This window comes from Trichosurus vulpecula, chromosome 1, assembly GCF_011100635.1.
Source record: "Trichosurus vulpecula isolate mTriVul1 chromosome 1, mTriVul1.pri, whole genome shotgun sequence".
Lineage (NCBI taxonomy): Eukaryota > Metazoa > Chordata > Mammalia > Diprotodontia > Phalangeridae > Trichosurus > Trichosurus vulpecula.
The window spans coordinates 6,595,362-6,667,450 of record NC_050573.1 but is presented as its reverse complement, the minus strand read 5'-3'; the positions used below and the strand labels follow the sequence as shown (position 1 = coordinate 6,667,450).

Sequence of the window (72,089 nt, the reverse complement as noted above, 5' to 3'; positions counted from 1 at the left end):
GCCTTGTCTTTGATCCTCACAAACAGAATAATGTTCCTGGTCAGCCTCATCTGGCTTGCAGTTGCTGACACAGGAAGGGGCACTTTGGGTTCAATCAGAGAGCAAATCATGTATGTTGTGCCTGAACATGCTCAACATTATGGTGGGTTAAAGTCTAAGTGGGCCAAAATATCTCTCCTGATTGGCAAATCCATGTTTTAGGCATTTCTCAGGTCTTGAGGGTTCAAAATGGTTTAGGAAGGGGCCTGTAATTCCAAGATCTGTGATGACCTCCCTGTGGAGTTCCTTCTCCAACAACATACATCTCAATCCTTTCCCCATTCAGGATAAAGAGCAAAGGGAGGCCCAGCACAGGGTGGATGATCTCAGGAGAGCTAAGCCCCAGAACGAGCCCAGGCCCTCTGAGGCTCAGGATGGGTCCTTGGTCTGGGGTCTGGGTCCTGCCTCCTATTGTGGGGCTCTGGGGGGCCCAGAGAGAGTTCCCCTTCCCTGTCTGGCCTGAAGAATCATTTACAGAAAGCAGAAGATAAGACAGTCCAAGAGAATACCCTGAATGAAGACAAACTGCTCACGTTCCACTCTCCAATTTCTTAAATATTAAATATTAAAAAGTAAATAAAAATTAATTTTTCTTAATCTTGCCCTTAACGGTGACTTCTTAACAGCCTCGTGTTTGGAGAATCTGCTTGGAATCACATACGAAAACAGGCCTTTTGAGCTGGATCAGCGAAGGCCAGAGCTGGAAAGCCTTAGAGAGGCCCTAGTCCAAACCCCTCATTTTAACAATGGGGAAGTGAGGCCACAGTGAGGATGTGTCTGGCTTCCTTCCTCTACAACCTCCAGGGAGGCCTGAGCAGCAGGAGCCACAGGGATGTGGGGGAAGAAGCTGGGCTCACTCTCTGTTATAATTGTTCCTTTGGGTGATCCTGAGGGCAGCTCTGGACTGGAGAACAAGCAAGGCAACAAGCATTTCTTAATCTTTCCTGTGCTAAGTGCTGGGGATGTCAGTGCAAATAAATGGAGAGTCCATGCCCTCATGGAGCCTATGTTCTAAAAGCTATCTGTGGTCATGTGAAAAAAAATGCTCTAAGTAACCATTGATTGGAGAAAACCAAATTGAAACAACTCTGAGGTATGATCTCAAACCTATAAGATTGGCTAATATGACAGAAAAGGAAAATGATAAATGTTCGAGAAGATGTGGGAAATTTGGAACACTAATGCATTATTGGTGGAGTTGTGAACTGATGCAACCATTATGGAGAACAATTTAGAATTATGTCCAAAGGGCTATTGATTGGTGCATGCCCTTTGATCCAGTAAAAGGACTACTAAGTCAATGTCCCAAAGAGATATTGAAAAAGGAAAAGAACCACACATACAAAAATATTTATAGCAGCTCTTTTTGTGGTGGCCAAGAATTGGAAATTGAGGGGAAGCCCATCCATTGGGAAATGGCTGAAGAATTTGTGGTATATGAATGTAATGGAATTCTGTTGCTCTTTAAGAAATGGTGAATAGGCAGATTTCAGGAAAACCTGGAAAGACTTACATGAACTGATGGTGAGTAAAATGAGTAGAACCAGGAAAATACTGTACAGAGGAACAGCAACTTTATGCCATGATTAACCATGACAGACTTAGCTCTTCTCAGCACTGCAATCATCTAAGACAATTCCAAAAGACTCACAGAAGAAAATGACAACTACACCCAGAAGAAGAGCTACGGAGCCTGAATGCAGATTGAAGCATAGTCTTCTCATTTTCTTGTTGTTTTTTGTTGGTTTCTTTTGTTACCTTTTTTCCCCTTTTATTCTGATTGTTCTTTCACAACATGATTAATGTGGAAATACATTTAATATGATTGGACATGTATAGCCTATTTCAAATTGCATGCCATCTTGGGGAGGAAGGAAACTTTAGAACTCAAAATCTTATAAAACCAAATGTTGAAAAACTAAAATAAATAAATATATTTTTACAGAGGAACTTAAAAAAGAGGAAAAACAAAACAAAACAAAACAAAATCTTTAAAAGGTTTCTTGAAATATGTTGACCAGGCTTTTATTTTTTTGATCATGGCTTTCAGGTAGTCCAATAATTTATATGTTCTCTCTCTTGGATCTATTTTCTAGGTCAGTATTTTTTCCGATGAGAAATTTCATATTTTCTCTTTTTTTCTGTTTTACTTTAGTTTTTTTAAGAATTTATCATATCTTCTTTTTTTGTACCAATTTTCCCACATCCTGTCCAGCATTTATCATTTTCCTGTTTTGTTATTTTAGCCAATCTGACAGGAGAGATGTGGTATCTAAGAGTTGTTTTGATTTGCATTTCTCTAATCAGTAGTGATTTAGAGCATTTTTTCATATGCCTATAGATAGCTTTAATTTCTTCCTCTGAAAACTGCCTGTTCATATCCTTTGACCATTTCTCAATTTGGGAATGGCTTGTATTCCAATATATTTGGCTCAGTTCTCTGTATACTTTAGAAATGAGGCCTTTATCAGAGACACTAGTTGTAAAGATTTTCTCCCAATTTTCTGCTTCCCTCCTAATTTTTGTTGCATTGGCTTTTTTTGTACAAAAACATTTCAATTTAACATAATCAAAATTATCCATTTGGCATTTTGCAATGCTCTCTATCTCATGTTGGGTCATGAATTCTTTTCTTTTCCATAAATCTGATAAGTAAACTATTCCTTGCTCTCCCAAATTACTTATAGTATCAGCCTTTACTCCTAAATCATGAACCCATTTTGACTTTATTTTGGTATATGGTGTAAGATATTGGTCTATGGGTGCCTGGTAAGCAGGGAATAGTGTGAGCTCCGTACCGAGACCCTCCAAAAACTTATAACAAATGTCTCTGAACCAATTCTAGAATGGCAGAACCCACAAAACAGCAGAGGGAAGCAGGGCTTCAGCCCAGGACAGCCTGGATGGTCTCTGGGTGAGGTCTATCCTGCACAGAGCTGGGAGCAGAGCAGAGCCCAGAGTGAGCAGCGCGGACCAACAAGACCAACAACTGGGCAGAGCATGCCCTAGCGCCCTGAATCAGTGAGCTACGGCAGTTACGAGACTTCTCAACCCAAAAACACCAAAGACTGCTGAGCAGGTTAGTGGGAAAAGCTGCGGGAGTGGAAGGAGTTCGCAGTTGGGCTACCAGCCCCGGGGGCAGCAGAGGTGGGGCAGCTACAGCTGTTTCTGCTTCCGGCTCCAGGCCCACCTGGTGGGAGGAATTAAGTGGCGGATCAGAGCAGGGGTGCACAATCTGCCGAAGATCTAAGCCCAGTTCAGGTTGGGGGTTCTTGGGGAAGGAGCAGTGCTGGTGTGGCAGAGCTGGCACGTCCCCCCCAAACGTGGAACATAGAACTCTGTAGTCTACAAGCAGTCATACCCCACTGAAAAACTCAAGGTTCAAGTTAGTTGGCTGGGAATATGGCCAGGCAGCGAAAATGCACCGAGATTCAGTCTCAGACTTTGCATTCTTTTTTTGCTGACAAAGAAGACCAAAACATACAGAGAGGAGAAATTAATAAAGTCAAAGAGCCTACAACAAAAGCCTCCAAGAAAAACATGAACTGGTCCCAGGCCATGGAAGAGCTCAAAAAGGAGTTGGAAAAGCAAGCTAGAGAAGTAGAGGAAAAATTGGGAAGAGAAATGAGAAGGATGCGAGAAAACCATGAAAAACAAGTCAATGACTTGCTAAAGGAGACCCAAAAAAATACTGAAAAATACACTGAAGAAAACAACACCTTAAAAAATAGACTAACTCAAATGTCAAAAGAGCTCCAAAAAGCCAATGAGGAGAAGAATGCCTTGAAAGGCAGAATTAGCCAAATGGAAAAGGAGCTCCAAAAGACCACTGAAGAAAATACTACCTTAAAAATTAGATTGGAGCAAGTGGAAGCTAGTGACTTTATGAGAAATCAAGATATTATAAAACAAAACCAAAGGAATGAAAAAATGGAAGACAATGTCAAATATCTCATTGGAAAAACCACTGACCTGGGAAATAGATCCAGGAGAGATAATTTAAAAATTATTGGACTACCTGAAAGCCATGATCAAAAAAAGAGCCTAGATATCATCTTTCAAGAAATTATCAAGGAGAACTGCCCTGATATTCTAGAGCCACAGGGCAAAATAGAAATTGAAAGAATCTATCGATTGACTCCTCAAATAGATCCCAAAAAGAAATCTCCCAGGAATATTGTTGCCAAATTCCAGAGCTCTCAGATCAAGGAGAAAATACTGCAAGCAGCCAGAAAGAAACAATTTGAGTATTGTGGAAACCCAATCAGAATAACCCAAGATCTGGCAGCTGCTACATTAAGAGATCGAAGGGCTTGGAATACGATATTCCGGAGGTCAATGGAGCTAGGATTAAAACCTAGAATCACCTACCCAGCAAAACTGAGTATCATGCTCCAAAGCAAAATATGGATGTTTCAATAAAATAGAGGACTTTCAAGCTTTCTCAGTGAAAAGACCAGAACTGAATAGAAAATTTGACTTTCAAACACAAGAATCAAGAGAAGCATGAAAAGGTAATCAAGAAAAAGAACAAGAAAAAGAAATTGCAAGGAACTTACTAAAGGTGAAGTGTTTTGTTGACATTCCTACATGGAAAGATGATGAGTATGATTCGTGAGACCTCAGTATTAGGGTAGCTGAAGGGAATATGCGTACATATATGTTTATATATATATATATATATAGGTGAATGTGTATGTATGTATATATCTATGTGTGTGTATATATATGTATATATATACATACATACATATATATATATATATATATATATATATAGAGAGAGAGAGAGAGAGAGAGAGAGAGAGAGAGAGAGAGCGGACACAGGGTGAGTTGAAGATGAAGGGAAGATATCTAAAAGAAATAAAATCAAATTAAGGGATGAGAGAGGAATATACTGAGAGAGGGAGATAAGGAGAGATAGAATGGGGTGGATTATCTCGCATAAAGGAGGCAAGAGCAAGCAGTTCTGTGGGAGGAGAGGAGAGGGCGGATGAGGGGGGAATGAGTGAACATTGCTCTCATCAGATTTGGTCTAAGGAGGGAATACCATACATACCCAATGGGGAATCTTACCCCACAGGAAAGAAGAGGGAAGAAGATAAAAATAAATGGGGGGGATGATGGAGGGGAGGGCTGATGGGGGTGGAAGTAGTCAAAAACAAACACTTTCGAAAGGGGACAGGGTCAAGGGAGAAAATTCAATAAAGGGTGATGGGTTGGGAAGGAGCAAAACATAGTTAGTCTTTCACAACATGAGTATTGTGGAAGGGTTATACATAATAATACACATGTGGCCTATGTTGAATTGCTTGACTTCTTAGGGAGGGTGGGTGGGAAGGGAAGAGGGGAGAGAATTTGGAACTCAAAGTTTTAAAAACAGATGCTCAAAAACAAACAAAAATATTTTTGCATGCAACTAGAAAATAAGATACACAGAAAATGGGGTGTAGAAATTTATCTTGCCCTACAAGAAAGGAAGGGAAAAGGGGATGGGAGGGGAGTGGGGTGACAGAGGGGAGTGCTGACTGGGGAACAGGGCAACCAGAGTATACGCCATCTTGGAGTGGGTTGGAGGGTAGACATGGGGAGAAAATTTGTAATTCAAACTCGTGTGAAAATCAATGCTGAAAACTAAATATGTTAAATAAAAAAAAGATATTGGTCTATGCCCAGTTTCTGTCCTATCATTTTCCAATTTTCCCAACAGTTTTTTGTGAAATAGTGAATTATTAGCCCAGAAGCTGGCCTCTTTGGGTTTATCAAAGAGTAGATTGCTATAGTTGTTGACCTCTCCATCTTGTGTTCCTATCCTATTCCACTGATCCACACCTCTGCTTCTTAGCCAGTACCAGGTAGTTTTGATGACTGCTGCTCTGTAGTACAGTTTAATATCTGGTATGTCTAGGCAACCTTCTCGAGCATTTCTTTTCATTAATACCCTAGATATTCTAGACCTCTTGTTTTTCCAGATGAAATTTGTTATAATTTTGTCCAGCTCAGTAAAATAATTTTTTGGTAGTTCAATTGGTATGGCACGGAATAGATAGATTAATTTAGGTAAAATTGACATTGTTGCATTGCTGGTGGAGTTGTGAGCTGATCCAGCCATTTTGGAGAGTAATTTGGAACTACGCCCAAAGGGCCACAGGAGTGTTCATACCCTTTGACCCAGCAATACCACTTCTAGGGTTGTATCCCAAAGAAATCACACAAGCGGGAAAAGGACCCATATGTACAAGGATTTTTTGTGGTAGCCAAGAATTGGAAATCAAAGAGATGCCCATCAATTTGGGAATGGCTGAACAAGCTGTGGTATATGAAGGTAATGGAATACTATTGTGCCATAAGAAATGGGGATGATACGGACTTCGTAACAACCTGGAAAAACCTGTACAACATAATGCTGAGTGAGCGGAACAGAGCCAGGAGAACACTGTACACAACCACAGATATATGGATTCCATGAGGACCAACCCTGACCGACTTCGCTCTTCTCAGCAACACAAGGTGCAGGCACAATTCCAAAGGACTCACGATGGAGAATGCTATCTATATCCAGAGAAAGAACTATGAAGTTTGAATGCAGATTGAGGCACACTTCAAGCTCGCCTTTTTGTCTTCTCTTTTGTTTTTGTTTTTGGGTTGTTTTTTTTTTTGGTTCTGTTTCTTCTTTCTCATGATTCATTCCATTGGTCATAATTCTTCTCCGCAACTTGACTAGTGTATAAATTAATTCAATACGAAGTCATTCGTGGTAGTTATGTGAGATTCCATGCCATCTTGGGGAGGGAGGGGGAAGGGAGGGGAGAAAATCTGGAACTCAAAATTATGTAGAACCATCTGTTGTAAACTAAAAATAAAAATAAATATAAAAAAGTTCTGAATCAAGCACAAAAAAACAAATTATCATATCTTGATGTCTCATAGTCATTAGTTTCTAATTGTTCAATTCAAACTTCTAGGGAATTCTTTTCTTCAGTGAGCTTCTGTACTTCCTTTTCCATTTGGTCAATTCTATTTTGTAGGAGTTATTTTCCTTGGTAGATTTTTGTATATCTTTTCCCATGCTATTGACTTATTTCATGATTCTCTTGCATTACTCTCATCCTTTTTTCAAGTTTTTCAATTTTTCTTTGACTTTGTAATTAGTATTTCATAATAGTTTTTAAGTTCTCCCTGAAATTCTTTTTGGACTTGAGACCAAATTGCATGTTTCTTTGAGGCTTCACTTACAGACATTTTTACATTATTGTTCTCTTCTAAGTTTATGCCTTGATCCTCCCTATCACCATATTAACTTTAAATAGTGAAGCTCCTTTTTCTGTTTTTTTTCCTCTCATTTTTTCTAGCTTTTTTATGTGATGTGCTGTTTTTATATGAGAGTTGGGCTCTTGTCCTGTACTGTACCAAACTTTTAGTGCTGGAGGTCTCAGTCTTACTGGTGGTTCTCTCTGGGATTCAAGGCTAAGCTGCGTGCTTTCATTGGAGAGGAGTGCTTCCCTTCTGGCTTGTGTGGGGCCTCCCTGTTGGCTTCCCCTGAATGTGGGGTTTAGCTGTTGGCCTGCTCCAGGGTTGGCGCCCAGGTGTTGGGTTGCTATGGAAACAAGGCCTCTCTGCTGATAGGCCACAGGATTGAATTCTCTCTGTTGGCCAGCCCTGGGGTGGGGCATCATTTCTGGTCAGCAATAGTGTTAAGGCCTTCCTGGTGCCTTGTGCTGCGGGTAGGATCACTGGGTCAGGATCTTGCTGAGAAGCACAGACTGCTCCTTTGCCTAGGGCCTGCTGGCTTGTAGGAGGTCAGAGCCTAGGTGGTGGGTTGTTCCAGGCTGTGATCCTGGCGGCTGCTGCTGCTCTTGGGCCTCACTCCCCACGCATCCCAGTGAGATAGACCTTTCCTGTGTGGGTGGTTACATGGTTCTGTGCACCTACGTCAATTCTTAGGCTGTTTTCTAGTGGTTTGGAGGGGAATTTGGGAGGAGAATTCCTTCTTCATTCCAGTATCTTGGCACCAGAACAGCCTTCCAAGCCTTGGAGAGGGCAGAACAGGCTTGATGGGGGCAGCAGAACTCAAGGAATGAGAGAAGAGCATGTGGAAGGAGGGAGGGAGCATATGAGGGACTGAGGAGGGGGAAGGAAGCTTGGAGGGGGGAGTCAGGGAGGGGGAAGGGCAGGGAGGGAGGAGGGGAGGAAGGGTCTGAGGGAGAAACTGTTTCTGTCCTGTGCTCACCAGACACTGCTGGAGCCCAGAGTGGTGAGCACAGGGAGAGCAGGCCTGGGAGAGGTCTTTGCCTCACTTCCCCATCAGTCTGGGTCACTGTGAGCATTACCATCACCATCCCACAGCTGACAGTAATAATCAGCCTCATCCTCAGTCTGGAGCCCAGAAATGTTGGCCATGTTCCCTGAGCTGGAGCCAGAGAATCTGTCTGTGATCCCAGAGGGCCTGCTGCTATCACCATAAATCAGCAGCTAAGGGGCCTGACCAGATTTCTGCTGGTACCAGTGTACATTGTACTCACTAACTCCATCCCCAGCACAGGAGGTGGAGGCCAGGTCTCCCAGGCTTTTAGACACTGAAGGTGGCTGAGTGAGAACATAGCAGGCCCCAGAACCTGCAAGGGAAGGACAAAAGAGATTGGTCAAAGGTAGGGGCCTCTCTGCCCCAAATGGATGCTGACTCTTCAAGGAACTTCAGAATGAGCTCAGGGCAGGAGCAGGTGACACATTATGGTGCCTGAGCCACAGTGAGGAGTCAATAGGAAGCCACACTTGTGTAGACAGTGAGGTGTGAGAACAGTAGAGAGATCCAGGCCATGGTCAAGGTTCCCCCCAGATCTCTGTGTCACAAGGTTCCCCAGCTGATGCTGGGCTCCCCCAGGGCTCTCTTAACACCATTCCAGGCCCTGCAGGGAGGAGGCCTCTACATGCAAATCTGCTCCTGCTCTGGATCCCTGAAGGAGGGATCTCAGGTAATGACTGACTGACCCTGGGGGCTCCTGGGGCAAAGCAGACAGGTCCTTTTTCTGGCAAGGGAGGGTCATCATGGCCCCTGAGGTCATTTCCTCCTCTGAGATTCTGGGATTCTGGGAGTCAGGCTCATTCCTCCCCAGGCTCTGTGTTTGATGCTCTAGGACCTTGTCAATGTAACTCAACTGCTTTCTCCTCCTGGACCTTCCCTGGGCACTAGGGCCTTCTCACCATAGACCATCCCTCCACCATCCTGCCCGCTCCTCCCACTGGTGAGTTCCCTCAGGTCCTGCTTGGGGACAGCCAGGCTTCATCCCCTCCAGCTGTGCCTGTGACTCTGGAGGCTTCAGGAACAGCATGGAATGGTGACTTGTCTCCCCCATCACTGTTAGCCCCTTTCCTGGACTGTCTTCCCCTATTAGAATGTAAGCTCCATGAAGGCATGGACTCTCCATTCATAATGTATGAATAGCCAGCATTCAGAGTAGGAAACCCAACTGATCAATAGTCGTTTCAATGTAAGCCTGGGTTTTATAAAAAAAAAAAAAAGAAATTAGTAAAACCCTATCCCTCTCACCAGGGCCTCCTTGAGCAGCTACTTCTGTGGCTCTTTCTATCTAATATTCTGCCCCCTTTGCCTAAAAGAACTCTTTTGGGAACTTTACAGATATTATTTTATTTTATCTCAACAACAACAATGAGAATAAATGCTATTATTATCCTCATTTGACAAATGAGGAAGCTGAAGCCTATAGAGGTTGAGTGACTTGCCCAGGGTCACACAAACAAGGTGTGAAACCATATTCAAACTCTTGGTCTTCCTGACTTCCAATCAAGGATCTCTCTACTTTCCCAATCAGGCAGTCACTTCTCCTTTCTCCCTACTTCTTAATGGTCACACAGCTGGGTAGTGTCTGAGACCAGATTTGAACTCAAGAAGGTGAGTCTTCCTGACTCGAGTCCCAGTGTTCTATCCACTGTGCCACCTGGCTACCCTGTTCATTCAGCTGCCATTATATATATACATATATATATATATATATATATATATATATATGTATATGTATATATATAAATCACACATTTCATATTTAACATTACTCATATATATGCTTTAATGTTTGCAAATGTATTTCCTATATGTATGTGTACAGGTATGTACACTTTTGCACATATATGTTTGTGTACTCATGTATGTGTGCATACATATCACTGTTTGGCCTATATGTGTATATATGTGTGCATATAGACCTATTAACCAATGGCCCCAGACCTCCACACTTCTCATGACCTCATTCCCTGAACTTTCTACTGCATTTCTGCCAAGTTCAAGAAATGTTTATAGTGTGTTATACATGGTGTGCTCAGAAAAGTTTATCAACCAGCATCTGTGAGGGGAAAAGAGCCATGCACAGACTTACAAGTTTAATATGCATTAACAGTTTTTAAAGAGTAGACAATCAATAAAACAATGAACCAAGCCCTGATGAGTCATGATGGCCAGTTTCTGGTGTCAATGCTCCTTAGAATTGGCTCTGGCAGAACTCTCAGGACATCATCCTTATCCCAGTGATTCTGAACTTCCAGAAATCAAGACCTCCTGATGACTCTAGAGCACATGAAACCATGTGGTGACTAAGGTAGGAACAGGTTCATGTCTTAGTTCTCCATTGGAATCTGACACTGTGCTAAACAGTGCTGGACCCCAGAACACAATAATAGTCACCTTCATCCTCAGGTTGGGCACCGGTGATGGTGAGGGCAGCTTTGTTCCCCAGGAGGGAGCCTGAGAACCAGGGAGGGATCCCAGGGTACTTGGTAGTAATGCCACCTCTCAGTCCCTGAGGAAAATGCCCTGATCTATAATAGACCCAGACAGCAACATTGATGGTGGTGACAGGTCTGATGCTAAAGCCACAGGTCATTGTAACTGACCTCCCTCGGAACACAGAGGGTGATGATTCCTGAATCACCACAGGCTGAGAACTGGCCCCTGAAATCAAAAAGGCAACACACATCAGGAGGATTGCTCCAGAGGATTCCTCTTTATGGCCCCACCAAAAGCCCAGAGATTTTGCCCTGACCTATGCAAAGGGTAAGGAGGAGGATGAGAGAGGACACCCAGGTCATGGTGGAGATGTGTCTCTGAGCTGTTCTTCCAAAGACCACACAGCTGGAGTTGGCACCCACAGGCTCTCTAATCCTTCAGGGTCCATAGGCATGCAAATCTTCCCCTTCCTCAATCTTTGTTTGGTGCCTGTGGGCTGGTCTTTAGTTTCCACCAGAGCACAGGCTGAAGGAACTCTGGGACATTAGCTCTTTGCTCAGCTGGGAAAGACCCCAGCTTGTCCGACAGTGACTTCTACTGGCAAAGGCCAGTAAATGCTGCTTCTTCAGAGAAGTACATTCCTGTAACCCTCCTCTTCATATGGGAGTGTAATACCAGGCAATATTAAGTAGTAAAAAAAAAGCAGCCTAGAAGAATCCACCATTCTGGGGTTTTTAAGACTGAGAGAGTTAGAGGTTCCTGGAGGAAGTCAACTGAGCTGGGATCTCACCTCCTAGAAGACTGGAGAATCACCTTTTTTGACACGGACTTTGAGAACCAATGAGCTTGGTGAATGGCTCAGAAAGACTTTCACAGCTGAAAAAAGCATTGGGGAATAGTGGCAAGGATGAAGTTAAATGAATTTTCAAGAGACCTCCTTGGCATGTTTTATTGTTTCCCTTTAGATGATTCAAGATTGGGATTAAGAAGGAAGAAAGGAGAACAGAGGAGGGAGGACAAGGGTATGTGTATTACTAGAATAAGAGCAGGGGAAAGTTTAAATGTCAATAGAATGCAAGAGCCCCAGGCCCTTGTTGAAGGATCAAATTTCAGTAGAACCTGTGTCCTAAGAGAGACCTGTTTTTTCCAGGAACCAGGACAGAACTGAGAACATACAGTGTATAGGAAGAGTCTCACAGTGGCTGGAAAGTATTATGCATCTCTGCAAGAGAGAGAGGTAGGTCTGTGTGCTGCCAATTATATTGGGAAAGAGACAGTCTCCCCTCATCCAGTCAGAAAGTGAGCAAGAGGGAACATAAGGGGGAAAAAGACAGATCTTAGGAAGAACACCTAAACACTATAAGTAGAAAAATCAATATGGAAAGCATTAATAATAGAAGGAAATATGGTCTCCAAATTTAGTAAACAAGTTCAGACATATATGAATAAATCCTGCAAAACTAAGAAAAAATCAATTAACACTTGATAAGATTGAGAACCCTGTAGATTTTGAGGAGAACATGGATCTACACCATGCTGTTCTTGAGTGGCTCAAGAAATAAATGAGACTGATGGGGTGCTTGTGCTTGGACCCTAATTCTAATAGCCTCTGCTTGGGTGCCTGTGACTGAACCCCAATTCCAAAACCACATCCAGTTCTAAAATCACATCTCTCCCTCACTTCAAAGCATTGGCCCTAGCAGTTTCTCACTGGCAAAGCAGGGCAGCAGGCCCTAGCAAAATACTTATCTCTCCTCCTGGTACTGTAGGCAGTTGTGACTACCTACTCCCTGTGTAATGATAATTGGTTGTGCATTGGGTCATGACAATATTCACTACTTACTGACCTTACTGATATATATCCTAGGTATAGTCAAATGTATAGCCTCTTACATTTATTTTGTCTAACAAGACATTTGATGAAAACCACTTAGATATTCCCAGTCAGCCATGACCACTAGTTAACTTAGTGATGGTTTCACAGTCAAAACCACACCTCCTCCTAGCACCTGCTTGGGCTATTTCCTAGTGAACTCTGGGCAATACACCTGCGAAGTAGATCCTCAAAGTGAATGTTCCTTTAAAACTTCCCTTAGCCACTATGTAAACCCACCCCAAAACATCTAAATCTCTTATAAATACTCTTCCTGCACCCGTGTAAGGTTGCAGGTCCCTAAGAACTCTTGCCCACTGTAAAGCATAATAAATATTTACCACCTTGACTTAAAGAATGCTTGAGATTGTGAATTCATTTCAGATAGCCCAGACCCTCTCCAGTACTTGGGTCCTTGAGGGATATCCCCCTCAACTGGGAACTCTAGTCACAGGAACTTTAGTTTTGGGATTCCCAAATGCCTGTTTTTTCCCCTCAACATTTTAGGCACCCAACATGGTGGGACAGTCTGAGGTGCCAATCTTTTTCTGAGTCAAGGTAAGCCTCCCCTTCGCTCACCCTATAGACAGGTTTCTCTCCTCAAGCATCCTAGGCACTGCTGGCAGGGATGGTTGGTTTGAGCCTTTAACAGGCCTTGGCATAATTCCCCCTTCTGACAAGGGATGCCTTGTATTGGGGAACACATTGCCTCAGTTTCACTCATCCTCTAGGACACTAGTCCATCGAGCTAGCTATAGGTGCTAAAGGTACCCCTATTTTATTTTTAAGGCTTACAGGCACCTAAGCAGAGGCTGTTAGAATTAGGGTCCAAGCACAAGCACCCCATAATGATCACCCTTTAGGGAAGTAGGAGGGAAAGGCAAAGAAAAGTGGGAGTGGTGGAAGGGAGGGCAGATTGGGGCATAGCCAAGATGGTGGAGTGAAAACAGGGACTTACTAGAGCTATCCCCCAAATCCCTCTAAACAGCTATAAAAATGACTCTAAACAAATTCTAGAGCTACAGAACCCATGAAATAACAGAGTGAAACAAGTATCCATTCCAAGGTAGCCTGGATGGTCGCTGGGATTGGTCTATAGCACTGTGCTGGGAGCCTCAAGGGCCATTATTACCATCCTCTGCCAGAAAAAGGACCTGCCCCTCTGACCTAGGAGCACAGGGTCAGTCAGTCATCACCTGATACCCCTCCTTCAGGGATCCAGAGCAGGAGCAGATTTGCATGTGGGGGCCTCCTCCCTGCAGGGCCTGGAAAGGTCTTAAGAGAGCCCTGGGGGAGCCCAGCCCCAGCTGGGTAGCATCAGGACACAGAACTCTGAGAGTAACCTTTACCATGGCCTGGATCTCTCTGCTGTTCTCACTCCTCACTGTCTACACAGGTGAGGCTTCCTACTGACTCCTCCCTGTGGCTCAGCCCCACAATGTCTCAGGCCAGGCCTGGTCCTGCCCTGAGCTCATTCTGAAGCTGCTTGAGGTGTCAGCATTCCCTTGGGGGAGAGAGGCCCCTGCCTCTGACCAATCTCTTTTGTCCTTCCCTTGCAGGTTCTGGGGCCTCCTCTGTGCTGACTCAGCCACCTTCAGTGACCAAAAACCTGGGAGAGACGGCCTCTATCTCCTGTGTCGGGGATGTAGTTAGTCAGTACCCTGTATACTGGTACCAGCAGAAATATATCCACGTCCCTAAGGTGGTGATTTATGCTGATAACATCAGGCCCTCAGGGATCCCTGACAGATTCTCTGGCTCCAAGTCAGGGAACACAGCCACCCTGACCATCTCTGGGCTCCAGGCTGAGGATGAGGCTGATTATTACTGTGAGGTTTGGAACAGTAATGCTGCTCACAGTGACACAGACTGATGGGGAAGTCAGACAAAAACCCCTCCCAGGCCTGCTTCCCCTGTGCCCTCCCTTCTGGCCTCCAGAGAGGTGCCTGGTGATCACAAGACAGAAACAGTTTCTTCTTCAGGACCTTCCTCCTCTCTTCCCTCCCTGATCTTCTGCCTGGGTGGCCCCTTCCCCCTCTCTGACCCTCCCCCTCTAAGGCTCCTTCCCACTCTCCAGCCCCCCATCTGCTTTCTCCCTCCCTCTCTCCACGTGCTCCTCTTTCATTTCTTGAGTTCTGCTGCCTCCCTGAAAGCCTATTCTGGCCTCTCCCCAGTTTTGAAGGTTGTTCCAGTGCCAAGACAGTGGATTGAAGAAGGAATCCTCCTCCCAAATTCCCCTCCAAACCACTAGAAAACTGCTTCAGAATTGATCTAGAAGCAGGGAAGTGGGTAACCAGTGGGGCAGGAAAGGTCTGTCTCACTGGGTTGGAAGTGGAGTGAGGCCCAAGAGCAGCAGCAGCAGCAACCAGGCTCACAGTAGGGGGACCTGCAGCAAGGCTCCAAGCCTGGAGCAATCCACCAGGCAGGATCCACCCTCCTGCAAACCAGCAGCCTCCTAGGCAAGTGAGCAGTATGTGCAGCTCAGAAACAGCCTCCCCAAGGACCCCACCTCCATCACAAGCCACCAGTGAGTCCCTGACCCCATTCTGGCCAGTACTGATGTCCCGCCCCAGGGCTGGCCAATAGAGAGACCTAGATCCTGAGGCTTATCAGCAGAGAGGCCCTGTTTCCACAGCCACCCAGCAAGTGAGCCTCATCCCTGGTACAGCCAAGCAGCTAAACATCACACCCTGGGGAGGCCAACAGGGAGATCCCACCCTCCAGTACAAGTCAGAAGGGAAGCCTCCTCTCCAGTGAAAGCAAGTAGCTAAGCCTTGAAGCCCAGTGAGAGCCAACAGTAACACCCAGAGCCTCAGCACTAAAAGCTTGGAACAGTGCACAACAAGAGCCTAACTCTCGTATAAAAAGACCACATTACAAAAAGAAAAACAGAAAAAATGAGGGGAAAAAAGGGGTGGCATGATTATGGAAAGTTACAATGGTGATAGGGAGGATCAAGGTATAAACTTAGAAAAGGACAATTGTGTCAAAATGGCTACATGTGAAGCCTCAAAGAAACATGTAATTTAGTCTCAGGTGCAAAAAGAATTCCTGGACAAGGTTAGAAAGGATTTTTAAATACTAATTGGGGAAGCAAAAGAAAAAAATAAGGAAAGGAATGAAAGTAATACGAGAATCATGAAAAAAGAGTCAATTACATGGGAAAAGATACACAAAAATCTACTAAGGAAAATAACTCTCTTCAAAATAGAAATGACCAAATGCAAAAGGAAGTACAAAAGGTCACTGAAGAAAAGAATTCCTTAGAAGTTTGAATTGAACAAGCATAAACTAATGACCTTTTGAAACATCAAGATATGATTTAAAAAACTAAATTAAAAAAGAATATAAAAGAAAAAATGTGAATTTTCTCATTGGAAAAAAAAAACTGACCTAGAAAATAGATTCAAGAGAGATAACAGAAGGATTACTGGACTACCTGAAACCCATGACCAAAAAAAAGTCTGGACAACATCTTTCAAGAAATTCATTTTAATTTTCTTTTTTTGTTTTCTTTTTTAAAGTTTCTTTTTTACAAAAAAATTATATTTTTATTTTTCAACATTCACTTTCGTAAGATCTTGATTTCTAAAGTTTCCTTCCTCCTCAAGGTGGCATACAATCTGAAATAGGCTATATATGTCCAATCATATTAAAAATATTTCCACATTAATCATTTTGTAAAAGAAGAATCAGAATAAAATGAAAAAAAAACAACAACCAGAAAGGTGAAAAGATTATGCTTCAGTCTGCATTCAGGGTCCATAGTGCTTTTTGGATGTACTTGGCATTTTCCACTGTGAGTCTTTTGGAATTGTCTTAGATGATTACAATGCTGAGAAGAGCTAAGTTTGTCATTGTTAATCATGGCATAATGTTTCTGTTCCTCTGTATGGTATTTTCCTGGTTCTACTCACTTTATTCAGCATGAGTTCATGTAAGTCTTTCCAGATTTTTCTGAAATCTTTCTGCTCATCATTTCTTAGAGTATTCCTTTACATTCATATACCACAACTTGTTCAGCTGTTCCCCAACTGATGGGTTTTCCCTCAATTTCCAATTCTTTGCCACCACAAAAAGAACTGCTATAAATATTTCTGTACATCTGGGGCCCTTTCTCTTCTTCATGATCTCTTTGGGATATGGACATACTATGGTATGGCTGGATCAATGGATATGAAGAGTTTGATAGCCCTTTGGACATAGTTTCAAATTGTTCTCCATAATGGTTGGATCAGTTCACAACTCCACCAACAATGCATTAGTGTTCCAAATTTCCCATATCTTCTCCAACATTTATCATTTTCTTTTTCTATAATATTAACCAATATCACAGGTATAAGACCAAACCTCAGAGTTTGTTTAATGTGCATTTCTCCAATCAATTGTGATTTAGAGCATTTTTCATATGACTATAGAAACCTTTAATTTCTTTATCTGAAAACTGACTGTTCATCTCCTTTGACCAATTATCAAATGGGAAGTGACTTGAATTCTTGTAAATTTTATGTTATTCTCTTTATATTTTAGAAATGAAGCCTTTACCGGAAACACTCACCATAAATATTGTTTCCCAGCTTTCTGTTTCCCTTCTAATCTTGGTTGCAATGGTTTTGTTTATGCAAAAACATTTTTAATTTAATGTAATCAAAATTATCTATTTTGCATCCCATAATGTCCTCTGTCTTCTGGTCATGGATTCTTCCCTTCTCTGTGGATCTGACATGTAAACTATTCCTTGCTCTCCTAATTTGCTTTTGCTTTCATCCCTTATGTCTACATCATGTACTCATTTTAACCATATCTTCATACAGGGTGTGAGATGTTGCTCTATGCCTAGTTTCTGCCATACTATTTTCCAATTTTCCTAGAAGTTTCTGTCAAGTGGTGAGTTCTTATCCCAGAAAGTGGAATCTTTGATTTATCAAACAGTAGATAACTATACTCATTAACTACTGTGTCTTGTGTACCTCACCCCAACTAATAAAATTTTGTTGTCTATACCTGTAACTAACTTAACTTTTCTAAAAATTTGGAATGCTATGCTGCTTGATACCTATATGTTTAGTGTTGATATTATCACTTCATTGCATATGGTACTAGTTAGGAAGATAGAGTTTCCTCTCTAATTTCTTTTAATTAAATCTATTTTACATTTGTTTGTCTGGGATCAAGAATACTACCATTACTTGTTTTTTTATTTTTTTACTTAAGCTGAAGCTTATTCTGTTCCAGCCTTTTACCTTTCCTCTGTATCTCTCTGTTTCAGATTTGTTTATTGTAAACAAAATATTGTAGGATTCTGGTTTTTAAACAACTCTGCTGAGTGCTTCTGTTCTTAGAGTTCATCCTATTCACATTCACAGTAGTGATTATTGTATATTTCCCTCCATCCTCTTTCCCCCCTGTTTATACTTTCCTCTCCCCTTTTGCCCTATTCCCCCTCACCAGAGTTTTGCTTCTGACCATCACCTCCCTCAATCTGGCCTCCCTTCTATCACTCCACCTTTCCTTTAAACCTTTGCCCTCCTACATCCTTAAAGTGTAATCTCATTTATTTCTTGAACAACTATGTTAGGAAGGCAGAATTTATGATTTCAAAGAGAATCTCATATGTGCCTAAAAGGTCTGGAACCGCAGGATATAAGGAATTCTCTAAGCAGAAGGCAGGAGAACTAAAGCATGTATTTACACTCCACAGTAACAAGCCCACAAACCAGCATCACCATTTTGATATTTTCATCAAAAGCTTCCAGGCCCAATAAGTCCGCCTCACAAGGGTAACCTGGAGGCCACAGAGAAGTGAGATAGTATAAGGCAAAATCGTATACATGCTTCCCCTCTACGGTAAGAAGATTACCCACTGGCCTCCAGTCAGCTCTGCTACTGGCAGCTCAGCTTCGGCTGTAGGCGTCTCTGGCTCCAACCGGAAAAGGAAAAGGAGATCTTCAAGCTGTCCTCTCCACTCTTATAGAGTTTTTGACATCATCAAGTGCCGCCTGAATGAACAGAGCCAATTGGTTCTTGACTTGGCCCCTCCCCCTAGCGTAGACCAGGTTAACACACCTCACCTTAGCCAGCACCATGACTCATCACACAGGAAGTTCTCTGATTCCTGGCATGGTCACCGGGCTTCCTGCCCCGGAAGAGCAAGCCCCAGTGTCCAGGGAAGATCAATGAGGTAAGCTGAGTCATTCAAAGAAAACAAAGTCCATTCTGGTTACACTCCACCCCTCACAATGTTCTAGGATGTACAATCCAATCATAATTTAAATTAAATTATATAACCTAGAACACTGTGATCCAATTATGCAGGAAACTAAAACATATCATTCACAATAAAGCAAAACATATCATTCAGTGACATTCCCAAATATTGGTTTACAATTCAAATGTGATACACCCCTAGATCCCAGCCAGATAATCTCTTCAATCAATCATCCCAAAATAATTATTTTTTTAATTTAAATTTATTTATTTAACATATTTGGTTTTCAGCATTGATTTTCACAACAGTTTGAATTACAAATTTTCTCCCCATTTCTACCCTCCCCCCCCACTCCAAGATGGCGCATATTCTGGTTGCCCTGTTCCCCAGTCAGCCCTCCCCTCTATCACCCCCCTCCCCTCTCATCCCCTTTTCCCTTCCTTTCTTGTAGGGCAAGATAAATTTCTACGCCCCATTGCCTGTGTATCTTATTTTTTAGTTGCATGCAAAAACTTTTTTTTTGAACATCTGATTTTAAAACTTTGAGTTGCAAATTCTCTCCCCTCTTCCCTTCCCACCCACCCTCTCTAAGAAGTCGAGCAATTCAACCTAGGCCACACATGTATCATTATGTATAACCCTTCCACAATACTCATGTTGTGAAAGGTTAACTACATTTTGCTCCATCCCAACCCATCCCGCTTTATTGAATTTTCTCCCTTGACCCTGTCCCCTTTCCAAAGTGTTTGTTTTGATTACCTCCACCCCCATCTGCCCTCCCCTCCATCATCCCCCCTTTTATTTTTTTTTATCTTCCACCCCCTTCTTTCCTGTGGGGTAAGATACCCAACTGAGTATGTATGGTATTCCCCCTCAGGCCAAATCTGATGAGAGCAAGGTTCACTCATTCCCCCCTCACCTGCCCTCTCCCCTCCTCCCACAGAACTGCTTCCTCTTGCCACCTTTATGCAAGATAATCCACCCCATTCTATCTCTCCCTATCTCCCTCTCTCAGTACGTTGCTCTCTCATCCCTTAATTTCATTTAATTTCTTTTAGATATCTTCCCTTCATCTTCAACTCACCCTGTGTCTGCTCTCTCTCTTTTACATATATATATATACACACACATATATATACATACATACACAAACACATAGATATATACATACATACACATTCACTTCTATACATACATAAACATATGTATATACATGCATATTCCCTTCAGCTACCCTAATACTGAGGTCTCATGAATCATACACATCATCTTTCCATGTAGGAATGTAAACAAAACAGTTCAACTTCAGTAAGTCCCTTGCAATTTCCGTTTCTTGGTTACCTTTTCATGCTTCTCTTGATTCTTGTGTTTGAAAGTCAAATTTTCTATTCAGTTCTGGTCTTTTCACTGAGAAAGCTTGAAAGTCCTCTATTTTATTGAAAGTAAATCTTTTGCCTTGGAACATGATATTCAGTTTTGGTGGGTAGGTGATTCTAGGTTTTAATCCTAGCTCCATTGACCTCCGGAATATCGCATTCCAAGCCCTTCGATCTCTTAATGTAGAAGCTGCCAGATCTGGGGTTATTCTGATTGGGTTTCCACAATACCCAAATTGTTTCTTTCTGGCTGCTTGCAGTATTTTCTCCTTGATCTGGGAGCTCTGGAATTTGGCGACAATATTCCTAGGAGATTTCTTTTTGGGATCTATTTGAGGAGGCGATTGATGGATTCTTTCAATTTATATTTTGCCCTGTGGCTCTAGAATATCAGGGAAGTTCTCCTTGATAATTTCTTGAAAGATGATATCTAGGCTCTTTTTTTGATCATGGCTTTCAGGTAGTCCAATAATTTTTAAATTATCTCTCCTGGATCTATTTTCTAGGTCGGTGGTATTTCCAAGGAGATATTTCACATTGTCTTCCATTTTTTCACTCCTTTGGTTCTGTTTTATAATATCCTGATTTCTCATAAAGGCACTAGCTTCCACTTGCTCCAAACTAATTTTTAAGGTGGTGTTTTCTTCAGTGTTCTTTTGGACCTCTTTTTCCATTTGGCTAATTCTGCTTTTCAAGGCATTCTTCTCCTCATTGGCTTTTTGGAGCTCGTTTGCCACTTGAGTTACTCTGTTTTTTAAGGTGTTGTTTTCTTCAGTGTATTTTTAAGTAGTTTTTGGGTCTCCTTTAGCAAGTCATTGACTTGTTTTTCATGGTTTTCTCTCATCCTTCTCATTTCTCTTCCCAATTTTTCCTCTACTTCTCTAACTTGCTTTTCCAAATCCTTTTTTAGTTCTTCTATGGCCTGGGGCCAGTTCATGTTTTTCTTGGAGGCTTTTGGTGTAGGCTCTATGACTTTATTGTCTTCTTTAGGCTGTATGTTTTGGTCTTCTTTGTCACCTAAGAAAGAATCCAAAGTCTGAGACTGAATCTGGGCGCGTTTTCGCTGCCTGGCCATATTCCCAACCAACTAACTTGACCCTTGAGTTTTTCAGTGGGGTATAACTGCTTGTAGACTAAAGAGTTCTATGTTCCACGTTTGGGGGGGAGGTGCCAGCTCTGTCAGACCCGCACTACTCCTTCCCCAAGAACCCCCAGTCCGGACTGGGCTTAGATCTTCAGCAGGCTGTTGCACTCCTGCTCTGATCCTCCACTTAATTCCTCCCACCAGGTGGGCCTGGAGCCAGAAGTAACAAGAGCTGTAGCTGCCCCACCTCCGCTGCCCCCGGGACTGGAAGCCGAACCATGAACTCCTTCCACTCCCGCAGCCTTTCCCACTAACCTTCTCCGCAGTCTTTGGTGTTTGTGGGTCGAGGGGTCTGGTAACTGCCGCAGCTCATATATTCAGGGCGCTAGGGGCCCCATCCGCCCGACTCCAAGTTTGTTTCTTCCACGCCACTCAGGCTAGGCTCTGCTCCACTCCGTTGCCAGCTCCCAGCTCCCAGCTCCCAGCTCCATGTGGACTAGACCTCACCCAGAGACCATCCAGGCTGTCCTGGGCTGGAGCCCTGCTTCCTTCTGCTGTTCTGTGGGTTCTGCCATTCTAGAATTGGTTCAGAGCCATTTTTTATAGGTTTTTGGAGGGGCTCGGTACGGAGGTTACTCTAGTCCCTGCTTACCAGCCGCCATCTTGGCTCTGCCCCTCCCAAAATAATTATTAATAATTCAAATGTCCACCCTTAGATCTTTGTATCCATTTCATAGGATCAATAATATCATAACAATAAAACAATATAGCAAGGATAACACAAAATAAGTACGCAGAACACTATCATCATTCCCCCCCTCAAACAATTGGGGCTCAAAATCTTGGGGTAAGGGGTGAAGGTCTCATTTTCCATAGCTTCTTCTTACTGAAATTGGATGTAGAGGTGTCCCTGCCCCAAAGAGTCCCATTCCAGAGTTCAGTTCTTTAGCGAGCTGGCAGGAATTCCAAGAATGCTACGTGCTTAGGCAGTCACCGGAAACTTCAGGGTGCTTAAGCCTGCAGGAGAGAGAACTAGCAACAAGGTTAACTAAAACAGAGAACAAAAAGAGTAGGCAAGTATGGGCTATTATCCTTTAAATAAAATCATCTCCAGTTTAGTTGAAATTTCAGTTATGCAGAGATCCAATATCAGAGCGAAACTCAGATGGGAAATGTTTCTTTTCAAACGGAACACAATGAGGAAACTAAGCCAAGAGGATCTCACCTTAGATGGAGACTAGGATTGTCCTCCCAGCCTTTCCTCAGATGTACAAAGGAAACCAGGAGGATCCCATCCTAGACAGACTAGGATTGTCCTCCCAGCCTTTCCCCAGATTTAAAAGCTTTCATCCGTTAATCACACAAAGTCACCTTCCCTCTGAGTGGCTTGTGTCAATTACCAGCATCAGCCATACCTGTGGGGTCCGTGAATCTAATATTATAGCCCTATTCATGGTAAAATATATGGTTCAGGGGTACAATTTGGTAATTATCTTCCCCTGAATAGACAACTGTTACAGTGTTGTTCTTCCCATGGGCTATGACTTCTGCAGCCTTTGGAATATCATCTGGCTTCCGTTTTACCCATACCTTAGCTCCCAACTTTATTCTATCAATGGAGCAAGCCCCTTTTGCCCCTCTAGTAGTTATTTTGGGAGGAGGGTCAGTTTTCACAAAGGGTATTTCTTCACAGGGGATAATAATCACTTGAACTATCCTATCATTCCTACCAAATTGTACAGGTTTTTCACCCAAATTTTGGAGTGTTACAACAATTGCTTTTTGATAATTCAAATCTATTACTCCAGCCAATACATGTACTCCTTGAGCTGCTAATCCTGGTTTAGGTAATATCCGTCCCAAATGATTCTTGGGGATTCTCCTACATACTCCAATAGGGATTTTTCTTATCTCTTTCCTATTCAACCTAAAATTCTCTATACAATGTAAATCATATCCTGCCGAACCAGGTGTTCCTGGACATGGTAGGGGGACATCTTCCCTCACAGTCCAAAATTCAATATTTTGGATCTCACGTGTTTGCTGTTCTCTAATCTGCAAATTTGGGGTCATCATTCTGGCTAGAGGTGTACTCCCCCCTAAGGGCCTATTATTCAAATTACGTAAGGCAATAGACAAATTATCCTTCCAATGTTGATATGAATTATTAGAGCTTAATTTTCCTAGCTGTTCTTTCAACAATCCATTCATTCTTTCAACCAGCCCAGATGCTTGTGGGTAATATGGAATATGATATATCCATTCTATATTATTCAACACACAATATCTTTTCACTTCTTTGCCCTTGAAATGTGACCCATTGTCACTTTGAATCTGCATTGGGGTTCCATAGTATAAACTTACAATATCTAGGGTTTTACAGGTGTTTTTCTGAGTTGCGTCCTTATAAGGACAAGCCACTAGTACACCTGAATAGGTGTCAACACACGTACATACATATTTACATCCTTTATCCTGGGGTAGTGGGCCAATATAATCTATCTGCCAAATTTGGGCTGGAACTTTTACCCTCGCTATTTCTCCAGTTACTGTCCTAGGAAGAGTACGTTCTTTTTCTAATTGACATATACAACACCCCTCTAATATTTGTTTTAACAACACATGAGAGATACTGATACCTCGATCCTGTGCCCATCGGTGGGTGGCCTGGATCCCTAAATGGCCGGCGGTCTGGTGGACCCATCTTGCTAAGGCTGAGTCATCAGTTGGAGTTGGAGTAGGGACAATACATTCAGTGGCAATCTTTGCTAGTCGATCCACGTGTGCGTTGTACTCATGCTCTGGTGTGGTCAGGGTCGCGTGAGCATCAACATGAAAAACTGACAAATCCGTAACCAAAGACATGTCCCATATATTTTCCCATAACTCTTTACCCCAAACTTGTTTGCCATAAATCTCCCAATTCTGATTCCTCCATATACGCATCCAAGTAGCTAATCCATTAGCTACCGCCCATGAATCAGTAAATATATGATACTGTCCTCCCTTCTCCATTCTGTTGGCCTGATGCACTGACACCAGTTCAGCATATTGGCTACTTCCCCCTATCTCAGAACTTTCCATAGTTTGCCTAGTACAGGGGTTATAGGCTACTGCTTTCCAATGTCTCTTCTGTCCTAAATATTTTGCTGTCCCGTCAGTAAACCAAGCGTGTTTCTTCTGTTCTACATTTAGTCCATCATACCCATTATTCCATTTCACTAAGGATGGCACCATCTGTTGCTTAGATTCAAGGGGTTTTTGATTTCTCTCAGTGCCAATGTTCACCACCGATTCATGTAAAGCAGAAACTCCACTTTTGCCTGCTCTGGACCTATTCTGAATATACCACTTCCATTTGATTATGCTTGCCTCTTGTGCATGTCCAATTCTGTGAGAAGCTGGGGTACTCATTACCCAAGTCATAATTGGAATTCCAGGCCTTAATATCACTTCATGACCCAGGGTTAGTTGCTTAGTTTCTACTAAAGCCCAATATGCAACTAACAGCTGCTTCTCAAAAGGTGTATACTGCACCCCAGATGAGGGCAGTTTCCTTGACCAAAAGCCTAAAAGTACACTTCGGCTCTGTTGTTTTTGCCACAGACTCCAATTTGCATAGTCATCTTGTACAGTCACTTGTAACTCCACTGGCCCATTTTGCATAGGCCACAAGTGCAGTGCTATTTGTATAGCAGCCTTTGCTTCCTCAAAAGCTCTACTTTGTTCAAGGCCCCAATCGAATTCATATTTCTTTCCAGTGACTTTATACAAGGGTTTTAAAATTTGTCCCAAATGTGGGATGTGGTGTCTCCAATAACCAAATAGCCCTGTGAACTTTTGGGCCTCTTTCTTATTAGTAGGGGTGGGAAAATCCTGAATTTTTGTCGAGCTTGTGGGAGAATTTCTCGCAGTCCTCTATTCCACTGTATCCCCAAGAATTTTAAACTTTGAGCTGGCCCTTGAACCTTTGCGGGGTTGATTTCCCACCCTTTGCTTTTCATATGGTCAATTAATAATGCTAAACTCTCCTCCACTTCTTTTATATTCTTTCCCTGTATCATGATGTCATCTATGTAATGTGTAAGCTGTACACCAGGTAGCTTTAATTCATCCAAATGCTCAGCTACAATCCTGTGGCAAATAGTTGGGCTATGAATATATCCTTGTGGCAGGCGTGTAAATGTATACTGTCGGCCTTGCCAAGTAAAAGCAAACTGGTTCCATTGCTTGGGGTCTATTGGGATCGTAAAGAAGGCATTGACCAAATCAATAACTGCATACCAAGTCCCTTCATGTTTTTGTATTCTCTCTATTAAAGTAACCGTGTCTGGAACAGCAGTATACAAAGGAGGAGTCACTTTGTTCAGCTGTCTATAATCTACTGTCATCCTCCATGTCCCATCTGACTTTCGGACTGGCCATACAGGGTTGTTCCATTGAGTAGTTGTAGGGACTAACACTTCTGCTTCAACACATTCTCTTATATTGCCCACCTGGCGTACGATATTGCCTCAAAGTAATTACTTCAGAAGGTTCGGGCAAAGTGATTGGATCCATCTTGATTTTCTCCACTAAGACTGCATTAATGCCTATTTTCCTCACAGCAAATTGGTATTTCCCTTCAGGTAAATTTAAGGTCATACCCTTCAAAATGTCTATTCCAATGATGTATTCAGGAATAGGCACAATAACCACACTATATACTTTCTTGGGCAACTGTCCAATTGTCATCATCAATTTAACTTGTCTGGCTGATATATCAGTCCCTCCTAGTCCTGTGATGGTAATAGGAGTTCCATGGCTGAATTTGTCTGGATTCCCATAGATAAGGGTGGCCTCGGCCCCAGTGTCTATTAATGCCCTAGCTACTGTACTTGACCCATTTTTCCAATATATGGTCAAGTTAATGTGAGGACTGCAATCCAGCTTACGTATTTCCTTAATTTGGACTGGGGTTCGGCCTGTTTGTAGTATTCCCTAGCATGTGATTCACTTGGGTATGAAGGTTCAATGTCTGTAGCATTTGCAGGAGCAGTTCTTATTTCCCTATCTCTCCTGTTATCAAGTCCTTTATCTCGGTACATCCTGTACAATTCATTGGTTGGAATGCCATCTATTATTTCAAAACCTACCCCTGCTCTCAATAGAGCAGTGAACATTTCTTTTCTTGTCACTCCACTTTGGTGCCAAGTTTGCTGGCTATTCACCCTTCTCTCTCGAGGAGATCTATCCCTTCCCCAGTCTCCTAAGTCATGTAACTGTAAAATCTTATTTATCACCTCTGTCAGATGGCTCCCTACTTCCCCAAGTAACAGATTCAAAATTAGTTGTTTATAAGCAGGGGGAGCTGTCCTAATTATTAAATTCCTATGAGGGATTCCTATGGGATCATTGTAATATTTGTCTGCAGTTCCTGTCATAATAGCAGTCTTCATTACCTCCTCCTTTAGTCTTGTGATACAATCTTTAAGTGAATACCAAGGGCTGTGCTCAATGGGCCACATAGAATCATTAGTATATCTCTTATTGCATCCTGCAGCAGCTAATGCCAACAGAGTAGTCCTGCTAGCATCATCTCCTCACTGTTGATGTTCCCTAAAAGCTTGCTGAACTAGAGGATCGTGGCTGATACCTATGAATCTCATACAGTCCCTCTTATCTACTAATATTCCACCAGCCCCTTGATCACTGAGCCTTACCATCCAAGATATTAATGGTTCTCCTACTCTTTGGCTGAATCTACTCAAAATATCTGTGACCTCTCATGGTGAGAAATCTTCCTGAAATTCCCTTGTAACTAAATTGCCACCTTGGGTTTCTCTCTGCCTGCTTTCTATGGGACAAACACTTGTCTGAGTATTTAACCATCTCCCATCCTCTGTGTAAGGGATGTTCTGAACCCTAGTAGCGTTTTCTGTCTCAGCCCCTAACATTGTCTCATTTTCCCCCCACTCGCTTCCCCTGACACCATGGCAAGGACAAAGCAGGCAGTCAGGCTTGGTCTGGGCTGAGTTGGGATGCACTCTTGGCTTATTTGGCCTCCTGTCGCTCCTAGCCACATTAATAGAAAAGTTCTCCTCTGAGTCAGTGGGTTCTTGAGCAGCAATTTGTTCTCCTGCTATCTGAGATTCCCCTTATTGCTGTGGGGTAGGAGTACCCCTATCTCTTTCACTTAATCTCAATCTTTCATATACTAGCCGGTAGGCTGATAACACTATCTAGCTTTGCCTAGATAGTGATTCCCCTGACTGAATCCCAACCTCTTGTAAACACCTTTCCAAATCTTTAGGATCTCCTCTCTGTAGCCTTGGTTCCCAGTTTTCACAGGGTCTGGCTTTTTTAGACAATTCCTTTGCTAAGGAGGAATAAAATGGATCCTCCCACCCTGGGATATTCATCTCTTCCTCTGAAGTTTTCTGCTTCTGAATAGAGATCTTATACCTCGCGATTCCATCCCACCCTCGTTGCCAAATATATTAGGAAGGCAGAATTTATGATTTCAAAGAGAATCTCATATGTGCCTAAAAGGTCCGGAACCGCAGGATGTAAGGAATTCTCTAGGCAGAAGGCAGGAGAACTAAAGCATGTATTTACACTCCACAGTAACAAGCCCACACACCAGCATCCCTATTTTGATATTTTCATCAAAAGCTTCCAGGCCCAATAAGTCCGCCTCACAAGGGTAACCTGGAGGCCACAGAGAAGTGAGATAGTATAAGGCAAAATCGTATACATGCTTCCCCTCTACGGTAAGAAGATTACCCACTGGCCTCCAGTCAGCTCTGCTACAGGCAGCTCAGCTTCGTCTGCAGGCGTCTCTGGCTCCAACCGGAAAAGGAAAAGGAGATCTTCAAGCTGTCCTCTCCCCTCTTATAGAGTTTTTGAAATCATCAAGCACTGCCTGAATGACCAGGGCCGATTGGTTCTTGACTTGGCCCCTCCCCCTAGCGTAGACCAGGTTAACACACCTCACCTTAGCCAGCACCATGACTCATCACACAGGAAGTTCTCTGATTCCTGGCATGGTCGCTGGGCTTCCTGCCCCGGAAAAGCAAGCCCCAGTGTCCAGGGAAGCTCAATGAGGTAAGCTGAGTCATTCAAAGAAAACAAAGTCCATTCTGGTTACAACAACTTGGGAACAGCAAGTTGTGGTTCCATGTTCTCCTCAAAGTCCACAGGGTTCTCTGTCTTATGAAGAGGTAGTTGATTTTTTCTTTGTTTTATGGGACTCATTTACTAATAGAATAACTACATTTTACTGGAGGCCACATTAAATTCTATTGTTAAAGCTTTCCCTATTGAGTTTTCTAATTATGCTCAAGGTGTTTGGGTGTTCTTCCTGAGATTTTTGTGGATTTCTGTCTTTTTCCCCCTTATATTCCCTCTTGCTTACTTTCTGACTCCCTCCCCTCTGAAGATGGTTTTCCTAGGGGATTCATCTCAAAGCATTTCAGCGTTCTCCAGTGTTAGGGAATTCATGGTTTGGTGACCCAGGTCTCTGTTCCAAGTCACTTTCAGATGGGCCGAACTGGCTTTACCTGAATGCTGAGCTATTTCCCTCAGCTCAGTAGAGTGTGATGCGGCCCCAACACACTTCTCAAATTTATAACCATCTCCATGGCACTGGCAAGAAGGAAGGGTAACCAGGGCATGGGACTGGTATTTGTTACAAGCTTATATGTTGGGTCATTGGGTCAGCTAGTGCAGCCTTGCTACTGGTAGTTTCATTGGTGGAGGGGAAGGGAGTGAGCTAAGGATAAATGTCGGTTCATTGTTTTTCTTTTACCTTCTTTTTGGTTATAGATTCCTAAACCTTGGTGATAGTTGAAGTTGCTTTATGTTGTCAAATAATTTCTATTTTGGAGAAGCTTGGTAGGCCATAGATATTAGAAGAAATGTCTAGTCGTCCTACTCCTTGGACACATGTCTGGGAAGTGGACTCTTCCCCTCATACTGAGGGCATTTGTGGCTGAGTGGGCCCCAGGTTAATGGGGGAGATATTATGTTGTTACAGTTCTTCAGGTCTTTGTAGCCAATGTCTTATCCTTCAACTATTATTTTTCTCCTGCTAATGCCTCAGTAGGGACCCATGAGCTGTGGATCTATGGGTGTAGATCAACAGAGTATTGAAACTTGGCAAATTGTCTCCTAGGAGAAAACGTTCCAATAACTCAGTCAAAAAGTATTTATTAAAAGCCTATTATTTGCTAAGCACTAGGGATACAAAAAAGGAAAAAAAAACAGCCTCTGCTCTCCAGGATCTCACAGTCTAATGAGGAACACTATGTGGCAACAACTATGCACAATCAAACTATAGACAGGATAGAAGGGAGATAATCTAGAGAGGGAAGGCACTAGAATTGAGAAATATCAGGAAAACCTTCACTCAGATGGTGAAATTTTAGCTGAGATTTGAAGGGGGCCAAGTGAGAGTTGGAGGAAGAGGAGAGTTGGAAGAAGAGGAGAGTTGGTTCAGAGCAGGACTGGGAAACTCTTGGCCTTGGGGCCACATGTGGCCCTCCAGGTCCTCAAGTGATGCCCTTTGACTGAATCCAAATTTTGCAGAAGAAATCCCCTTAATAAAAGTATTTGCTCTGTAAAATAGGGACTCAGCTAAAAGGCCACCCACAAGGACCTAGAAGGCCTCAAGTATTCTCAAGGCTGCAGCTTCCCAACCCTGGTTCAGAGGATATGCTATGCTGTGGGAATTCAAAGACAATTCTCAAATTTTCTAGTATTATAAGGATCCCATGAGGGGTGGAAGGGAGTATTTTTCTTTTGTTTTCAGACTATAATTAGGCATTTGGGGATGTACTTCCCTCACAATGTGATTCTATTTTTCAGGAGATCCATGTCTGGGAGAGGTTGGTGTTTCAACAATCTGGCTAGCAGCTGCTGTGAGGGTGAAAAACCAACATCAACCAGCTCACAGAATGCTGCAAGCCCACATTCTTTTGATATGCTTTACAAGGGAAGCAAGTTAAGGCATTAACAATCTTACTTTAATCCAGCATACAAACACCATTCACTTAGTTCAGTGGAAAAAGCCAGCACCCTGAGCTTCAGAGCAAACACAAACAAATTACAAACAGACCAAATACAATTCATAGTTGCCAAGAAAACCATCAATATCTGAGTTCAGCCTGAAAGCCCTTAGAGTGGCTGCCCAGAGTCCCACTCCTCCAGGAGTGACAGCCTTAAGCAAATGCTCTGTCCTCCCTTTTTTTTTAAAGGTGTTTTATTTATTTTTAGTTTACCACACACGGTTCTACATAGTTTTGAGTTCCAGTTCTGTCCTCCCTTTTTATGCACTTTTTAGCTGTCATGAAACTTCATCTGAGGGACCAGAACTTAAGCTCTTATTATTGGCTCTGTAGTTATCACCTCCCTTCATTGGCCCCACCTGGATCCCCACCTTAGTTATCAATTCACACCCACATAGGCTTAGCACCTAATAGATAGGGGTTTGGGCCTGGGGTTTAGCACCTAGTAAGACTCAATCAAAGGCACAGAATTAGTCAAAAAAACAAAGGCCAAAATCTTCAAGGATCCCCAATGCATTTAGCCCTTTGCTAATACCTCCATGTAGACAGAGATACCCTCCTAAACCTGTGCCTGCTGGTGGGTTGTAGTAGCAATTTAGATTTGACCATCTTTCCTACCCATTAATAGGTCATGTGACCTTCTTACATCACAGGAAGCCTAAATCACATGTGGTGGGAGAAGCTGAAAGGGCTAACTTAGCTTTATTGTGAGTTTGTTTTTGGGAAGACCCCAGCAGGGGGTCAAAGAGGTTTTGGGATGGAGAGACTCCATGTTGTGATATTGCACATTGAATGTTTTACTGCTCTGGTAGATTAGATAAATGGCTTGTGGGATATGGTTCTCTCGTGTCTGAATAAATGGTTTACTTCTTCTGCCTTCTATGTGGATAGTCTCATATACTTTGCAACACAGAACTACATAGGCATTTTGACAATTATCATCTACATTTTTATTATTGCCTTACTTATATGTTATTTAGTGGCTAATAGAATGGGATATAAAGGTATAAGATCCCTATTTAGAGGTAGAAGGGCTTTAGAGGAAGAAATGGTTGTCCCAGGATGGGAGGATGTAACTTATTGCTCCCCAGCAAGGGAATGATCTAAAGGCACTGGTCTTTGTGAAAACTGGAAGCAGAGCCTAGAGTGGAGGACCTAGAGATTTGGAACTATGTCTCAGAGAAGCTACTGTTGAGCCAGGAACAGAAGTGCCAATCTCTAGACAAGGCTGGATTTTACTTTCAGACTATTGTATTGTATGTGAAAACAGGGATAGACTATTGCAAGACAGAGATCAGACTCAGCCTATACCACAACAAGATGGAGAAACTCAGGTGGTAGAAGAACAAAAACCTACTAGCCTTGTTGTAAATTCAGCTAGAAGACAGAGGGAGTCAAGGAGGTCAAGAATGCACCTGGGGGTGGTAAAGTCAAGACGACGGCTGTAAAGCAGGGACTTGCATGAGCTCACCATCAAGTTCCTCCAAAAACCTATAAAAAAGGGCTCTGAACAAATTCTAGAACTTCAGAACCCACAAAATAGCAAAGGGAAGCAGGGCTCCAACCCAGGACAGCCTGGATGGTTGCTGGGTGAGGTCTATCGCACACAGAGATGGCAGCGGCGGGGAGCAGGAGCCCAGCGTGGGCAGTGGCAGGACCAACCAGAACAGAAGCCAGGCAGTATAGGCCCTGAGCTGTGGCCGTTACCAGATTTCTCAACCCAGAAACACCAAAGACAACAGAGAAGGTTAGTGGGAAAAGCTGCGGGGGAAAGAGAAATCACAAGGGACTTACTGAAGTTGAACTGTTTTGTTTACATTCCTACATGGAAAGATGATGTGTACAATTCATGAGACCTCAGTATTAGGGTAGATGAAGGGAATATACATATATATACATATGTATACATATGTGTGTGTATATATGTGTGTGTGTATATATATATATGTATACATATATATGTATATATAGACAGAGGGCCCAGGGTGAGTTGAATATGAAGGGATGATAGCTAAAAAAATAAAATAAAATTAAGGGATGAGAGAGGAATATGTTGAGAGAGGGAGAAAGGGAGAGATAGAATGGGGTAAATTATCTCTCATAGAAGTGACAAGAAAAAAACAGTTCTGTAGCAAGGGAAGAGGGGGCAGGTGAGGGGGAATGAGTGAATCTTGCTGTCATTGTCTTACCCCACAGGAAAGAAGGAGAAAGAAGATAGAAAGGGGGGACTATAGAAGGGAGGGAAGACAGGGGTGGAGGTAGTCAAAAACAAACACTTTCGAAAAAGGACAGGGTCAAGGGAGAAAATTGGGTAAAGGGGGATAGGTTAGGAAGGAGCAAAATATAGTTAGTCTTTCACAGCATGAGTATTGTGGAGGGGTTTTACATAATGATACACATGTGGCCTATGTTGAATTGCTTGACTTCTTAGGGAGGGTGGGTGGGGATGGCAGAGGAGAGAGAATTTGGAACTCAAAGTTTTAAAAAACAGATGTTCAAAAATGAAAAAACCGTTTTTGCATGCAACTAGGAAATAAGATACACAGGCAATGGGGCATAGAAATTTATCTTGCACTACAAGAAGGTAAGCTAAAAGGGGATGGGAGGGGAGTGGGGTGACAGAAGGGAGGGCTGACCAGGGAGTGGAGCAACCAGAATATATGCCATCTTAGAGTTGGCAGGAGGGTAGAAAATTCGTAATTCAAACTCTTGTGAAAATCAATGCTGAAAACTAAATATATTAAATCAATTTAAAAAAAAGAGGAAGAATGCACTTCAGTTCAGGAAGGTTGAGCCTAGCAGTCAGTCTGATTACCATGGTAACAGGGAGAGAACTAGACAGAAGGGTACACAGTCAGAAGCTGAAGCAGAAGATGTTACATTTTATGATGCTGCTGATCCCCAGAGTGTTACAGTATCACACCAAACTTCTCAAAGAGAAATGTGCCCCATTCATCTGAGACAGAAAATGCAGGGTCATAATACTGAGTTTAGGGAGGTTTTGGAAGATTTTACACAGCAGAAAATTACAGATATCTTGAGTAGGTTCACCCAGAGAATGGGAGAATCATTAATATTTTGGATGGTGAGAATCAGTGATGAAGGGGCCACAGGAGTGTCTGTAGATTCTGTGGACTGTATGAGATTCATACGTATTAGAATTCTTTTGCACAGCAAGCTTTTAGGGATTATTATTCACAAAGATGTAAGCAAAGAACCAATCTGTTGGCTTTGGCTGCAATGGGCTGTAAAGAGGAATATCCTGCTGATACTAAGTGGCCTCCTACAGATAGACCCTGGTATTCAATCAGGGACCGTATGAGAAAGTTAAAGGAGGAGGTAGTGAAGACTGCTATTATGTTAGGGAACACTGAAGTTTATTATGAAACTCCTTTGGGAGTCTCTCATAGGAATTTGATAGTTAAAACACCACCCTCCACTTGTAAACATGTGCTTCTGACTCTGCTGATGCCAGAAGTAGGGAACCCTCTTTCAGAGGTACTGGGTAAGATTTCATGGTTAAGTGACTTAGGAGACTGGGGAAATAATAAATTTCCTCAGGAGAGAAGGGTACAAAACCAGCAGTTTCAATGTTGGAACAGAGTGACAAGGAAAGAGATATTTACTGCTCTATTGAAAGCAGTCCTATATTTTAGAAGAATAAATGGTATTTTGACTAATGAGCTATACAAAATGTACCGTGATAAGGGGCTTAATAGCAAGTGGAATAGAGTAAGAACTGCCCTACAAATCCCACAGATCTTGAACCCTGGTATCCAAGTGAGTCACACCTTCAAGGAGCCTAGAGAATAGGCTGGGCCCCAGCTCAGATTAAAGAACCACAAAGACAGCATTACAGAACCTATATTAATCTGACTATGTATTGGAAGAATGGATGAAATACTATAACTAGGTCATTGATAGACACTGGGGCAGAGGCCAGCTTGATTTATGGAAATCCTGAACATGTAAGCATGGAACTCCTATTACCATCACAGGATTAGGAGGGGAAGAAATATCAGCCAAACAAGTGAAACTGATGATGAAAATTGGACAATTGCCTAAGAAAGAATATACCATGGTCATTGTATTTATTCCTGAATACATCATTGGAACAGATATATTGAAAGACATGACTCTGAATTTGCCTGAGGGGAGATATCAATTTTCAGTAATGAACATAGGAATTAATACAGTTTTGGTGAGAAAAGTAAAAATGGACCCAATCACTTTACCTGAACCTTCTAAAATAATTCCTTTGAAGCAATATCATGTGCCAGGTGGGCAAGATAAAATTGCCAATACTATAAAAGAATATGTTGAACCAGGAGTATTAGTCCTTACTACCACTCAATGGAATAATCCTGTATGGCCAGTGCACAAGTCAAATGGAGCTTGGAGAATGACAGAGGATTATAGACAATTGAATAAAGTGACTCCTCCCTTGTATGCTGCTGTTCCAGATACTGTTACCTTAATAGAAAGGATCCAGAAATATGTTGGGACTTGGTTCACAATTACTGATTAAGCCAATGCTTTCTTTATGATCCCAATAGACTCTAAACGGTGGGACCAGTTTCCTTTCGTGTAGCAGGGCCGACAACATACCTTTACCTGATTGCCACAAGGACATCTCCATAGCCCAACTATTTGTCATAGGATTGTGGCTGAACATTTGGATGAATCAAAGTTACCTGGTGTACAGCTTACCCATTACATAGACGATATTTTGAAACAGGGAGAAAATGTAAAAGAAGTGGAGAAGAGTGTGATACTTTTAGTTGAGCATATGAAAAGCAAAGGATGGGAAATTAACCCTGCAAAGATTCAAAGACCAGCTCAAACTGTAAAGTTTTGGGGAACACAGTGAAATAAAGGACTGTGAGAAATTCTCCCACAAGCTCGACAGAAAATTCAAGATTTTCCTATCCCCACCAATAAGAAAGAGGCGCAAAAATTCTTAGAATTGTTTGGATATTAGAGGCATGACATTGGGCATCTTGGACAAATTTTGAAACCCTTATATCAAATTACTAGGAAAAAATATGAATTTGGCTGGAGACTTGAACAGAGTAAAGCTGTTATGAAATTGGCTCTGGATTTATGGCCTATGCAAAGTGGACTGGTAGAATTACAAGTGACTGTACAAGATGACTATGTGAACTGGAGTTTATGGCAGAAACAACAAAGCTGAAATGTGCCTTTAGGACTTTTATCAAGGAAACAATCCTTCAGCTGGATTACAATATACACCTTTTGAAAAGCAGTTGTTAGTCGCATATTGGGCTTTGGTAGAGACTGAACAACTGACTCTCAACCGTGAAGTGATATTGAGGCCTGGAATTCCAGTTATGACTTAGGTAATGAGGACCCCAGCATCTCACAGAATTGGACATGAGCAAGAGGCTAGCATAATTAAATGGAAATGGTATATTCAGAAGAGATCTAAAACAGGCAAAAGTGGAGTTTCTGCTCTACGTGAATCTATTGCAAGCATCTACATTGATGGCAATAACAAACCCCCTGAACCAAGGCAACAGTTGGTACAATCTTTGGTAAAATGGAATGATGGATATGATGGATTTTTTGAAGAACAGAAGAAACATGCATGGTTTACTGATGGGACTACAAAATATTTGGGCCATAAAAGACATGAGAGAGCAGTACCTATAACCTATGTATGAAGAGGACTTTGGAAAGTATTGGAATAGGCAGAAGTAGTCAATATACTGAACTTATGGCAGTACATTCAGCTATTAAAACAGAGAAAGGAGGACAGTCACATATTCACTGATTCTTGGGCAGTAGTTAATGGGTTAGCTACATGGATGCCAATTCGGAAAACCAAAATTGGGTACACAAGTTTGGGGCAAAGAACTATGGGAAGATATATGGGACACGTCTTTGGTTACTAATTTCTCGGTTTTTCATGTAGACACTCACGTGGGCCTCACTACGCCAGAACATGAGTACAATGCACATGCTGATTGACTAACAAAGATTGCTACCGAACATATCATCCCTACTTTGACACCAACTGATGATCCAGTACTAGCAAAATGGGTCCAACAAGAGGCTGGCCATTTAGGGGTGCAGGCCACACACCGGTGGGCACAAGACTGAGGTATTAGCATCTCTCATTCATTGTTAAAACAAATAACAGAGGAATGTCATGTCATATATGTCAACTGGAAAAGGAACGAACTGTTCCTAGGGTAGTAACTAGAGAAATAGCAAAGGGAAAAGTTCCAGCCCAGAATTGGCAGATAGATTATATTGGACTACTACCTCAAGATAAAGGATGCAAATTTATATGTACTAGTGTTGACACCTATTCAGGTGTACTAGTGGCTTGTTTTATAAGAATGGAACCCAGAAAAACACCTGTAAAACTAGTTATTATGAGTCTACATTATAGAACCCCAATGCAGATTCAAAGTGACAGAGGGTCACATTTCAAAGGTAATGAGATGAAGACATTTTGTGTATTGAACAATATAGAGTGTATATAACATATTACATATTATCTACAAGCATCTGGGTTGATAGAAAGAATGAATGGATTGTTGAAAGAACAGTTAAGAAAGTTAAGTTCTAATAATTCATATCAACATTGGAAGGAGAATTTGTTCACTGCTTTATGTAATTTGAATAATAGACCATTAGGAGGAAGTACACTTCTAGCCAGAATGATGACCCTGAATCTGCAAATTAGAAAACAGCAAACACATAAGATCCAAAATATTGAGGATTGGACTGTGAGGGAAGAGGAATACCTGGTTCAGCAGAATATGATTTGCATTGTTTAGAGAACTTTTGGTTGGATAGAAAAGAAATAAGAAAAATCTCTACCGGGATATGTATGAGAATCCCTAAGAATTATTTTGGGTGGATATTACCTAAACCAGGATTAGCATCTCAGGGAACACATATCTGGAGTGATAGATTCTAGTTATCAAGGGGAAATTATTGTAAAACTCCAGTTGTGTAAAAATGATAGAATAGTTCACTTGATTATTATTCCTTGTGGCACAATACCTCTTCTGAAAGCTGACCCTCCTTCCACAATAATTATCAGACGAAAGGAGGGATTTGGTTGTACTGATACAATAAAATTCGGAGCTAAAGTTTGGGTAAAGCAGAAGCCAGATGATTTTCCAGAGCCTGCAGAAATTATAGCACACAGGAAAGACAATACTATAACAGTAGTTTACCCAAGAGAAAATAATTATGAAATTGTACCCTTGACTCATATATTGTATTGTGAATGAGGCTATGAGAGTCTCTTTGTTTCTTTTTGGACTTTTGTCTATTAAATTTGTTTGTGAGATTTGTTTCCTGCAGGCTTACTACCACCCACCTGCAGATGCCTGATTGCTTAAGCCAGATGTCACCCGCTGATGTGTTGGGATGTCACCTCTGGACCTGGTGTCAACTGAGTTGCAGATGCCAGCTCGCTAAAGAACTGACCTCTTGAATAGGACTCTTAATCTCTTGGGGCAGGGACAGCTCTGTTCCCAATTTCAGTAGGAAGAAGCTTTGGAGGACAAGACCTGAGCCCCTTACCCCAATCATTCTAGGGGGGAATGATGACATTGTTTTATATGCTTATGTTGTGTTATCTCTGTTATATTGTTGTGTAAAGTTCTGTTGACACCAGTTTTCCCAGAATTCCCATCACCCTATGTAGTGGATAAGAAAGATGTTGGGGCTGATAGTAATAGCAATTTAGATTTGAAAATCTTTCCCACCCATTAATAGGCCATGTGACCTGCTTAAGTGACAGGAAACCTAGGTTGCATGTGGTGGGAGAAGCTTCCTGACAGGAAAAGGAAGTTATGTCACAGGAAATGAAGAGAGGGAGAGAGAGAGAGAGAGAGAGAGAGAGAGAGAGAGAGAGAGAGAGAGAGAGCAGTTGTTGCTGCTAATGGCTGCCCTCATGATTGTTAGAGCTGGACAGGCTGACCTAGCTGTACTGTGAGTTTGTCTTTGGGAAGGGGGCATCAGAGAGGTTTTGGGATGGTGAGGCTCCATGCTGTGATATGGTGTTTTAAGTTGCTTACTGTTATGGTAAAGTGGGCAAACTGGTTGTGGGAAGTGAACATTTGGTTATGGGATATGGTTCTCTGGTGTCTGAATAAATGGTTTACTTCTTTTACCTTCTATGTGGAGAGTCTCATATACTTTGAGATACAGAACTACATGGGCATTTTGACAATTATCATCTGTATTGTTATTATTGCCTTACTAATACACTCCCCAGGTACAAGGTCTCCAAACATTTTAGAGATGCCCTGTTTCCCAGAGCTAAGGCCCAGCAAGCAGGCTGGGCCCTGAACTAGATATAACAACAATCCTTCTCATTTTGGATGATCGCACCATCTGGCAAAGTATACTGCTTTGACTAAGCACTAGGTGTTCACTGCCCCCTATTTCCCAGGGACCTCAAAGCCATCCATCATCTGGTTTCACTCACTCACAATCCCTCTTCCTTGTAACTGCTAAGTGACCTGAACCTGATAGTGCACCCATATGGGAGACAATCAACTTGGAGACTGCTCCCCAGGAACCAGGAACACCTGAATTGTCCCTCCATGAGCCTGATGTGGGAATAACTAATCAAGAGCTAGGAATACCTATGTCATAGTCCAGCCCACTCCTTGACGAGTACTACCTGTGCCCCAACAGGCTAAGCTCTCCCTCTCTGGAGGGCTGGAGTCTTCCATGCTTGCAAGTCATTTTCCTCACTCTGAAATGTTACACCCCTACTTTCTGTCCTGACACACCTGCCTCTGACCTCCTTTATTTCAGCTCCAGCCATTCTCAGGTTAGAGACTTGTCCAGTTTGAAATGCTTTCAAAATTCTGTTGACAAGGGATGAAGGGAGACCAGATGTCATGTGTTTGAGGAGATGAGTGTGACCTGCAGGTCCCTCAGTCTTGGACATCTTGGGGTCAGCCCTGAGCCTGAGCTGAGCCAAACACCATCCCTGATTCCAATTCTCCTGACCCTGAAGAGTCTGGCTTCTCCCCCTGCTTCCATAAGCTGTCATTTCTGACCAAACTGAATTATCCTCTCCATTGTCTGAGGTGGTTCCCTTGAGGGAGAGAGGCTTCCGCCTCTAACCAATCTCTTCTTTCCTTCCCTTGTAGGTTCTGGGGCCTCCTATGTACTGACTCAGCCACCTTCATGTCCAAAAGCCTGGGAGAGATGGCCTCCATCTCCTGTGTTGGGGAGCAGTTTAGTAGTAAATATGTATACTAGTTCCAGCAGAAATCTGGCCAGGTCCCTGTCCTGGTGATTTATGAGGAAAGCAAGAGGCCCTCAGGGATCCCTGACAGATTCTCTGGCTCCAAGTCAGGGAATACAGCCACCCTGAGCATCTCTGGGCTCCAGGCTAAGGATGAGGCTGATTATTACTGTCTGCTGTGGGATAGTGATGCTGATGCTGACAGTCACACAGACTGATGGGGAAGTGAAACAAAAACCCCTCTCAGGCCTGCTCCCCCTGTGCCCTCCCTTCTGGGCTCCAGAGAGGTGCCTTGTGACCACAGGACAGAAGCAGCTTCTCCCTCAGGCCCTTCCTCCCCTCCTCCATCCCTGCTCTTTGGCCTGAGGGCCCCTCCCCATCTCTGACATTCACCCTCTAAGTCTCCTTCCCCAGCCTCAGGCAGGGGAGGATCTTTTCCCTCCCTGCGCGTGCTCCCCTCTCATTGCTTCAGTTCTGCTGCCCCTTGAAAGCCTATTTTGTCCTCTCCATGATTTGAAGTCTGTTCTGGTGCCAGCATGGTGGACTGAGGAAGGAACCCTCTGAAGACCTTTAAAATTCCCCTTGAAACAACTAGAAAACTGGTTCAAAATTGATCTAGGAACAGGGAAGCAGGCAATCAGTCAGGCAGGAAAGATCTTTCTCACTGGGCTGGGAGGAGAGCAGGGTCTAAGGGAAGCAGCCAGTCTCACAGCAGGCAACCTGAAGCAAACCTCCAATAACTGGAGCAATCCACCAGGGAGGGTCCACCCTCCTGTAAGCCCCTAGTCATGTTAGCAGTCTATGCAGCTCAACAAGCATCCCCCCAGTCACTCCATCCCCAGCCAAGCCACCATGAAGTCTTTTACTCCTTTGTTGAAGAGTAGTGACAACCCCACCTCACCCCACCCCCCAGGGCAGGCCAACAGAGACCTTGCTCCTCTGCTTACCAGTACAGAGTCACTGTTTCCATAGCAACCCAGCATTTAGGCCCCACCCCTGGAGCAGAACAACAACTAAACCCTACAGCCAGGGGAGACCCCACCCCCCAGTCAAATCAGAAAGGAAGCCTCTCCTCTACAGAAAGCCCTGAAGCTCATTGAATGCCAACAATAAGACCTAGAGTCCTGGCCCAAAAAGTTTGACACATTGCTGGATCATAGCACAAATCACACAAAAACTCCAAGTCACAATAAAAATAGTAATAATAATAAAGGCATAAAAATAATCAAAGAATTAAAAGGAGCTTGACTACAGAAAGTTATTATTCCAAGTCATAAATCTAGAAGAGGACAATAGTGTCAAAATGGCTACATGTGAAACTTTAATGAAAAATGCAATTTGGCCTCAAGCATGAAAAGAATTCCTGGAAGAGATTAAAAATGATTTCTACATACTCATTAGTGAAGTAAAAGATAAATCTGGAAAAGGAATAAGAATAGTATTAGAGAATCATGAAACAAGAGTCAATTGGATGGGAAAAGTGATATAAAAATTTACCAAGAAAAATAACTCTCTATAAAATATAATTGACCAAATGAAAAAAAATTATAAATGCTCACTGAAGAAAAGAATTTCTTAAAAATTTGAATTGAGCAAGTGGAAACTAATGAATCTATGAGATATCAAGATATGATCAAAGCAAAATCAAAAAAGTAAAAAAAAAAGAAGAAGAAAATGTGAAATTTCTCATTGGGAAAACAACTCACCTACAAAATACCTCTAGGTGATATAACATAAGAATTATTGGACTACCTGAAAGCCACGTTAAGAAAAAGAAAGCCTGGACAAGATCTTTCAAGAATTTTTTTAATATACTTTTTCTTCTTTTTTATTAGTTTTCTTTTGTTTTCTTTCTTATTTTAAAGTTTCTTTTTTCAAAATTATGTTTATTTATTTTTAATTTTCAACTTTCACTTGATAAGATTTTTAGTTTTAAAAATTAACCTCCTCCCAAACATGGCAGGCGATCTGATATAGGCAATAAATGTACAATCATATTAAACATATCTCCACATTTGTCATGTTGTGAAAGAAGAATCAGAACATAAGGGGAAAACCAGGAGAAAGAAAAAGAAAGTGAAAATAGTATGCTTCCATCTGCATTGAGACTCCATGGTTTTTTTCTCTGGGTATGGATAGCATTTTCCATTGTGAGTCTTTTGGAATTGCCTTGCATCATTTTTTTGCTGAGAAGAGCTAAGTCTTTCCTACTTACTCATGGCACAATGTTGCTGTTGTTGTGTACAATATTTTCTTGGTTTTACTCACTTCACTCAGCATCAGGTCATGTAAGTCTTTCCAGGTTTTTCTGAAATACACCTGCTCATCATTTCTTAGAAAACCATAATATTCCATCATATTCATATACCACATCTCGTTTAGCTATTCTTCAATTGATGGGTTTTCACTCAATTTCCAATTCATGGCCACCACAAAAAGAAATACTATAAATATTTTTGTACATTTGGGTCCTTTCACACTTTTTATGATCTCTTGGGATATAGACCTAGTAGTGGCATGGCTACAACAAAGGGTATGCACAGTTTGATAGTCCTTTGGGCATAGTTCAAAATTGCTCTCCAGAATGGAGGAATCAGTCCTCATCTTCACCAACAGTACAGTGGTATTCCGAATCCCCCACGTCTTTTCCAACATTTATCATTTTCCTTCTTGTCATATTATGCAATCTTATAAGTGTGAGAAGGTACCTTAGAGTTGTTTAAATCTGCATTTCTCTAATCAATAGTGATTTAGAGCATTTTTCTTACATTCAATTATAGATAGCTTTCATTTCTTCATCACAAAACTACCTGTTCATATCCTTTAACCATTTATCAATTGGGGAAATGACTTGTATTCTTATAAATTTGACACTCTTCTCTATACATTTGAGAAATGAGGCCTTTATCAGAAACACCGGAGGTAAAAATTGTTTTCAGGTTTGTGCTTTCCTTCTAATCTTGGTTGCAGTGGTTTTGTTTGAGCAAAAATTTTTTAATTTAATGAAATCAAATTATCCATTTTGCAATTTATAATGTTCTCTATCTCTTGTTCGGTCATAAACTCTTCCCTTCTTCAGAGATCTAACAGGTAAGCTATTCCTTGCTCCCCTAATTTGCTTATGGGATCATCCTTTATGTCTAAATCGTGTACCCATTTTGACCTTACCTTGGTATGGAATGTGAGATGTTAATCTTTGCCTAGTTTCTGCCATACTCTTTTCCAATTTTCCCAACAGTTTTTATCAAATAGTGATATCTTATCCCAGAAGCTAGAGTTTTTGGTTAATAAAAATGGTAGATAGCTATAGTCATTGAGTACTGTTTCTTGTGTACCTAACATGTTCCAATTATCCACCACTCTGCTTCTTAGCCAGTACCAGATAATTTTGATGATTGTCATTTTTTTTATTTAGTATTTTATTTTTCCCTAGTTACATGTAAAAGCAACTTTTAACACCCATTTTTAAAACTTTGAGTTCCAAATTCTCTTTCCTCACCCTCCCCCAGTGAGAAGGCAAGCAATTCCATATAAGCTATACATGTATAGTCATGCAAAACATTTTCATAATATTCATGTTGTGAAAGAAAACATAGACAAGAAAAAAATAAAAGAAAAATAAAAGAAAATAAAAATTATGCTTCAATCTGTATTCAGACACTATCAGTTCCTTCTCTGTGGATGAATAGCATTCTTCATCACAAGTCCTTCAGATTGGTCTTGGATCACTGCATTACTGAGAATATCCAAGTCATTCACAGCTGATCATCTTACAATATTGCTGTTACTTTGTATCCAGTACATTTCACTTTGCATCAGCCTGTGAAGGTCTTTCAAGGTTTTCCCGAGAGCATCCTTCTCATCATTTCTTACAATATTATTCCATCATAATCAGATACCACAACTTGTTCAGGATGCTGGGGATCCCCTCAATTTCCAATTCTTTGCTACCACAGAAAGATCTCCTACAAATATTTTTGTACACTTTTCCCACTTTTATGAAGTTTGGGTTACAAATTTCCTAAACAATGAAACTGGTTTATTGAGAATTTACCAGTGTATGTATATAATATAGAAAAGATTTGTAATGCTAGGTCTTTACACCAGGACAAATTTAAACTTGAGAAGAAAAGAAAAACTACTGAAGAGCATTAAGTGAAATCTCGCATATCCTGGAAGACTTTAATTGCTCATTGTAACTCCATGAGTGGAAAAATAACTGTAACCAATCCTAAGCTGTGATTGGTGAAACTTCTCAACTGAGGTAAAAGCTCTTGAGAGTGTAACTGATTTTATTTTGAGGTTTGAATTTAGATATAGTTGTGTGATGGATTCATTAAGTCAATAATGCACCAATGGAGAGAAATGCCACAAGCTACTCAGAGGGAATGCGATCTTGAACTGTCACAAGTGGGGGTTTTTGGGGGGTGGAGCCAATATGGCGGCAGGAAAGCAGGGACTAGCGTGAGCTCCCCACCAAGTTCCTCCAAAAACCTATAAAAATGGCTCTGAACCAACTCTAGAACTGCAGAACCCACAAAATAGCAGAGGGAAGCAGGGCTACAGCCCAGGACAGCCTGGATGGTCTCTGGGTAACATGTATCGATTACAGAGCTGGGAGTGCAGGGGAGCAGAGCAGAGCTGAGCATGGGCTGCGCCAACCAACCAGACTAGGAGCCAGGCAGAGTGTGCCCTAGTGCCCTGAATCAGTGAGCTGCAGCAGTTACCAGACTTCTCAACCCACAAACACCAAAGATAACAGAGAAGGTTAGTGGGAAAAGCTGCTCGGGACAGAATGAAAGAAGAAGTTCGCAGTTCGGCCACTGCCCCGGGGGCAGCAGAGGTGGGGCAGCTACAGAACTACAGCTGCAGTTGTTTCTGACCCCAGGCCCACCTTGTGGGAGGAATTATGTGGTGGATCAGAGCAGGAGTGCACAGCCTGCTGAAGATCTAAGTCCAGTCCGGGTTGGGGGTTCTTGGGGAAGGAGGAGTGCTGTGTGGCAGAGCTGGCTGTAATAGCTCTGAAATCAACAGCACATCCCCCCAAGCTTGGAACATAGTACTCTTCACTCTACAAGCAGTCATACCCTGCTGAAAAACTCAAGGGTCAAGTAAGTTGGCTGGGAATATGGCCAGGCAGCGAAAACGCACCCAGATTCAGTCTCAGACTTTGGAATCTTTCTTTGGTGACAAAGTAGACCAAAACATACAGACAGAAGAAATCAACAAAGTCAAAGAGCCTACAACAAAAGCCTCCAAGAAAAACAGGAATTGGTCTCAGGCTATGGAAGAGCTCAAAAAGGATTTGGAAAAACAAGTTAGAGAAGTAGAGGAAAAAATGGGAAGAGAATTGAGAAGGATGCGAGGAAACCATGAAAAACAAGTCAATGACTTGCTAAAGGAGACCCAAAAAAATACTGAAGAAAATACTGAAGAAAACAACACCTTAAAAATAGACTAACTCAAATGGCAAAAGAGCTCCAAAAAGCCAATGAGGAGAAGAATGCCTTGAAAGGCAGAATTAGCCAAAAGGAAAAGGAGGTTCAAAAGACCACTGAAGAAAATATTACCTTAAAAATGGGATTGGAGCAAGTGGAAGCTAGTGACTTTATGAGAAATCAAGATATTATAAAACTGAATCAAAGGAATGAAAAAATAGAAGACAATGTCAAATATCTCATTGGAAAAACCACTGACCTGGAAAACAGATCCAGGAGAGATAATTTAAAAATTATTGGACTACCTTAAATCCATGATCAAAAAAAGAGCCTAGATATCATTTTTCCAGAAATTATCAAGGAGAACTGCCCTGACATTCTAGAGCCACAGGGCAAAATAGAAATTGAAAGAATCCACCGATCGCCTCCTCAAATAGATCCCAAAAAAAAATCTCCTAGGAATATTGTCGCCAAATTCCAGAGCTCTCATGTCAAGGAGAAAATACTGCAAGGAGCCAGAAAGAAACAATGGGAGTATTGTGGAAACATAATCAGAATAACCCAAGATCTAGCAGCTTCTACATTAAGAGATCTCAGGTCTTGGAACACGATATTCCGGAGGTCAACGGAGCTAGGATTAAAACCCAGAATCACCTACCCAGCAAAACTGAGTATCATGCTCCAAGGCAAAATATGGATTTTCAATAAAATAGAGGACTTTCAAGCTTTCTCAGTGAAAAGACCAGAACTGAATAGAAAATTTGACTTTCAAACACAAGAATCAAGAGAAGCATGAAAAGGTAACCAAGAAAAAGAACAAGAAAAAGAAATCGAAAGGGACTTACTAAAGTTGAACTGTTTTGTTTACATTCCTACATGGAAAGATAATGTGTATGATTCATGAGACCTCAGTATTAGGGTAGCTGAAGGGAATATGCATATATATATATGTATGTAAATGTGTGTGTGTGTATGTATGTATATATATTGAGAGAGAGAGAGAGGGCACAGGGTGAGTTGAAGATGAAGGGATGATATCTAAAAGAAATAAAATCTAATTAAGGAACGAGAGAGGAATATATTGAGAGAGGGAGAAAGGGAGAGATAGAATGGGGTAAATTATCTTGCATAAAAGTGGCAAGAAAAAGCAGTTCTATAGTAAGAGAACAGAAGGCAGGTGAGGGGGAATGAGTGAATCTTGCTCTCATTGAATTTGACCTGAGGAGGGAATACCATACACACTCAATTGGGTATCTTACCCCACAGGAAAGAAGGAAGAAGAAGATAAAAAGGGGGGATGACAGAAGGGAGGGCAGATGGGGGAGGAGGTAATCAAAAACAAGCGTCAAGGGAGAAAATTGGATAAAGGGGGATAGGTTTGGAAGGATCAAAATATAGTTAGTCTTTCCCAACATGAGTGTTGTGGAAGGATTATACACAATGATACACATGTGGCCTATGTTGAATTGCTTGACTTCTTGGGGAGGGTGGGTGGGGAGGGAAGAGGGGAGAGAATTTGGAACTCAAAAGTTTTAAAAACAGATGTTCAAAAACAAAAAAAAATTTGCATGCAAGTAGAAAATAAGATACACAGGCAATGGGGTGTAGAAATTTATCTTGCACTACAAGAAGATAAGCTAAAAGGGGATGGGAGGCGAGTGGGGTGACATAAGGGAGGGCTGCCTGGGGAACAGGGCAACCAGAATATATGCCATCTTAGAGTGGGGGAGGAGGGTAGAAATGGGGAGAAAATTTGTAATTCAAACTCTTGTGAAAATCAATGCTGAAAACTAAATATATTAAATAAATTAAATTTTTTAAAAAAAGTGGACGTTTTCATCTGGGAGAAAGCCAAAAGGATAACCCTAACATCAGCCTAAGATAGGATCCTCCTGACTCAGGTTTCCCATTGTGTTCCTTTGAACAGGAATGTTTCCCACCTGACTATTCCTGAATCTGGCTTTGAGGTGGAATTATTACCGCATGGTGGGCTGCTTAATTGTGACTCTTACCCAAAATCAAACAGAGCTAAGGATGTCTTATCCTGTTATATATGTGCTGTTAGGCTTAAGCCTGAAGGACAGGTTTGATAGTAGTATAATCATGACACTGCTTTTTCCTTTTATGGAAAATTTCTATAATCAGAGCAAGCAGTCAGTAGAAGATATAAGCACAATGCAAGTATGTGAGACCTTGCTGTTTTCAACCTGAATGTGTAGTCATTCCATATACCAAACTTGTCATCAGTCTACTAATGCATGCAGAGTCTCATATAAGATTAAATCCCTGAAATAGCTCATTCTTTCAGAATGCTATGGGAATAATTGGACAAAGGTAAAATGTGAAAGAAAGATACTAATCTATTAATTTGTGGGATAGAAATCAGAAATATCCTCAACTTGGTTTGGGGAAAGAGAATTTCAATGCAATCAGTTTTCATAGAGGGATGTAACTCTGAATGGTTTCTCTGAAACCATCCCTTTCATCATTTCTTATAACATAGAATTCCATTGCTTTCATATTTGATAACTTACTGAACCATTCCTCAGTTGATAGGCAATACCTCAATGTCTAAATCTTTGCCACCAAAAAAAAGAATTGTTATTAATTATTTTGTGATTTGGGTCCTCTTACTCTTTATTTAAAATCTCTCTGTGTCTAGGCTTTGAAGTGGTATTGCAGGGTGAAACAGTATGCATAATTTAGTGGCTTTGGGAGCGTACTTTTAAATTGTTTTCCAGAACGATTAAACGACTTCACAGCTCCACCAACAATGAATTAATGTACCTGTTTTCCCATAACCTCTCCAGCTGTCATCATTTTCTTTTTTTGTTCTCTGACTCAGATGGATGGGTTTTACTCAGTACCTCAGAGTTGTCTTAATTTGTTTTTATCTAATCACTGGTGATTTAGTGATTTTTTAAAATGGCTGTTGACAGCTTATATTTCTTTTATATTTCTTTTCTTTTTCTTTTTTTTCCTTTTTTATTATTTTAACATTTGTTTTTAAAACTTTGAATTCCAAATTCTCTCCCTTTCTCTCTCCACCCCATGAGAAGGCAAGCAATTCCATACAGGTTAATTATGTGTAATTATGTAAAATGTATCCATAACAGTCAAGCTGGAAAAAAAGACAAAAAATCAAGAAAAATAAAGTAAAAAAAGAAGTTGCTTCAATCTGTGTTCACATATCATCAGTTCTTTCTCTGGGGATGGATAACATTTTTCATACTATGTGCTTCAGACTTGTTATGGATTGTTGCATTGGTTACAATAGCTAAGGCATTCACAGCTGATCACCTTACAATTGCTGTGCCTTTGTACCTAGCATGTTTCACTTAGCACCAATCCAGGTTTTTCTGAGAGCATCTTGCTTATCATTTCTTATAGTACAATACCATTCTGTTATAATTACGTACCACAACTTATTCAGCCATGATTGATTTCCCAATTGATGTACTTCCCATCAATTTCTAGTGTGTTACCCCAAGAAAAGAGCTGCTGTTAATAGTTTTGTACTTTTTCTTTTTGTTTGTCAACTCTTTTGGGATACAGACATATGGTCACATTGCTAGGTCAAAGGGTTGGTCAATGGGTCAATGGTTTCACAGCCCTTTGGGCATGGTTCCAAATTGTTCCATAAAATGGATTAATCAATTCACAATGCTGACAACAGTGCATTAATGTTTCATTTTCCCCCACATCAGCTCCAACATTTTCCATTTACCTTTTCTGTCCTATTATGTAATGTAATAGGTATGAGATAGTACCTCAGAATTGTTTTGATTTGCGTTTCTCCAGTCAATAGTGAGTCAGAATATTTTTTCGTGTGGAAGCAGTGACTCACCAGAGCTCTCCCATAAATTCTGTCAGGTCCCTCTAAGAAGTGAATCTGAACAAATTTTGAGGATGCAGAATGCACTGTGGCAGATTTCTAGATCAGGAGAGGCCAGAAAGGTCACAAGGAATGATCTGTTGTGCCTGGATGGGAGATCACAGAGTGCGTGACTACACCAGCACAAACTAGGCCATAGTGGAGCCGAAGTGGTCCTAGCCCCAACTCAATCACTGGTAGCAGTAGTGATCCCTAAACCTCTCAGTGTATGACAGGGATGTCTCAGAACTGGGTGAGACAGAAGTGCAAGGCCTGCAGCACCAGTAGCAGCTACTTGGGAATATCAGCCAGCAGACATGTCACATACTTGAACTTCCAGGTGCCATGATGGCAGAGTAAAGTAAATGCTCTCATTTAACCCTTGTTAACCTTGAAAAACCTAGAGAATATTGCCCAGGAAAAATCCTGGAATAGTGGATCCTAGGAGTACAGCAGTCTTTTAGCTTGGGAGGCTAGGGAGATCTACAGGAAGGGTCCATCCTGCTAAAGTGGTCCAGGGCAGGACAAGAGTCATTCCAGCAAGCCCCATCTCAGCAGACCAGCAAGAGATCCTGAGCCCCAGGGAGATGGAGCAGACAAGAGCCAACACCAGAACCTGAGAACGCGCCTCTGCACAGCCAGTAGAATTGGCAGACACCAGTGCCAGCGTCCACCAGTGGCTGAGCCTATCCAGCCCTAGGGGAGGAGGTGACTTCCAGTGGCCAGACCACCCCTCCCCCAAACCTCATGCTGTGAATACTGGTAACAAATGAGAAACAATGAGCACAAAGACAACAAGCACGAAAAAGCGGGAAATGCAAGTAAAAAAATCTACAACCACTGTATAAGATGTACCCAGTTGTTAGACCCGAAATTTTTTGGAAAAGGGTGCTTCTTATACATGGGGAAATACGGATATTCTCCCAGGTTCTATAGTTTCTACTTCTCTTACTTTTTTGGAGGAGGGAAGGCAGGGCAATTGGGGTTAAGTGACTTGCCCAAAGACATACAGCTAGTAAGTGTGTCAAGTGTCTGAGGCCAGATTTGAACTCAGATCCTCCTGACTCCAGGGCCTGACTGTATTCACTGTGCCACCTAGTTGCCCCTTTTCTTGCCATTCTATTTCATTAAAATACCATTGTTTTGAAGGAGTTGTCTCATCTGGCTAATTAGTGAAAATAAATACTATGGTGGGGCTTCAAGAGCCATGGATGGATACAGACACACACAGTGTATTGAACCTGGAACTGTGAAAGTCCCCTGTGCCCTGTGAATTGGGGAGGTGCCCCAATTGCAACAAATTAATCCATTAAAATCATACCAGGCTCCTTGAGAGATACAGTGACAGAGATAACATTATTCAATGACCTTCGGATTATCATTTTCAAGCAGTGCATAAAGCAGTGAACCACGTGCTCACCAGAGGTCATTGAACAGAGTGTACACTGCAGAGTCCATATGAAAACCGGAGCCCCCATAGGTGAGGAGGTCCTCCAGAGAATATGATTTGCAGGTATTAAAACACTGAACATTAAAGCACTGAATATTGTAGAGTCTACCCTAACCCTCCCCACCTTTCCAGTCTGCTACCTCACGCCTCTCTAGCTAAGTGGATAAGGAACTGGGCCTAGAGCCAGGAAGACCTGAGTTCAAATCTGGCCTCAGACACATACTAGATTGTGATCCTGACCAAGTCACAACAAGACCCCATGTAAAATGGGATCATAATAGCATTTTTATCCCAGGCTTGTTATAAGGATATTGTCAAGTACTTACCATAGGGTTTGCCACATAGTAGGAACTTAATAAATACTTGTTTCCTGATGTCTTTTCCTTCCCCACTCAGTGTATGAATCAGTTTTCCTGGTTTACTCAGGGTTCCTCTCACCCATCACTAGATGCCCCATGTCTGCACCTTTGGATAATCCTCTCCACTGCCTGGGGGACTCTCCTTTTTCACTGCCAACTCTAAGAATGTTGGCCTCCTTCAAGACTTGGCATGAAACTCACCTTCTGCAGGAAGGCTTTCCTGATCTTATCAGCATCTAGAACCTGACCTTCCATGGTTACTTTTCATCTCCTTTGTATGAATCTTAAAGGTACCTAGCTAAATATATATTGGAGAGAAGAAGAGAAGGGAGGACGGGGGAAGGGAGGAGAAGGAAGAAGAGGAGAAAGAGAGAGACAGAGAGAAGAAGGTCTAGCAAGAGAAGAGCTTGGGGCAGGAAAGAGGGAGAGAAGGGAAGAGGAGAAAGAGAAGAGAAGAAAAGAGAAGAAAAGAGAGGAGAGGACAGGAGAGGAGAGGAGAAGAGATGGGGGTGAGGGGAGGAGAGGAGGAGAGAGGAGGACAGGGGAGGGGAGGGGAAGGGAGGAGAAGGGAGGGGAGAGAATAGATTGAAGAGGGAGAGGGTAGGAGAGAGAGAGAGACCAAGAGAAAGAGAAGAATGGCATCTGCACACTATAGAGCAGTAAGCTTAACTACAATTCCTGGGGAAAATCTATGACCTATTATAAAAGGTATGGTAATTGAACAGCCAGAAAAGGAAGCCAGAATCACAAAGAGCCAATGTGCCTTCCCCAAGGACCATGGCAGGCAAAGCCACTGTTCATCTGGGGACAGGAGTACTGAACGTGCATGGAAGGTGGTAACATGGGGGGCTCTGGACCTGCTCCTCCATGGCGAAGCCCTCTCAGGATTCTCCTGAGCCCTGAAGAGTTTGGAGAGTCACTTTTCTCTGCCACTGACTCTGAGCCACCATTTTTAAAATTTATTTTATTTATTTAATATATTTCGTTTTCAACATTGATTTTCACAAGAGTTTGAATTACAAATGTTCTCCTCATTTTTACCCTCCCACCCACTCCAAGATGGTGTATATTCTGGTTGCCCCCTTCCCCAGTCAGCCCTCCCTTCTGTCACCCCACTCCCCTTCCATCCCCTTTTGTTTCCTCTCTTGTAGGGCAAGATAAATTTCTACACCCCATTGCCTGTGTATCTTATTTCCTAGTTGCATGCAAAAACGTTTTTTTTTTTGTTTTTGAACATGTTTTTAAAACTTTGAGATCCAAATTCTCTCCCCTTTTGCCTCCCCACTCATTCTCCCTAAGAAGGCAAACAATTCCACATAGGCCACATGCATATCATTATGTAAAACCCTTCCACAATACTCATGCTGTGAAAGACTAACTATGTTTTGCTCCTTCCTAACCTATCCCCCTTTATTGAATTTTCTCCCTTGACTCTATCCCTTTTTGAAAGTGTTTGTTTTTGATTACTTCCTCCCCCTATCTGCCATCCCTGCTATAATCCCCTCTTTTTATCTTCTTCTTCCTTCTTTCCTGTGGGGTAAGATACCCTATTGAGTGTGTATGGTATTCCCTCCTCAGGTCAAATTCGATGAGAGCAAGATTCACTCATTCTCCCTCACCTACCCCCTCTTCCCTTCCTACAGAACTGCTTTTTCTTGCCACTTTTATGCAAGATAATTTACCCCATTCTATATCTCCCTTTCTCCCTCTCTCAATATATTCCTCTCTCATCACTTAATTTGATTTTATTTTTTTAGATATCATCCCTTTATATTCAACTCACCCTGTGCTCGCTTTCTCTCTCTCTCTCTCTCTCTCTCTCTCTCTCTCTCTCTCTCTCTAAATATATATATATATATATATATATATATATATATACACACACACACATATATACATACATACACACATATATATGTGTGTATATATATATATGTATATATATGCATATTCCCTTCAGCTACCCTAATACTGAGGTCTCATGAATCATACACATCATCTTTCCATGTAGGAATGTAAACAAAACAGTTCACCTTTAGTAAGTCCCTTATGATTTCGCTTTCTTATTTACCTTTCCATGCTTCTCTTGATTCTTGTGTTTGAAAGTCAAATTTTCTATTCAGCTCTGGTCTTTTCACTGAGAAAGTTTGAAAGTCCTCTATTTTATTGAAAATCCATATTTTGCCTTGGAACATGATACTCAGTTTTGCTGAGTAGGTGTGTTGGTAAGGAAAATGGGCTCTTTAGCACTTAGTTCAATGAGTGCCCTTGAAGAGTTTGGCTTTTGTTTGCTTTGGGTAATTCAGTGTATTTCATTGAGCCTTACTAGGTGCTAAGCCCCAGGCCCAAACCCCTATTAGGTATAAAACCTTAGTGGGTGTGGATTGGCAACTAAGGTGGGGCCCAAGGTAGGGCTAACACCAGGGAGGGCTTAGTTTACATGTCTGGGACAGCAGAGGCTCTTAGACCACGTGGGTTTAAGTCGCCTCTTTGTGGCGATTTTAGGTCACGTGGGTGAGTCGCATGTGTGACTCACCCCTGACGCTGAAAAAGATATAAAACCAGCGGCTGGCCTCCTCTTCCTTGGAGCTCTTCCCCACGGCAGTGGTGGCACTCGTGACTCTGGGCCAGCCCTTGTTCTGAGCTCCCGGCTGAGCCTAGATTTTGGTAACTATGAATCTGTATTGGGTCTGTCTGTTGATGGTTGTAATTTGTTTGTAATTTGTTCTGAAGTTCAGTGTGCACACTTTTCTCCCTGAACTAAGTGAATGATATTTGTATGCTGAATTAAAGTAAGCTTGTCAAATCCCTTCATGTAGCTTTCCTTAGTTAAGCAGATCAAAAGAACCTGTGCTATTGGCAGCTTTCTGGGTGCTGGCTGTGGGTGGATCTTACACCCCCACAGAAGCTGCTAGCCAGATTGTTGAAACAGTAGGTGATTCTTGGTTTTAATCCTAGCTCCACTGACCCCTGGAATGTCAAATTCCAAGCCCTTCGATCCCTTAAGGTAGAAGCTGCTAGATCTTGGGTTATTCTGATCATGTTTCCACAATACTCAAATTGTTTCTTTCTGGCTCCTTGCAGTATTTCCTCCTTGATCTGGGAGCTCTGAAACTTGGCGACAATATTCCTAGGAGTTTTCTTTTTGGGATCTTTTTGAGGAGGAGTTTTGTGGATTCTTTCAGTTTCTATTTTACCCTCTTGCTCTAGAATATTAGGGCAGTTCTCTTTGATAATTTCTTGAAAGATGATATCTAGGCTCTTTTTTTGATCATGGATTTAAGGTAGTCCAATAATTTTTAAATTATCTCTCTTGGATCTATTTTCCAGGTCAGTGGTTTTTCCAATGAGATATTTGACATTGTCTTCTATTTTTTCATTCCTTTGGTTCTGTTTTATATTATCTTGATTTCTCATAAAGCCACTAGCTTCCTCTTGCTCCAATCTAATTTTTAAGGTAGTACTTTCTTCAGTGGTCTTTTGGACCTCCTTTTCCTTTTGGCTAATTCTGCCATTCAAGGCATTCTTCTCCTCATTAGCTTTTTGGAGCTCTTTTGCCATTAGAATTAGCCTTTTTTTAAGGTGTTGTTTTCTTCAGTATTTTTTCAGTATTTTTGTGGGTCTCCTTTAGCAAGTCATTGACTTGTTTTTCATGGTTTTCTTGCATCATTCTCATTTCTCTTCCCAATTTTTCTTCCACTTCTCTAACTTGCTTTCCAAAATCCTTTTTGAGCTCTTCCATGGCTTGAGACCAGTTCATGTTTTTCTTGGAGGCTTTTGATGTAGGCTCTTTGACTTTTTTGACTTCTTCTGGCTGTATGTTTTGGTCTTCCTTGTCACCAAAGAAGGATTCCTAAGTCTGAGACTGAATATGAGTCCGTTCTTGCTGCCTGGCCATGTTCCCAGCCAACTTGGCCCTTGAGTTTTTCAGTGGGGTATGACTGCTTGTAGAGTAAAGAGTACTTTGTTCCAGGTTTGAGGGGATGTGCTGTTGTTTTCAGAGCTGTTTCTATACAGCCAGCTCTGCCACACAGCACTCCTCCTTCCCCAAGAAGCACCAACTCAGACCTGACTCAGATCTTCAGCAGGCTCTGCACTCCTGCTCTGATCCGCCACTTAATTCCTCCCATCAGGTGGGCCTGGGGCCGGAAGCAACTCCACCTGTAGCTCTGTAGCTGCAGCACCTCTGCTGCCCCCAGGGTGGTGTCTGAACTGTGAACTCCTTTCACTCCCTGAAGCTTTTCCTACTAACCTTCTCTGTTGTCTTTGGTGTTTGTGGGTTGAGAAGTCTGGTAGTTGCCATGGCTCACTGATTCAGGGCACTAGGGCCTGTTCCACCCAGCTCCTAGTCCGATTGGTCCTGCCACCACCCATACTGGGCTCCTCTCCCCTCCACTCCCGGCTCTGTCCAAGATTGACCTCACCCAAAGACCATCCAGGTTGTCCTGGGCTGGAGCCCTGCTTCCCTCTGCTATTTTGTGGGTTCTGAAGTTCCAGAGTTTGTTCAGAGACATTTTTATAGGTTTTTGGAGGGACTTGGAGGGGAGCTCACGCAAGTCCCTGCTTTCCAGCCGCCATCTTGGCTCTGCTCCCCCTCCCCTCCCATGAGCTACCATTTCAGGGCCCTACTCATTAGTACTTCACTTCCATTTAACATCAGATTTGTTTTTAAAAAGAAATATTTACTTTAAAGCTATATTTGGAAACAAACACACAGACATTTCCCCCCTGGCCCTTGTGGGGAAAGAGGGGCAGCTGGAGATGGGGATCACAGTTTAATTACCTTACCACACAGCTTAAGTCCCTCTAAGTTACAGTATAAAAAGAGCATGATACTGATTTCCACCAGGTTAGCTCACTGGACCCAGGCTCTCAAAGCATTGATGCTGAGTTGGTCACATCCCATCTGGATTCCTGGACTCTTGAATCCCTATATCTTGGTTCATGTGTCAAATCAAAGAGCCCACTCCCTGAATCAGATGCTTTTCTTAGAACCACAGATCACTGGGGTGGGGGAACAGTAGGTGGCACCCAGTTACTACCCTTCCCCTGCATGGTGTCAGTGAAAGGATCCTTTACCCTCAAATAGTAATACCATAAAAGCCCCAAGAATAGTTGAGTCAGGGTAGCTTAAAGTCACCGACAATTCTGGCTCTGCAACCAGTGCAAAAAGGCTGCTCTCACGCCCATGGTATGTCAATAGAGAATGCCCAGGCATGCCTCAGTCCTCCATTACACCCCCATTAGAAGGAGAAGTATGTATAAGTCAAAAGAGAGGCCCAGGTCTCACTCTCTGCTCCAAGCTACCATCCAGACTGCCATCAAAACTATTTGTCTTGTGTGCACCAACTTAGGGATATGTTGTACCCATTCTGAAATATGAGCTCCATCAGTATAGGGACTGATTCTCCTCTTTCTTTGCATCCCCAGTGCTTAGCATAGAGCTGAGCACATAATATGTCTAATACATGCCTGTTGTGTTATTGATTCATCTTTGAAAATCATCTGACAGTCTCTCCCTCTATTCTTCTGGCCAAGATGAAGAGATGAGGGTTAGACAGCAATATAAGTGAAACTGGATGAGTGACCAGATACACAGAATAGCCAATAATGGTTCAATTTCAATTTGGAAATTGGGCTTCTGCTCAGTGTCCCAGGGGTCCCTGCTTTGGCTAAAGGTGAAGATAGGACACTCACTGAGGTTGAGCAAAACAAAAACTGGGAGGGGAAGTAACCTACCGAATGCCAGAACTAGGATCCCAAATGATGTCAGAAACTTAGAACATTGAACCCAGACCAAGAGATAGAATTTCAGAGAGATAAGTACAAAATCTTATATTTGGGGGGGAGGTGGAAGGTTTACAGATAGGAGACAATATTTTAGTGGGGGAAAAATCTGAGTTGAAGCAAAGTTAACTTCATAGAAGTCAGCAGTGAAATGTGAGAGCCAAGAAAGTTCATACACTCTTAGGTTCCAAAGAATAAGGATGTTCCACCCCCACTACACTCTGACCCCATCAGATCCCATTGGAAGGACTCTATACAGGTCTAGGCACTACAGTGTGAGAAGGACTTTGTTAAGCTGGACAATGTCCAGAGCAGGGAGCCAGCATGGAGGAGGACCCAAATTCATGTCATTGGAGAATAAGCTGAAAGACCTGTGGATACTTAACCTAGAAAAGAGAAGAATCAGGGGGCACAGAGATGGGCTCAAGCATCTGAGGGACCATCATGGGTGAGAGGCATTAGTCTAGTTCTGTTTGGTCCCAGAGGGCACAAGCAGGAACCAAGGGACTAGGCTGAAAAGGGGAAGGTACCAGTTCCTAATGATGAGAGCTGTCAAAAAGCTGAATAGTCTGCCTTGGCAGGGAGTGAGCTCCCTGGGCAGTCTCCAAGCACAGACATCAGGACCACTTGCTGGGAATAGTGTTTGGGGGCGTGCTTCTCATTCAGGTATGGGGTTGACTAGATGGTCTTGGAGGACTCTCAGTCAGCCCTGACTGTGATTTCAGGATTCCAGGGACTCTCTGAAGACTATGAAGCAGCTGGAAAAAGGTCAAGGCTGGAGACAGGGGACCAGTTGGTTGGGAGGCTTTTTGTACTATCTTTACCAGAAAGGATTAGTTAGCAGGCTAAGTACCAGAAATTTGAAACAGAGCTCATTGCCAGCTCTCAGAGAAGGGAACTAAGCAGGCCTGGGAAGGCTTTGGGCACTTGATCTGGGTCTTCAAGGACCAGTGCAATATGGATAAATAGAAAAGAAAGGGAAGAGTGGTTCTGTGGGAGAAATGCCTTGGACAGAGGTGCTTGGAGGGTCATCTGTGAGATCATCTTGCTTGAGGGGAGGGAGGAAAAGCTTCAAAGGAAGGATTTCATCCAGTGGGAACTCTCTCCAATGGCCTTGAGCACAGCTCTGGGGTGAGTCCTGCCTTGGAGGCAGGAGAGCTGATGGGGAGCTACCTCTGTCTCTACTACCTCTGGGCCCCACCTGCAATCTTGTCACAGCCAGCTTTCAGCCATAGCCTCCCACCATGCCAGGCAGGTTTTCAGACCAACCAGACCACAGGGGCCAAGGGGCACCTGCAGACAGCCAGGGTTTTGGTACAACTCTCAATCACAGTGGTATGACATTGGCAGTGGGACTCAACTGACTGTTCTCAGTAAGTAGCCTTTATACTCCCTGTCTCTCTTATCTGTCAAGGTTCTTGCTGGGAAATAACTCTGTTTCTGACTGGTTATCACCCACTTTCCTGAGGGTTTTCCTAGGGCCAGGAGGTTAGGGGTGGGGGACCAATGTAGTCCCACCTACAGCGGCCCAGGGCAAGGATGATGACCCAGCAAGCAAGACACTCAATTACCAGGACACACTCTAAGAAAACCATTGTTCCCAACTTGGGGACAAGGGAGAAGATGGTGGGGCAAGGCAGGAAAGAACCAGGCTTCCCAGAAGAGGAATGAGAAAAGGAGCATTTTTTTCCCTCCCTAAAGTCAGTTCCCTTACACTAGGAGGCTAGGAGGAGACCTGGGGCTCTCTCAGATGTGTGGAAAGTGAGGGAAGCAGAGGCATAGTCCCCAAAGTCTAGGGTTTCTTGGGCAGGCACAGCTTACACTCCACCTGGGGTCTTCAGGGCCTTGGTGAGGACCTAGAGGGCATAACAATGGACAGATGCTGAAGCCTGGGCTTCTGGGCTGCTTGGGTGGGAAACCCAACTGTGGACTGCTGTGTGGGGCTTGGGCAGTGAGGCAGTGAGGCAGTGAGGGACTAAGGGCAGCAGAAGCAAAGCCACCAGCTCCTTCACCAGCAGCTCTCTGGGACCTCTGGTCTTAGCCTCCTGGGGGCATGGGTGGGGTGATGGGACAGAGCAAGGAGCCCAAGGATGGCTTGGGAAGCACTGATCACAGATACCCCAAACTACGATGGGGGAGAGGCAATAAGAGGCAATAGAGGGGAGTTACTACAGCCCTGGGGTTGGAATGAGGAAGGCTGAGGTTGGAATTCTGCCTTTGGTTCATTGGTGGGTTGAAAGGAGGCCTGAAATGATACCACTATGTTGGGAGACCAAGGTACAGTGTTCCAGCTGTGACTGATTAGAATAATATGAGCTCAGAATACTCTACCACCAGTCGAGCACAAATAGTCCATGTGAACATTTAGGTGGATTCTCTAAATTTGCACAAACTGCATTTCCTTTGAGCTGCTTCAAATCTCCTTTGCTCATAGAGCATAGCACCTTCTCTGAAGAGGGTATGCCATGCTGACGATCCTGTGCCAGTGTCTCCCATATTACACAATCAATTCCAAAGTTCTTCAGAGAGACCTTGAGAGTGCTCACTCACTATGGGAGTGCTTAGCCTATGTGAGTTCTCCATAAAATAGTCTTTTTGATGAGCCCACATTTTGCATTTGAACAACATGGCCAGCCCATTGGAGTTGCACTCTCTGAAGCAGACTTTGAACATTTGGCAGTTTAGTTCAAGAAAGGACCTCAGTAGGGGAGGAGCCAAGATGGTGGCTGGAAAACTGGGAATCGCTTAAGCTCTCCCCCAAATCCCTCTAAACACCTGTAAAAATGACTCTAAATAAATTCTAGAGCTACAGAACCCACAAAATAACAGAGGGAAACAAGTCTCCAGCCCAAGACGGCCTGGATAGTCACTGGGAAGGGTCTATCGCACTGTGCTGGAAGCAGAGTGCAGCCCAGTGTGAGCTGCTCCAGGACAGACCAGGCCAGGAGTAGACTGGGTGGAGGAGGCCTCAGGGCCATGAATCACTGAGCTGTGGCAGTCACCAGATGTCTCAACCCACAAACACCAAAGATAACTAAGCAGGTAAGTGGGGAAACTCCTGGATCTGGGTGAGAGAAATGCACAGTTGGCCCCAGCCTCGTGGATGGTGGGTGGCAGCAGAAGGAAGCTGTGGCAGCTGCTTCCAGAGCCTCTGGCCCACATGGGAAGAAACAAGCAGCTGATCAGTGCAGGAGTGCAGTGAGCACTTTCCTGGTGCAGAGACAGGGTTCTCTTGCTTCACCTTCCTTGGATCTGGGTCTTGGTCCTGGTTGGCGGTTCTTGGGGAAGGAGGAGTGCTGGTGTGGCAGAGCTCGAGGTGACTGTGGAGTAAAAGTAGCTCTGAAAATAGCAGTTCAAAACCCCTGAAGCTTGGGACAAAGCACTCTCTACTCTGAAAGCAGTCATACCCCGACAAAAAGTTCAAAAGTCAAGTAATTGGCTGGGAAGATGAGCAAGCAGCATAAAAGGATTCAGAGTATAGAGCCTTTTTGGTGAGAAAGTAGATCAAAACATACAGCCAGAAGAAGTCAACAAAGTCAAAGAGTGTACATAAAAAGCCTCCAAGGAAAATATGAAATGGTGTCAGGCCATGGAAAAGCTCAAAAAGGATTTGGAAAATCAAGTGAGAGAACTAGAGTAAAAATTGGGAAGAGAAATTGGAGTGATGCAAGAAAATCATGAAAAATAAGTCAATGACTTACTAAAGAAGACCCAAAAAATTATGAAGAAAATAACACCTTAAAAATAGACTAACCAAAATGGCAAAAGAGCTCCAAAAGGCCAATGAGAGGAATGTCTTAAAAGGCACTCAGAGTCTAATCAACTTAGGACCAAAAAGTATGAAAGCCTTCCTACAAGCAAGTCTCCCTTAAGCAAGCTTCCCTTAATGGGCTCCATGTGAGGTCTATTAATGGGCAGGGAAGATCTTAATACCCCATTAACATTACACCAAGATTTAAGTGCTCCACAGCTCCTGCTTCAGCTGCCTTCATGTCCTTTGGAACAAATTGTTCACATGCACCCATTCCACCAGGGGAAGTCTTCACATGGTTGGGCTAGACATCCCCCAACTCACCAATAGATTTGATATCCTTTGGTTACCCTCAAACCTGGTTTAGTCCATTTGCTGAAATGGTATACCAGGGTATGACCACCACACATGCTACAGCTTCTTGGAGACACAGGTGAGAGCAAGGTGGAACAGGTGGACACCAAAGGTGGAAAGCAGCTGTGAAAAAGTCTAAGCAACCCTCACATCAGAGGTATTAGTCTTCCTTGAACACACCCTATACCCCTACAGGTTGAGCACAAAAAGGCCATATGAACATTTGGTGTGGCAATATCTCTAAATCAGTGCATCTCATATTTCTTTGGAACTATAGTCTTTGGTACTTATTAGTTGAGTTGGAAAGTTAATTAACCTCTCCAAGCATTAGTTACTTGATCTATAAAATAAGGTTGTGGAACTTAATGATCTTAGAGGCCCTTTGTAGCTCTAAAGCTGTGTTCTTATGAAAAAACTGAGAAGGAAAGCTAATTGAACAGTTGGGGTAGATTCAAAAGTCACACAGATCTCAGCAGACACTAGCAGAAAAGCAGAGGAACTGAGACAGGGAAATATGCCTTGGAGAGATGTACTGAGGCTCTGTTGAGCTCAGGTATGAGGAAAAAGCTGGGGAAAGGACATAGGATGGTCATATACAATAGTAGCCTGACTTTTAGAACAGTCTCAGGAAATACCGAGTACGGTCCAAATGAAGCATCTAAGCTATCCAGAGGAGGGGTAACCAGGGGAGACTGGAGAGCAGGAGCCCTGGATGGGCAGGAGAAGACTCAGAGAAAATATAGACAGAATCTTAGCATGTCCTAAAGAACAATAGGTGAGACAGGGAGGAAGACGTGGAATCACAGCATCATCTGTGATTCCTCAATACCTTTATTTGATTGATTGCCTCCTCCAGAGAGACTCCTCAACATCAGACAGCAGTGCATTAGAAAGCAGTCAAGGTCAAGAGAGGAAGGGTGGGGAAGGAAGGGAAGGGGACACACACCAGAGAAGTTCAGGTTCCCTATGGTCAGGAAGGAGTAGAAATGAAAAAAAAAAAACTCTCAGCACAAGCAGGAGAATTGAATGAGATTATAAGTATGAATGTTAATGTGTCTCTACTTTGTGTAACACTAACTTTTTTCTCCTATCTCTACCACACTACCAGGTCATCCCACGTCATCCCCCATCATCCATATCTTTACTCCACCTGATTATGGGCTGCGCAACAGAATGAACACCCTCACCTGTCTGATAAGTGGCTTTTATCCAAGATCCCTGGAGGTGGCTTGGACCAAAGATGGCTCCCCCATATCCCAGGGTGTGTCAGACACCAGGACAGCACGTCAACCCAGTGGATACAAATACTCAGGCATCAGCTATTTGACACTCTCCACTGATGAGTGGAAGTCAGGCAGCACCTATGCCTGCAGAGTCACCCATGAGGGCAAGGTCATCCAGAAGGAGGTATCCTACCTCCAGGACACTTAGAATCCCACAACCTCCCTGCACCCCTCCCTCTATCCCCACACATGAGCATCTCCAGCTCATCTTCCCCTATCCCCTGCTTTCAGTAAAGATCTTATCTTTTCTCATTCAATTGCCTCTCCTGTCTTCTGTGTCTGATATCCCCTCACCTTGATGGTGGCTCACAACATATTGCCCCAGACAACACCCATACCAAAAAGCCAGCACAGGCCAGGCTTCTGGCTGGATGGAAGATGAAAGGCAATGGTCCCAGAGTCCAGGATGTGCAGTGACCCAAGTTGGGGAGAGAACCAAGAGATGAGGGTGGAGATCCAGGGTGTAGCCTTACATGTATAGAACGGAAGAGAGGGATCAGAGCAGAACCCAGGACCACTCCAGCTCAGCTTCAGCCACTGAGATGGACAAGCCCCCTCCCATCCTGACAACCCCAGAACCCTAGAGGACTAGACCTGACCACCCTCTTCCTGACACATCAGAGGGACACAGGGCATGGAACACTGGCTCCATAGTGAGATGATGGGTGCTCACATTGACCCACGTGTCCTTACCATCTGGGAGACGTTAGCCAAGTCACAGTCTCACCCAGAAGCATTTGCTTCATCTGTAAAGAGGGCAATGTGGATGAGGGAGCTTCTCAGGTCCCTTCCAGATCTACATCTGGACCTGAAGTCAGGAAGTCTTGAACTCAAATCCAGCTTCAGACACTTACTAGCTGTGGGACCTTTAGCAAGTCACTTAACCTCTGCCTGCCTCATTTTACTGAAAAGTTAAATAGATACAATCATAGTTGTTATGAGGATCTAATGAGATAATGCTTCTAAATTCCTTAGCACAGGGCCTGTCACACAGCAGGCCCTCGAGAAATGTTAGTTATTATCATCATCATTATTAGCATCACCATCATTACAAAGCCAAGAGACAAGATTCTGATGAGACAGAGCCGTGGACTTAGTGACCAAAGGCTTGCATCAGACACTGGCTCTGACACTCCATTAGCCACCATCACCTTGGGCTGGACACGGCTTCTCGTTGGGATTCAGTTTCCTCAACTGTACAAATGACAAGTTGGACCAGAAGATACCCAAGGACGCTTGTAGGTCTATATCCTGTGGTAATAATAATGAGGATTGTGTTATTCCAGATGTTTACCTCCTTCAGGGGAAGGAAATCCCCAAGTGGACATTCTCCCCTCCAGCTAGAGGTCAGCATACATCTCTATCACAGTCTTGCTTGGGACACTAAAAGGCTCCTGACTGGCCCATGGTCACAACTAGGCTGTGTGCCAGGGAGGGTTTTAACTTAGGTTTTCTTGACTCCAAGAGTGACCCTCAGGCATACAGGGAGGAAATGCCCACAATCTATCAGTCAGTAAGCATTTATTAAGTACCTCTTAATGCCCACAATCTGTCTGTCAGTAAGCACTTACTAAGCACCTGTTATTTGCTTGGCAAAGTCTAAAAGTCTAAAACAAGTTAGTCCCTGCCCTCAAGAAGCTTAGATTGTTTGGAAGAAAATAACATACTCGGGTAAGTAGATAAAGAGCATTTACCGAGAAAATTCGAGGTCATTCTGGGAGAGTGAAGGCATTAGCAGCTAGGGCAGCATGAGGGCCTATTAGGAAAGCCTTCATGGAGAAGATGGTACTTGAGCTTGAAGTTAATTGGGGATTCTAAGAGACAGAGGAAAGGAGGGAGGGCATTTCATGAGCTCACAGTCTGGGGAGGGGACAAGGCACAAACACAATGATTCCAACAGATCTGGGATCTTGCCAAACCTCGAAGTGCTCCAGGAATGTTAACTAGCAGTCATCATCATCATCATCTTCACCATCATCGGTGTCATCATCATCATCTTCACCATCATTGGTGTCATCATCATCATCATCTTCATCATCTTTATCACCATGCTCTTCACTGTCCCCCATCACTGTCATGAGCATTCACTCCTGCAATGCCCCTCCCTGCCCGTCCTGCCTGTGGGACTCATGTCTGCTGCCTCCTCTATGTCCCCCCACCAGGACATCCACTCAACCTGCTGGGGGTCTCCCTCTCTTTCTCTTGGCATCCTGAGGGGTGATGCCATTGGAGCACTGAGCCATCCAGCAATTGTCCCTCCCTCTGTCCATGTGACTATTCCATATTTCTTCAATGAGATCCTCCACATCCTTCTCCCACATTGCCCCTGCTCAGTTAGATGCTCACTCCTCCTCCCCGGGCTCTCTCCTTTGTTCCCTGGATAATTCTTGATCAAACAACAGACAAACTTATCAAGCCTTGACTATGCCCACTGATACAAAGGACAGAATAATCCCTGCTCCCAAGGAGTTTATAGTCTAAGTGTGGGGAGGGGGGAACAGAGAGAGACAACAAGTACATATATAACTGCACATAATAAAGCGGCAAAATACAACACAGGGGAGGGAGGGCATTAGCAGTTAGTGAATGAGGAGAGGCTTCATACAAAAGGTGAGGCTGAAGCTGAAAGTCTGAAGAAAGAGAGGGAAAGAGTGAGTACATTCCAGGCATGGGTGATGGACCCTGGAAAGACAGAATCAGAGATGGGGAGTGTCATGTATGGAGGCTCCTCTGAGAGGCAGAGAGAGTGAGGGAGTGCATTCCAGGCATGGGGGATGGCCTCTAGAAAGACAGAGACAGAGATGGGGACCGTGGAGCAGAGAAAAGGGTGTTTTGGTTGAATCCAAGAGTGAGGGAAAGGGCGCAAAATCCAATGAGGCTGGAAAGACAGGTTGGAGACAAGAGGGGAAGGGCTTGCAGAGAATACATGTGTTCCCAGGAGTCCACAGGTGGCCCCTGAGGCTGAGTGAGCTTGTAAATGGCACAATCAGAGACCAGTTCCATTCTCTAGAGGCTGTAAAACCCAAGCCATGGAAGAAGAATTGGAAGAAGAGTCATTGGAAGGATTCTGGGGTTCAAAAAATGAGAGAAACCAGGGGTCACGTAAGTTAATGCAACCCTCTCTCTTCTCCCTGTCCAGATCTCATCCCAGTTCAACATCCATTTGCAGAGTCCCTCCAAGATATATGTATTAATAGAATGTAAGCTCTTTGAGGTAGGCACTGCTTTGGGTTTGTCTTTTAATCCCCAGCACTTAGCACAGTGCTTAGCACCTGGTATGTGTTCAGTAAATGCTTGTTCATTGATGGACTGCACTAGGTGCACTAGGAAGAGTCAGGGAAATGATCCCAGGCAGAGGCAGAGACAACCCAGGTATGTTCAGGGGGAGGAGGACTTTTCCCTGGAGCCCTGAGCATAGATTATAAAAAGCCGAAGTAACTCAAGTCTGGGCAGGTAAGGTGAGATCCAAGTCCAGAAGGGCCTTGAATACTGAGCAAAAGAACTCTGTGAGGAGCAATGAGGAATCCCTTCAGAACGTCTGAGTCCAGGTCAGATCTCAGGTAAAGAAGTCTTATTCTAGCATTAAGGGAGGGGAGGATAGGAGGCAAAGAGAGACCACGGGTGGAGCCACCTGATGGGAGGCTGTGACAATATCCAGAGGGGCTGTAGGTGAAGACACAGATGAGGGGCAGCTACAGGACCAGAGAGAATTGTGGGCACAGAGCTCTAGAGCTGGAGGAGACCCCAGAACCCAGCACATCCAACTGCTCCATCTTACAAACAGGGGAACTGAGTCTGGGAGAGAGGGAAGTGACTTTCCCAAGGTCACACAGAGAAAGCTCTGATTTGAACCCAGATCCTGCAACTTCAATTTCAGCATTGTTTCCATTGACAGGGGAGATGGTAGAGGTTAAGAAGGTGGGACTTTAGAGCTAGGAGCTATGGGAGAATAGCCCCAGAGACAGGACTCTAACACAGCCCTGGCCCAGTCACAGAAATCAGCTGTTTTCCAACTGGGCCCTTCTCTCCCTTCCCCCACCACCTCCAATGCAGCTGATGAAACCAAGAGCCTGGAGGCCCTGAAAGAGGGGGAGGGAAGGGGATGTTTCAACAATTCTGCTAGCAGCTGCTGTGGAGGGTGTAAAACCAACAACAACCAGCTCACAGAATACTGCAAGCCCACATTCTTTTGATCTGATTTACTAAGGAAAGGGGTTAACAATCTCAATTTAATCCAGCATACAAATGTCATTCACTTAGTTCAGGGGGAAAAGCCTGCACCCTGAACTTCAGAGAAAATACAAATTACAAACATCCACAGACCAAACACAATTCATAGTTACCAAGAAAACCATCAGCCAGAAGGCCCTTTGAGCAGCTGCCCAGAGTCCCAGGCCTCCAGGAGTGAGAGCCTTAAGCAAATATCTCTGTCTTCCCTTTTCATGCACTCTTTAGCCTTCATGAAACCTCATCTGAGGGACCAGAACTTAAGCTCTTAATATTGGCCCTGGTCTTAGCACCTCCCTTCATTGGCCCCACCTGGAGCCCCACCTTAGTTACCAATTCACACACACATAGGCTTAGCACTCAATTGATAGGGATTTGGGCCTGGGGCTTAGCACCTAATAAGACTCAATCAAAGACACTGAATTAATCAAAAGAAACAAAGGCCAAACTCTTCAAGGGCACTTGGTTGAATAAATGCTAAGAACCCATCTTGATCCCCAATACAGGGGAAGAAGAGGGATAGGGAGGGGGGAAGAGGGTGAGGGGAAGAAGGAAGAGGAGGAGGGTGGAGGAGAGGGGGAGGGGGGAGGGGGAGGGGAGGGAGAAGGGGAGGGGAGGGGAAGGGAGAAAGAGGGAAAGGGGGAGAAGGGAAGGGGGAGAGGGGGAGGGGGAGGGTCACCAGGGCTGAGTATGGGTCCGGGGGTGAGGGTCCTGGGATCATAGCATCTTAGAGGATTAGAGTCTCACAACAAGTGACTTTAAAATCTTAGACACTTAGAATCTCAGAATCAGACTCTTCAGTTCTAGAACCTTGAAGATGTAAATGCTGAAATCTTAGAATTTGGGATTATTGACTCAGAATTGCAGGATGATCTGTTGGTTGGGAGGGGGCTTCCAGACAACGGGATGGCAATTCCGCCAACCTGGGCTCCTGGTCACTCCCTCTGGGGCCACTCCCTGGAGCATCCTCAGAAGGAGAAGATTCCATGATGTCAGACCTGGGAGGGGCCCTTGAGCAGCAATTCTCAATGTGGGCCAGGAGCCCCTGGGGTCCCCAAGGGCCTTTCAGAGGGTCGGGGAGGTCAAGACTGTTTCCATTGATGCTAAAAGATTGTAATTTCTAATATCATAAATGCCTCTGGATATAAATAACCCATGTAAACATAAGCTCTTTGTGGGGCCCTCCATAATTTTCAAGGGTATAAAGGAATCCTGACAACAAAAAGTTTGAGATCCCTTGGCATAAAATGTCAGAAGGAGCCTTAGAAGGGAGAATTCAGAGCTGGAAGGGACCTAGAACATAGAAGGTCACAACTAGACATAGAATGTGGAGTGTCAGAGCTGACCCCGAGAGGCCAGCTACCCCAAACACCTCATTTCACTGAGGTGGCCTCCCTCTTCCTGGGCCCAAAGCCCACTGGGGCCTAGTGACTGAAAGGCCCAGACTGTTTCTCTGACTCCAAGACTGTAACGTATTAGTGGCTTGTAAATGCTATAACCTCCCTGCTCTCACTTTGGCCTCCAGGCTGGACTTTCTGTATCACACACACACACACACACACACACACACACACACACTCACACACACATACACTCACATATATACACACACATACATATACACACTCACACTCACATATACACTCACATTCACACATACATACACACATACACACACCTACACAAACACACACTTTCACACACTCATATTCACAGACACATGCACTCACATTCACAAACACATACACACATATACACACATTCACACTCACACATACACATACACTTACACAATATACACACACATATATACACACACGCACACACACACCCTCATATACATACACACACTCCCATGTACACACACCCATACACACACATACACACAGAGACACACTCAGATATACACATATACTCACATATATGCACACTCTCACATATACACATAAACACATGCACACTCACACACATGTACACACTCACACACACATATACACACACTCAGTTATACTCGCATATACACACTCACGTACACACATACACACTCACACATACATAGACACATAGACACACACATATACTCACACACAAACATACACTCACAAACACATACACATAGACAACACTCATTCACACACATACATACTCACAGATATACACACTCACATATACACACATTCACACACATATACATACATACTCACACACATGTACACATATACACTCTCACACACACATACTCACTCACACACATACACACACTCACACACAAACAATCACACACATACATACACACTCACACACACAAACACACTCACACACATATATGCACACTCACACATTCACTCACACACAGTTATACACACTCACACACATGCACACTTGTCCCCCACCAGAGCAGCTGGACCCTAGGCCCTGACCCCATTGCAAGGCCAAATCTGGCTGTGAGCAGTGAACTCTTATACACTCAGGCTGTCCATGCCCCCTTTTGGGCTGTGCCCAGTGCTACACCTGACTCATCTCGGTACACTGGGAGAAGAGCAGAAGGCCTAGGGTCTGATTCAGCCTACGTCACTGGCTCACTCAGGGGCTCAGTTTCCCTCTCTGTAAAACGAGGTGTTATCCTCTTAGAAAAATAGCTAAACAAAGTGTGAACATGAATGGAATGGAGTATTATTGTATCATAAGAAAGGACGAGATGGACAATTTCAGAAGAACCTGTGAAAACCTTTATTCAGAGCAAAGGGATCAGAACCAAGAGAGCAATGTCTACACGGGCAGCAGCCTTAGAAAGAGAGGCCATTTTGAAAGACTTCCAAGGTCTGATCCACATGGCGACAGGCCAAGAGTCCAAGGAAATGAAGATGAACCACCTGTACCTCCTCCTGCCAGGGAAGAGATGAATTGCAGATGTAAAGAGAGATGTGGTCTCAGACGCAGCAAAGGTGGCATATTTTACCAGGCTATGGAGGGATTTGTTTTGTTTCTTTAATTTGCTCCATGGGAAAGACAGATCAATTTTTAAAATACTTAATAACCTAAAATGTTTTTAATTTTAAAAGATTTTTTAAAAATAAAATTAGGTTGTAGCACTCTGACATTTCTGCACTCAGCTTTGTGCTGGGGCTGCACACTGTGTGAACAGGGTCCTCATGGGAGAGCGAGATGTATTGGTGGACACAACCTTCCCTCTAAAACATTTTCTATATTATGCTATAGTTTAATCAAAGCTACTCTGAAACAGCTTTTCAGCAGGAAATACCAGAAGGCTTAATTTCATCTTCTTCCTTCTAGATTTCCCTGAGCCTGCTTTATCACCAGGGCATTCAGGGCCCTATCTCCCAGCCCAGCATCCCTGGGTTCTCTCAGTAAAATCACAGAACCCCAGAACTAGCAGGGACCCCTCTAAGGTCTCTAAGTTCCATGACTTGCCCAAAAGTGGTTGCCCAGCCTGTAATGGAAGCTCTGCAATGAGGGCAAACCCACCCCCTCCCAGGGAGCCCCCTCCATTTTGAATTATAGCTCGATATTAGGGAGTTTTTCCTGGCTTCAAACCTAACCTGTCCCCTCATAGCTTCCACCCATCCTAAGGGTTGAGGGGGAAGGTGGTAAGAGACCAACTGAAGCTCCAAGCTGGAGACCACAAAATGTAACCTCCAAATTTCACATGTGAGAAAAGGAGGCCCAGAGAAGAGTCCAGCCTGCCCAGAGTCAGATTCATGGTCTCCTGACTGGGAGCCAGTCCAGATCTTCTTCCATCCCATCTCTGTGGGTATCTGTGGGTCTGTAGGTTTGTGTCCATGGGGAGTCACAGAACTGGAAGGGAGCTCGGGGATGCTCAAGCCTGAACCCCAGACACAGCATTCAGCAAGGGAAAACACAGAGCCATAGGCTTTTAGAGACCACATCTCATGGCTGAACCCCCAGCCCACTACAACCTCTGACAATGGTCCTCCAGCCTCTGCTTGGAGACCTCCAAGGAGAGGGGAACACACTGTCTCTTAGGCCACCTCTGGTTGTTAGAAAATGGGCCTTTCTATAACGTCCACAATGTCCACATTCTGATTTCTGGTCCAAGCAGAAGAAATCTACAGCTTCTTCCAAATGCCAGCCCTTCAGATCCTTGGAGAAGCTCCCACCACCATCACCCCTAAGGCTTCCCAGCTATCCTCACATGACATGGACTCAAGACCCTTCCCCAGCCTGGTGACCCTCCTTTGTGGAGCCCAGAGCTGAACACGCAGCTCAGATGAGGCTGGACAAGAATGGAGAAAAGCATCTCCTGGATTCGGGGTAGCTCAGCCTCTCCCAAAGTGATCCATGACAGCATCACCTTCGGGAGCTGCCAGAAAACCCATGTTCAGCATGCAGCCCACCAATTTACCCCAGGCATTTTTCAGACTAACTGTTGTCCAGCCTGCCTCCCCCAAGGGTATCTTTAACCCTCACATTTCCCCCTGTTGGTTTTCATCTTCATAGATTCAGCCCAGTGCATTAGCCTTCCAAGGCCTTTATGGATCCTGACCATGTCATCTCATGGGTCAGCAGTCCCTCCCAGACTGGTGCCACCCACAGATTCCCTGGGCATGTCATCTAGACCTCTGCTTCAATTCATCGGTCAGAATGTTAAATGGCTCAGGACCAAGGCCAGATCCACCTAGAAAAGGCTTGGCAAAGGGATGGGGAGATGGCAGTCAGTGCCTGGTACCCATCTCTAGGGACAGACTTTGGCCAGGCATCCAGCCCAAATGGACACATGCCCCACCCGAAGGACACATAAACACACACCTGTGGGAGTCACAAATATCCCCCCGGGAGTACAGCTCCTCCTGCCTCTTCCCTATCCCCCAGCCGGCTCCCACCTGTCCCTTGTTTGTCAGCCCCTACCATGCCTGAACGGCCCTGACGATGCTCTCACTTCCCCTTCTCTGGCCTCTCTTACCATTCTGAGTTCTGGTTTCAGCCAGTGCCAGGTTAATTATAGCTCCGGAATTTCCAGGTTACAGCAGCTGCAGACAGAGCTGGAGGTTATTGCTCCCTCTCAGGGATGCTAGAGGTCATTCCAGTTAGACCCCTGCCTTTGCATCCCCTAAGGCCCTCCCAGCCCATGGCACTTGATCACCATCCCCACTTACTCTCCCTCAGTCACCAAGTCACTGAATTCTGTCCAGGCCTCAATCTTCCCTTCTGTAAAATGAGGGGATTAGCCTCGATGACCTCTGAGGCCCCTCTCAGCCCTGCTATTCCCTATTCTAAGCACCCCCCCCAGCTCTAATATTCCCTGTTCTAAGGCCCCTCCCAGCTGTGATATTCTCTGTTCTAAGGCCTCTCCAGCCCTGACATTCCCTGTTCTAAGACTTCTCCAGCTCTGACATCCCTATTCTAAGCCCCCCCCCCAGCTGTGACATTCCATGTTCTAAGGCCCCCCCTTCCAGCTCTCACATTTCTTGTTCTAAGCCACCCCCCCTGCCAACTCTGACTTCCCCTAGAACAGGGGAAGCAAAGTCCCTTCCAGCTCCAGTATTCTCCATTCTCATGAGATAATATCTGTAAAGCACTCTGCATAGTGCCCAGATCTAGTAGACATTTAATGAATGCTCATCCCCCTTCCCTTCCCCAAGGGCTCTTTGACATTCTCTGTTCTGGGGGCCCTCCTCATTCTGACCTTCTCCGTCTAGGTCTACAACCTAGACAGCCTGTCAGTCTACAGTACAGATCTGGGGTCAGACGACTGACTGGAATGTCACTCTAGGCCTCAGTTTCTCTCTCTCTGTAAAATGAGACATTCAAGGAGAGGCCTTCAAAGGTCACTTCCAGCTCCACACTGAGTGCAGAGAGCACAAACCAGCCCCTCAGACTTAGACGTGGTTTTAGTCCAGATCAGCCTGGAGGCCTTTCCCTCCCCACCTACCCCCACCCACCCAGCTTAGACATTTGCAGGGATTCCTGGG

General features: G+C 43.4%; 1 pseudogene; it reads left to right on the top strand.

The window, feature by feature from the left end:
* Positions 1–13,970: 13,970 nt before the first annotated feature.
* LOC118845057 lies at positions 13,971–62,168 on the top strand (annotated as a pseudogene).
* The last annotated feature ends 9,921 nt before the right edge of the window (positions 62,169–72,089 follow it).